Source organism: Rhinolophus hipposideros, assembly GCF_964194185.1.
Source record: "Rhinolophus hipposideros genome assembly, chromosome: 16".
Taxonomy (NCBI): domain Eukaryota; kingdom Metazoa; phylum Chordata; class Mammalia; order Chiroptera; family Rhinolophidae; genus Rhinolophus; species Rhinolophus hipposideros.
Window position 1 is genome coordinate 47859183 of NC_138062.1, and position 58381 is coordinate 47917563.

The 58381-nt window shown below is 56.2% G+C and overlaps 8 protein-coding genes across 19 annotated transcripts in view; 3 read left to right on the forward strand and 5 right to left on the reverse strand.

The window, feature by feature from the left end:
• Positions 1-7682, reverse strand: part of RNASEH2A (ribonuclease H2 subunit A) — a 9907-nt gene extending 2225 nt beyond the window's left edge. Inside the window, exons 1-8 of one of the 5 annotated variants that reach the window (XM_081077732.1) lie at positions 7281-7555; positions 6997-7068; positions 6746-6872; positions 6556-6643; positions 5045-5182; positions 4857-4944; positions 3755-3878; positions 3449-3633 (exon numbers count right to left, since the gene is read on the reverse strand). In XM_081077732.1, coding sequence (XP_080933858.1) covers positions 3495-3633; positions 3755-3878; positions 4857-4944; positions 5045-5182; positions 6556-6643; positions 6746-6872; positions 6997-7068; positions 7281-7407 — 903 coding nt within the window. In that variant the 5' untranslated portion in view covers positions 7408-7555 and the 3' untranslated portion in view covers positions 3449-3494. Of the gene's footprint in view, positions 1-3343; positions 3634-3754; positions 3879-4856; positions 4945-5044; positions 5183-6555; positions 6644-6745; positions 6873-6996; positions 7069-7261 lie in introns of those variants that run through there. The other 4 variants (XM_081077731.1, XM_081077733.1, XM_081077734.1 and 1 more) reach the window with 4 other exon arrangements.
• Positions 7683-8479: 797 nt separating this feature from the next.
• Positions 8480-10091, reverse strand: THSD8 (thrombospondin type 1 domain containing 8). The gene is made up of 2 exons (XM_081077737.1): positions 9739-10091; positions 8480-8716 (listed from the first exon to the last, which is right to left on the reverse strand). Exons 1-2 carry the CDS (start codon positions 9887-9889, stop codon positions 8517-8519), a joined length of 351 nt encoding a protein of 116 aa, XP_080933863.1. The 5' UTR covers positions 9890-10091; the 3' UTR covers positions 8480-8516.
• PRDX2 (peroxiredoxin 2) lies at positions 10051-12903 on the forward strand. Its single transcript, XM_081077736.1, has 6 exons — positions 10051-10205; positions 10671-10782; positions 10879-11032; positions 11633-11755; positions 11877-12007; positions 12577-12903. The coding sequence occupies exons 2-6, from the start codon at positions 10680-10682 to the stop codon at positions 12660-12662; spliced, it is 597 nt and encodes a 198-aa protein (XP_080933862.1). The 5' UTR covers positions 10051-10205; positions 10671-10679; the 3' UTR covers positions 12663-12903.
• A 2110-nt stretch (positions 12904-15013) lies between these two features.
• Positions 15014-16826, reverse strand: JUNB (JunB proto-oncogene, AP-1 transcription factor subunit). Its single transcript, XM_081076437.1, has one exon. The coding sequence runs from the start codon at positions 16546-16548 to the stop codon at positions 15505-15507; it is 1044 nt and encodes a 347-aa protein (XP_080932563.1). The 5' UTR covers positions 16549-16826; the 3' UTR covers positions 15014-15504.
• Positions 16827-27748: 10922 nt separating this feature from the next.
• On the forward strand, positions 27749-37656 carry HOOK2 (hook microtubule tethering protein 2). Of its 7 annotated transcripts, none has more exons than XM_081077215.1 (22): positions 27753-27919; positions 28437-28522; positions 28591-28670; positions 29611-29661; positions 29765-29897; positions 29982-30049; positions 30399-30461; positions 30764-30844; positions 30941-31101; positions 31189-31329; positions 32307-32508; positions 32819-32929; positions 33041-33128; positions 33484-33553; positions 34247-34384; positions 34473-34560; positions 34754-34788; positions 36166-36248; positions 36329-36432; positions 36642-36752; positions 36821-36892; positions 36974-37656. In XM_081077215.1, exons 4-22 carry the CDS (start codon positions 29626-29628, stop codon positions 37121-37123), a joined length of 1935 nt encoding a protein of 644 aa, XP_080933341.1. In that variant the 5' UTR covers positions 27753-27919; positions 28437-28522; positions 28591-28670; positions 29611-29625; the 3' UTR covers positions 37124-37656. The 7 variants fall into 7 exon arrangements, with proteins under 7 accessions (XP_080933340.1, XP_080933341.1, XP_080933338.1 ...); XM_081077212.1 differs by having other exon boundaries at positions 28591-28663; XM_081077213.1 differs by having other exon boundaries at positions 28591-28663; positions 36332-36432.
• Positions 37657-39188: 1532 nt separating this feature from the next.
• Positions 39189-42963, reverse strand: BEST2 (bestrophin 2; the record flags this gene model as incomplete). The annotated part of the gene is made up of 9 exons (XM_081076439.1): positions 39189-39612; positions 40073-40227; positions 40420-40500; positions 40579-40731; positions 40900-40977; positions 41292-41446; positions 41565-41798; positions 42575-42669; positions 42812-42963. The coding sequence occupies 9 exons, from the start codon at positions 42961-42963 to the stop codon at positions 39189-39191; spliced, it is 1527 nt and encodes a 508-aa protein (XP_080932565.1).
• A 3889-nt stretch (positions 42964-46852) lies between these two features.
• GET3 (guided entry of tail-anchored proteins factor 3, ATPase) lies at positions 46853-54229 on the reverse strand. 2 transcript variants are annotated; one of them, XM_081075956.1, is made up of 8 exons: positions 54149-54229; positions 52793-52999; positions 51843-51990; positions 48981-49129; positions 48750-48900; positions 47864-47971; positions 47577-47774; positions 46853-47189 (listed from the first exon to the last, which is right to left on the reverse strand). In XM_081075956.1, the coding sequence occupies exons 2-8, from the start codon at positions 52951-52953 to the stop codon at positions 47058-47060; spliced, it is 1047 nt and encodes a 348-aa protein (XP_080932082.1). In that variant the 5' UTR covers positions 52954-52999; positions 54149-54229; the 3' UTR covers positions 46853-47057. The 2 variants fall into 2 exon arrangements, 1 of the variants encoding a protein (XP_080932082.1); XR_013995075.1 differs by lacking the exon at positions 54149-54229 and having other exon boundaries at positions 47854-47971; positions 52793-52975.
• Positions 54230-54366: 137 nt separating this feature from the next.
• On the forward strand, positions 54367-57483 carry TRIR (telomerase RNA component interacting RNase). The gene is made up of 3 exons (XM_081075957.1): positions 54367-54781; positions 56666-56743; positions 57043-57483. Exons 1-3 carry the CDS (start codon positions 54443-54445, stop codon positions 57148-57150), a joined length of 525 nt encoding a protein of 174 aa, XP_080932083.1. The 5' UTR covers positions 54367-54442; the 3' UTR covers positions 57151-57483.
• Positions 57484-58381: the final 898 nt, after the last annotated feature.

Sequence of the window (58381 nt, forward strand, 5' to 3'; positions counted from 1 at the left end):
GGAAAAACGCAAGTCTGAGATGTTACAAATTTACAGCATAGAAGAGGACAGGGCAGAATTATAAATGAAATCAGGCTCAATGTTTTGGAAGTATAATCGCCGCAGGCCGAGGCTTGAATAGAATGTGCCCCTTGGTGGGGGGAATACGGAGGCTGCAGCTCTACCTTGGTCTCAGGGTATCTGCATTTGTTGTTCCCACTGCCTGGAACCCCCTTCACCCTCTTGTTATCTGTTCCACCCTCCACCCTTCAGATCTCAGCCAGTTGGCTTCTCAGGCTCTGAGACCCAGACCAGACCCAGCCTCCCCATCATGCATTTTCAGGTCCGCTTGACCTCAGTGGGTCCTCAACGAGAGGTCTGGGACCCTTCTAGCTGATTAGTGCTGGCTTCCCACTTCCCACAGAAACTGCATGGAGGAGGTGCTCTGTCATGGGCTGAACCACACTCCCCCAAACTCATACCGTGTTTCCCCCAAAATAAGACCTAGCCAGACAATCAGCTCTAATGCGTCTTTCGGAGCAAAAATTAATGTAAGACCCTGTCTTATTTTACTATAAGACCCGGTCTTATGTAAGACCGGGTCTTAGAATAGAATAGAATAATATTAATATAATACCGCGTCTTATATTACTTTTTGTTCCAAAAGACGCATTAGAGCTATGCGGGCACAGAGCCCCAGAGAGCAGTTTCCAGGCTCTCGACCTCACGTGGAAAGGTGCTGGTTCAGGTAGTAGATGGCCTTCAGCTGTGACTAGTTGGCCATCAGCTGTAACCAGTTAGCCATTAGCCACTGATATAACTGTCATGGCTAAACTAGCAAGCACGGATTGCGGATTGCACAGAGGCGAACTGCAGTTAGCAAGTGAGGTTGGTTGGCAGAGAAGCGGACAGCGGGTTGCAGATCGTGTGGCTCCTGCTTCCTGTGTCTCCAACCCAGCCGCCAGCGAGACTATAGTGGTATGACTCCCCTGTCTATGGCTCCGTGGCCTCACCATGTCCTGCGTCCTTATGTGGGGAGCGGAACAGAGATGCCGCATGACTCCCTGCATGACAAGCTGATTGTCCGGCTAGGTCTTATTTTCAGGGAAAAACGATAACTTGAGTCCTAACCCCCAGGACTTCTCAGCATGTGACTGTATTTGGAGATAGACCTTTAAAGATGTAATTAAGGTTAAATGAGGTTAAATGGGTGGGCTCGTATCCAACATGAGTGGTGTCCTTATAAGGGGAGATTCGGACACAGTCACACAAAGGGAAGACCCTGGGAGGACACAGTGAAGATGGCCATCTACAAGCTAAAGAGAGAGGCCTCAGAAGAAATCAAATCTGCTTCATTTTGGACTTCTAGCCTCCAGAACTGTGAGAAAATAAATTTCTATAGTTTAAGCCACCCAGTCTGTGGTACTTTGTTATGGCAGCCAGAGCCAGCTAATACAGGCTCCATAAATAATGTTCCCACAATGCCCTGGGATTCTGCCATCAGAGCATTTATTTAAAAAGAGCCATCTTCTTTCTTCTTTTCCATTAAAATTCCACTACTCAAGGTGGGGTTCAAGGGTTGGAAAGGATGGACCTCTCCCCAGCTCAAGGTATCAATTCTTGACTCTTTACCTTAAATACTCCACTCCTTTTGCCAGGGATTGCCTTAGGCATGGACATGTGTCCTATTTCTAGCCAGGAAGGACAGCTGCTGGGAGATAAAACTTTGCAGGTTATGATGTGATGCCTGGAGCTATGGCAGCCATCTAAAGACCACGAAAGGCAAAACACCAAAGATGGCAAAATGGAGGATGGGTTAAAAAAAGAAGTGTTTTTTAAGTTGTTTAGCCACCTGACTTCCAAACTTCCATGGAGTTAAACAAATCTGTCCTGTCGCTGTCAGGACAGATTCACTTACATTGCTGTTCACTTACATTGCTGGCAGGAGTGCCATTGGGTACAAGGCACCACAGAAGGGAATTTCAAAATATCTCTTCTCCAAATTACAAACACATACCTTCTCTAACCCAGCAAGCCCAATTCTAGGAATTTCGCCTAGAAATCTGTGCACAAGATATAATGGCACATCCTGATTGTTCCCTGTTGTACAGGTTTATTAATAGCAAGCTAGCTGAGCAACAGCTCAGCATATATTAAGAGGTATCAAATAGGGGCGGCTGGATGGCTCTATTGGTTAGAGGGTGAACTCTCAGCAACAAGGTTGCCGGTTTAATTCCCTCATGGGATGGTGGGCTGCGCCCCCTGCAACTAAAGAGATTGAAAACCAAGACTGGACTTGGAGCTGAGCCCTCCACAAAACTGGACAACGACTTGGAGCTGATGGGTCCTGGAGAAACACTGTTCCCCAATAAAAAAATTTTAAAAAAAAGAGGCATTAAATAAACTATGGGACAGTCATGCCACGGAGGGCTCTTTATACTTGATCTTAGCCAAAAGGCAGAGAAGCAATGGGGAGGGCTCTTTAGCTACCAATGAGGAGTCTTCAGATACCCATTTGGAATTATCTTCGATATTATGTGGCACTAAGAGTAACGTACACTATCTAGGGTATAGTTTGCTTCCATTTGTGTAAAAGAAACTTTAGGAAAGAATGTATCTGTGAATATGTTTGTAACATGAGCTATCTCTGGAAGGACCTAGAAGGTACCTGCTATGGTCTGAATGTTTGTCTCCCTAAAATTTCTATGTTGAAATTCTAACCCCCAAAGATATTAGGGGGGGGGGCCTTTGGGAGGTCATTAGGTTATAAGTCTGGGGCCTCCAAGAATGAGATTAGTGCCCTTATAAAAGGGACCCCATAAAGATCCCTCACCTCTTCTACCATGTGAGGACACAGTGAGAAGTCAGAAATCTGTGACTCAGAAGACAGCCCTCACCGGAACATGACCATGCTGACACCTGACCTTGGACTTCTAGCCACTAGAACTGTAATAAATGTCTGTTTATAAACCACCCAGTCTGCGATTTTATTTTTTTTAATTGGGGAATATTGGGGAAGTGTGTTTTTCCAGGACCCATCAGCTCTAAGTCGTTGTCCTTCAATAGTTGTGGAGGGCTCAGCTCAGCGCCAAGTCCAGTTGCCATTTTCAATCTAGTTGTAGGGGGCGCAGACCACCATCCAACTGAACCGGCAACCTTGTTGAGAGCTTGGGCTCTAACCAACTGAGCCATCCGGCTGCCCCCAAGTCTGTGATATTTTGTTACTGCAGCCCAAACAGACTGAGATACCCAGGTAAGCCCATCAGTGAGCTGGAGGCAGGGTGCTTCTTAATGTGCTCCTTCCTAATCTGTATCACACAAATATATATTTTAAAATAAAATCAACCAGTGCCATTCTTGTTTAGGTTGCAAAAGTTAGTAGCTGGGTCTAGCCACAGTGCACACACCCAATCCCCTCAACCCCAAGTATAACCCCCATGCTTGGCTTTAAGTAATTTTAATCACGAACTGTGGGGAGGGGGAGAAGCCAGAAAAGCGGGGGTTCAGGCTGGCTCCTAGAGAGCGGTGGCCGACTCCAGGCTCCGCTCCTGGAAGTACCGGTGGGGGAGGCGGGGGCGGGTTCGGTGGCCTTCATTGAAGTAGGATGTGATCTTCCCGGGTCCCACCTGATCCTCCTCTGTTGGAGAGTCCTCCCTGTGGGCAAGAGGTGGTGTCACTGACCACCCTGGGGTGGGGCGAAGCTGGCAGCTCTCCCAAGCTGGGCTGAGCCCTGGCCTCTCTCCCTCCTTCCTCACAGCACCTCCGGGACACCCACCAAGTAACGACTTCCGCCTCCTTCTCCAGGATGCTCTGGGCCGTGCGCCAACTGAACCGGACAAACTGAGGAAAGCCAAAGATGGGCTCCACATGCTTTCTCAACCACGCTTTTGTCTTGGGATCTGGTTGGGGGAAGGTAGGCAAAGGTCATGGCCTGAGCCCTGCCCTGCCATAAAGTCCCAGCTCCTCAGCCTGGCATGTGAGACCGAATCACCTCATCTTAGGCCTCCTCTTGAGTACCTGAGGCACCTCCTAGTATTTAAGACATCTCCCTGCCTCAGGACCTTGCACAGGCAGTTCCCCCTTCGACTCTTCACCAGCAGTTGCTCAAGGTGCAGTTTAAAGAGACTGCCTGAGACATCTCCCTCGCCCACCAAGAACAATAGTCATTAAACCAGCATTTGTGGACCATCAGGTTAATGCCCATTTCCCCCCCTGTAACAGTAAGCTCAGTAGGGACAGGGAGGTCCTTGTTTGTCTTCTTCACAGCTATATCCCCAGGCTTGGCCCTGCATGGCATGCACCAGGTACTCAGTAAGCACTGAATGTTGCCCAAACTGTTTTTGGCCTGAACCTGGTTTCCTCATTGTGGCTTCACCTAAGTTCTAATCACAGACTTACTGTGTCACCCAACCCACCTGCAAGTTCCTTCCTGGGCCTCAGAAGGACCAGAAGGTTCCTTGAACCCAGCCACTGAGTCTTCAAATCTGCCCTTGTGTGTGTTGGGAGGGCACAATCATTGCCACTTCAGATAAGAAAACTGTGCCTCATGATGGAAAGAAAATGATGGATTTAAGCTATGGGCAGTGGACACAAGCCAGTGCCACTCACTCTGCTCCTTTCCCCTTAACAAATGGACGATGCCCACCATGGGTCTCAGTCCCTCACTGGGGCTCCAGAGAGACATAGAGAGGGTGGGAGCCTGCCAGCTGGAATACGGCTCTCCCACACAATAGCCATGAGCAAGGGGCCTCCAGTCTGGGCCTCAGCCTCTTCTGCTATGGGCGGAGTGGAACTCAGGCCTGCCCTATCTGTGTTATCACCAGTATCGCTCTCAGGACAGCTCCCAAGGCAGCGCCTACTACCCTCTATCTGCTCACCATTGGGGTAGCCGGAGCCATAATCAATGTCCAGGTCCTGTAGTTTTTCTACAAACTGCCAGTTCTTCACGACCTGGTCGCGGGCCACCTGTGGGAAAGACAAGTACATATGGTCTCCCTCTTAGGGCCACACCTGCTCCTTACCCAGAGGAATTCTGGGAGTCAGACATGGACAGCAAGGGGCTGACCTTGGCACAGATGCTGGCAGCACTGACCACGGGGTAGAGGGCATCTGCCTTGGCCTTGACTGTCACCTCAATGTCGGGAAAGCATTGCTGCAGCCGCTTCTGATATGTCTCTGGTAGCCCCACGGTGTCCACGAATACCTGCAGCAGTGACAGAAATGTATTCGACAAACATCGGAAAAACAACTGTGCAAATGATCCAGTCTCATAGCCTTTGCATTTGCTGTTCCCACTTTCTGGAATACTCTTCTCTCAGTTTGTCCCTGCACTGCATATTTCTCAGGGGGTTCAGCTCAAACATCACCTCCCAAAGACGCTTTCCCTGATCAAGCTGCACCCATTCTACCCATTATTGAGCACCTACTGCATGTCATGGGCGACACTAGATGCCAGGAACATGGCAGTGAACACATCAGACAAAAATCCGTGTTCTCCTGGAGTGGAACACCCTGGCGAGGGCCACAGACAAGAAACAGGGTAAATAATAAAGGATAGGGGAGAATCAGAAAACGTTATCATTTTAAATGAGGATGGGGGTTGGAAAGGTTCAGGAAAGGTCATTCTGAGGTGGTGACGTTTGAATAAAGGACTGCAAGAGATAAAGGAACCAGTTATTTGGAGGTCTGGAAAAGCATTCTAGGCAGAGGAAATAACCAGTGCAAAGGCCCTGAGCTGGGACCATTTCTAGTATGTTACACAGCAGCAGGGAGGCCCCATGGCTAGGTCAGGGAAATTAGCAGGGAAAGTTATCTCCATAGCAGTTATTGTTCTCAGAAATCACCTTTATTTGCTTACCAGCTTACCATCTGTCTCCCCTGACATGGCCATGAACCCGTGAGGCCACAGCCCTTGACAGTCTGCTCTAGTACTGCATTGCCAGCTCCACATTCCAGTCCTGGACCTCAGCCACCTCCTCAGCAAGGCCTCCCTTGTTCCATTCCCTTTTTCAAGTGTATTTGCCTTTGTCATTCTCTCAAAACAGCTCGTTCTTTGCCTCAGAACACTCCATGCCAGGCCAACTTATATTTCTCTATTGCAATTTAATCTTATTTTCCTCCCTTTGAGTGTGTTTTCCTTATTTAATTCTCACTGTGATCAGAAAATTAAATGTTGAAATTTACATTTCAAAAAGATGACTATCTGCTGTTGCAGTGTTGGGAGCAGATGGTAGGGGAGGGGGCTGGAGGTGGGGGGGACCAGAGAAGAGGATGAGGCAGGTGTCCAGGAGGGGAGGGTGCCCTGGGCTAGGGCAGGTAGACAGATGTGTGATTTGTTCTGGACACTGAGCCTTTAGGATACAGAGATAGGTGGGGGTGGGGGTGGGGTTAGGGGCTCCACTATGGTCCTTAGTGGGGCATACTTTAGGGGTAGGAAAAGCAGTAGGAAGTCAACAACAGTAGCAACAAATATTCCTGAGGTACTACAGATATGTCTCACGGTGAATGGCCCACTGCACTCATACCTCCATTTTATCCCGAGGTGATAAAATGGGGGCAACCCAACAGTTAGCTCACCTGAGCGACTTTCACACCCTGGTCCAACGCATACTGCACCAGCCCAGCAGCTGTATCGTGGGACAGGGAGTTCAGGTTGTATTTGACCCTGCAGTGGGAGACAGAGCCCAGTCAACCCCGTTCCAGCCACGGATCCCTGCCAGCCCATGCTGGCTGCCCCTCCACCACGGCCCCTCCGGGGATCCCTCACCGCCCAAGCATGCTGGTAGAGATGAGGTTCGGAGAAAGCACGTCCAGTGCCCAGCCCACAAAGTCCCCGTCCTCCTCCATTTTCGCAAAGAGCCTGTCCCGCTCGCTCTCCGACAGAGTCTTTGAGTCTGGGAGATGGGTTGGGAGAGAAGGAGTGGCTGGTTCTCCCAACTCCTGCTCTCTCTCTCCAGTTTGCACCCGCCCCTGCACATTTCCAGGAACCCACTTCTCAGACGTACCCATCAGGCTCACCTGCTACTTTCAGGGCCTCCAGATCTGTCAGGCGCGACAGGGGGCAATAACAGATGGCGTAGACCATGGGGCCTGGGGGAAGTGGGGATCCAACCAGTGAGCCCGTGCAAGCCGCCTTCCCTGTTTCATCATCACCGCTTTTTCCGGTGCCATCACCAATGCCATGGCCACCACCACTATCACCACCTCCCACCCCGAATCTGGTACAATCCCGGCTCCCATTCCTGGCCAATTTGCATCCCCCTTATCATGTGCTTTCCCCTACCCCGGCCCTGGAGGCGCACCCAGCACAGGGCCCCGGCCCGCTTCATCGACGCCCAGGGCGCAGGGTGCCTTGCGGCACACCGCGGGCACAGGCGAGTTCAGGCGACAGCGGCCCGTATTGTCTCTCTCCAGCTCGCTGAGATCCATGCCACTTCGGCCGCCACCACCAGCCACAGAAATGAGGTCTGCAGGCGCAGCTTAGGCGCGCGTTTTTCGTGAGGCCCTCTGTGGCTCCGCTTCCGGCCAATCGGAGCACAGGACACGCCCCCGACGCTCCCTCCGCCGTTGACCTTTACGGAGCCGACGCCGTTGCCGTGCGGCTTTCTGGGAATTGTAGTTCTCGAGGCCCACTGCCTAGCTCAAAGTTTGGGTAACGGAGTGGGCGGGGTCGCTTTCGAAGCTCCGCTCCGGGGTTTCTGGAGCTGGTGAGAGGAGAGGAAAATAAACGAGGAACTGAGGCGGGCCTTTGAGGACCCGCTCAGTCAGGGCCTAGAAGGTGAAATACCACTACACTCCCGGAATTCGAGGGTTCGCATCACTGGGTACCCGTCCCCTACCTCGACTCCAGAGGCCATTTGCACCCGCGATCCCTGACACTCCACATAGTCTAAGCACCCTGGACTAGGTATCTCCGATCCCACTGCACTCAAGCCTTCGGAGATGGGGTCCCCCCAACTCCCTCTCAGTATCTCAACCGCATCTCCACCGCCCCGCCTCTTCCTATCCTCTCTCTCATACCGGCTAAGCATTCCCTTCCTTCCAACAGAGGTCTGAGATCTCAAGACCTCAACAGACTCCTACTCAGTCTTTGTCCACTACGCAGACTAATTCTCCCCATCTCTGGGTTCATGTCCTGCCCCCACCCCCCACCCCGCCCTTCTCTTTCTCTCCCCGCATCTTATTCCCTGGTCTCAGCGGGGCTCACGTCCTCTGCCTGTGGGTCCCTGGCCTTCACCAAGCTCATGCCCCTTCCTCAGGGTCACAGCTCCTCCATCTCCGTTTCCCCCTCCCCGTACCCCACCATCTTTCTTCCTTTTTCCTCGGATATCAGCGGTGCTCACTTCTCCGGGCTCAGCTCTCTCCTCCCCACACCACCTTCAAGCCCCAGGCTTAGGACGCGTTCTTCCTTCCAGGTGCCCGCCTCCTACACGCGTCCCCCCCGCCCCCCCCACAGCCCTTTCTATCTTCCCGCCCACCCAGAGGACTTGCCAGCCCGCACCGGTCCCGCCTCCTCTGCGCCCGTCTGTCACCCGGGCTCAGGGCCTCCAGTCGCAGTCGATGGGCTTGCAGGAGGAACAATCCCGTTGCCCGCAGGGCCGCACTTGCACCAGGTTCTCGCGGTCCATGAACACCGGGCCCGGCGCCGTGCCCAGCACCTCTCGGCTGCGCTCCTGCTTGCCCAGGTCGCAAAGACAGAGCCACTTTCCCCACGGGCCAAGGAGTGAGTCCTCCACGTCTAGGGATAGAGAGCCAGGTGGTGGTGGGGAACCTACCCGCCAAGCTCTTCTCCAAGAGGGGAGGACGATAAAGACACTACTGTAACAGCAACAGCTCATGTTTGCAGGGCTGTGCCTCTGCGCCAGGCACCCTGCCATAGATGATCTAATTGAATCTGCTCATTAGTCCCAGGTTGTGAAACTGAGACCTAGAAAGAGCAAGGCACCACTCCGAGCTCACGCATCTGGTGAGTGGCCCAGAGGAACTGCAAACTGACACGTCCCACCTATGACAGCCTACCAAGTTGGGGCCGTGGTACAGCACCCTTGGTGCCCACTATCCGAAGCTGACTCTTGTCTTCCGAGATCATGAGCCTGTCCAGTGGCCACAGTGCCACCTGACCAGCAGTTCTGTCAAGTGGTAAATTAAATGACATAATTGGCACAATAAAAGTACTTAAAGCTCCTGACGCTGTGTTAGTAGTAGAACAAAAACGAGTGTGATCACTTTTAAAAGCAGCTACAACTTATTGAGCGCTTAACCACGCCCCTTTACAGGGTTCTTTTACCGACTTCTCCCTAAACCCCTATCAGACAGTTCCCTACTCATCAATCCTACGTCACACAAACTCCCTGGCACAGTCTTCCCCCTGAATCTTTGCATTTTTGGCTTTTCTTGTCATGCCAGCTGTTGGTTACCTATCTTCCTCAGCCGGGCCTTCTCTGACTTCAGAGACTGACCTGCCCCCTTCTTTAAGCAGCTTACATGGAGAGAGGACGTGAGCAGCACCCAAGCAGACACATCCATAAACTAATGAGTAGGTGGTAGGAAGGGCGGAGATGGAAAAACCATGTAAGCTGCTTAAAGGCAGTCTCTATTTCAATTTACAGATGAGAAAACAGCCTCAGAGAAAAGTGACCAGCCCAGTGCGAAGGTGGGCGGAGATTTGAAGTCCACGGAAGAGGGTCTGTTTGCAGCCAGCTGGCAAAATGGAGCGATCGGGCACCCTTCCGCGCCGTCACACCCGCGAACTGCAGTTACCTTTCCCCTGATGCTGCAGCTGCAGTTGCTCCCAGGTGTCGCCTTCGCCCCCTTCGCCGAAGTAATGGTAATCGGGGGAGACTTGGGCAGGAGTCACCAGCAGCAGGAGCATCAGAGGCGGCAGCAGCAGCGCCTCTGGGCTTCGGGCCATGCGGAACTCCAACTGTCCCCCCGGCGCGCTCCGGGGCTGAGCCCGGCGCGGGGTCCCCGTGGGCGGGCGCAGTGGTCGCCACCCGCGGCTGAGCCTCTCCCCCAGCGGTCCGCAGGCGCGTGGGCCCGGCGGGCTCCTCTCCTCCACCCCTGCAGTGGCAGTGGATCCGACCGCTCTGCTGGTCTACCACCCCCCCCGCCCTGCGCGTCATGGTTCTGGCCACGCATAAAAGGCTCCGCGGCTCTGCGCGCACTTGGTGCTGAGAAACTGAGTCTACGGGTCCGCTGCTCTTTGTGTCCCGCCCTTCCCCACGCAGGTAGGGACACCTGGAACGCACCCGGCTGGGGGGAGCCCCTTGGAGCCGCTTCGGCCCTCTTCAAACTTCAGCGCTGGCCGCCTTTGTTTTCCACCGGCCGTGGTGGCCGCCTTTGTCCTTGGTGGGGGGAACCGAGGCCAGAGCCTTGGCGTGCAGGCCGCAAGGCCAGGATCCCCGCTCCCTGCTCGCTGGGGCTCCCCCCGGGGCGGTGGGCCAGCGCCACCGCGCTCGGCGACAAACTAATGGGGGCCCCGCGGCTGCGGCCTGGCGTCTCTCGCTGGCCGGAGGGGCGGGTCTCCCGCGGCCTCAAGGCCGCTCAGAGCGGGTACCGGGGAGGGTGCGGGGCAGTGCCGCAGCCTGCGCCAATCTGACTCAGTCTTCGGGCCCAGCACGAAACATGACCTTGGGAAGTGAGACAAAGGGTCTTCCCGGGCGCTCTGACCGCGCCCGGGGTGGGGGTCTCAGCTTTCAGTCATGGCCGCCGGTATCGCGTACATCGGAAAGCCCGCCCCGGACTTTCAGGCCACCGCCGTAGTGGAGGGCGCCTTCAAGGAGGTGAAGCTTTCCGACTACAGAGGTGAGGGCGACCTGGAGGGGGCCCAGACTGGGGCGGCGTCCTGGCACTCGAGGCGATGGGCCTTCACTCCTCGTCTATTCCTGCCCTCTTCCTCAGGGAAATACGTGGTCCTCTTTTTCTACCCGTTGGACTTCACTTTTGTGTGCCCTACGGAGATCATCGCTTTCAGCGAACATGCTGAGGACTTCCGAAAGCTGGGCTGCGAGGTGCTGGGGGTCTCTGTGGACTCGCAGTTCACCCACCTGGCTTGGTATTAGCGGGGACCAGCAGGGAGGGAGGGTGCAGCCAAGCCTACATCTGTATAGGGTCGGACCTGTGTGTTCTAGTGGCCATTGCTCAACCTGTGCGCCTCCCTTTCTCATCTTTAAAATAAAGGAAAAATGACGCCCAGGTCCTGAACGATGATGACGGTAATTAGCATTTGGAAACTAGTTGCTTGGTGCGGAGATGCAAATGCTTTTTATCTCACTTTGAGCAAAGCAGCCTCCCTCCCAAGAACTAGTTCAAGAAGGTGGCAACTCCAGTTCAAGGGAGTCAAGGGCTGGGTTCCAGGACACAGCTAGAGAAGAGGATGGGGACTCTGTCTCAAGATGTGTGAGGCTGCAGCACGTGTGAATCCACTTTGCTAGAACAGGCGCATTGGCTTAGCCTTCCCAGCTGTGGGAAACAGCCCCTGCACCCACTTCAGGGTGGGGTGGGTGGGACTCCCAGGGCCTTGCTCTAAAGCCCCTTATCTCATGTCTCCAGCACCCCCTCTCCAGCTCTTATCACACCCAGGCCCACAGGGTAAGGACACTGCTGTGCCAGGCATCCCAGCCTGAGGTCCCAGCCCTGTTTCCTCTACCCCCAGGATTAACACCCCCCGGAAAGAGGGAGGCTTGGGCCCCCTGAACATCCCCCTCCTGGCCGATGTAACCAGAAACTTGTCCGAAGATTATGGCGTGTTGAAGAAAGATGAAGGAATCGCCTACAGGTACCATGGGGTCCTCAGGGTGAGGGGACCACTCTTAGGCGATGTCCTCCCTAACCCCAGCCCTGTGGCTGGCAGAGAGATGGTGCTCCCAGCTCCTCACAGTGAACACTGATATCTTTAGGGGCCTCTTTATCATCGATGGCAAGGGTATCCTTCGCCAGATCACCATCAATGATTTGCCTGTGGGGCGCTCCGTGGATGAAGCTCTGAGGCTGGTCCAAGCCTTCCAGTACACAGATGAACATGGGGAAGGTGAGTGGGCACACATTCACGGGGGTTCATGTGTCAGTAGATACACAGCCCCTCTTTCTGTCACTTATGCGGGCATTCACTGCACGCTCTATCACCTGGGTGACATGGATGTGAGGACCCTAAAGAAGATTCAGCTTAGGGCCTTGTCTGCAGGAAGTTTCTCATCTGGTGGGAGAGATAACCCCAATATAAGGATGGAGCACTGGGAGGTAATAAAGATCTATAGAGAAGATATTTGAGAAGGTTTATGCCACAGCAGGTTTGAATAATGTTAGTTGCATCAGAGTACCTTCTCAGATGGAGGGCACAGCTTGACCAGTCTCTCAAAGTCCAGTTTGGGCTAGGGCTGAGGGAGAAAGATGGGGCTAAAAAGAAATAAAAATATCAGCCACAAAATCCTGCACCTGGGCTTGGGGGCTTCTGTCAACATGTGGTGTGGTGTTGGGTCTGGACCACTTGGCTGTGGGCTTTTTCTTCTGCAGTTTGGGCTCTTGCTTTGCCTCTGACTACTGCCCTACCTTGAATACGGGGCTGTGGCATCATCTGTGCATTCTTGTGTCTTCCCACAGTCTGTCCCGCTGGCTGGAAGCCAGGCAGTGACACGATCAAACCCAACGTATATGACAGCAAGGAATATTTCTCCAAACACAACTAGGCTGGCAGACGGGTGCCAAGCTTGGGCTCTTGGTCCCCACCTGTGCCCCTACCTGGGTGCCCTGTGCTGGCCCTGGAAAGGCCAGACCTGTCTCTTCACGTTCCAGTCAATGATCCTGGAAGGCTAGGCCACGGCCGTCTGGTATTCCTAGCTGAGTGGTGAATGGTGAACCCCTTCCTAGAGCCCACCTAGTGAGGCACAGGCCTAGAGGTGACCAATAAAGTATTAGGGACAAATATGAGTCTGTTGGTGTGTTCTGTTCTGATGTTTCCCCACTTCCCCTTTCCTCCAGGCTCTGGCCTTGGGAAACTAACACTGTAGTTACTTATCTTCACCACAAGGTGACAGTCTTACCTCATTCTCACCAGTCAACTCATGGTCGTTGCTCACTCCTTGGCCTGAGAGCAGTTGTGGGGGGGTGACTTTTGTCCCTTGCTGGGAGCAAGTCCCACGATACCCTAAAGGAACCTGGCCTTGCAGGGCAGTGCCCATCCCTTGCCATCAGCCACGCTGGGTTCAAATACCATTTAAGAACTGTGATCCTTCTTGGCTTTCATCATCAGGAAAATGGGAATAAAACCAACCAATCCAGATCACTATGCACATTAAGAGAGAAAGTGTGTGAAGCTCAGGGCCCAGTGAATGGTTACTACTATGGTTCCTGGGCCTGGAAGAAGAGTCCAGTCTTATGGGAAAGAAGGTGGGGACCCAGTTGTGAGAGCAGAACCAAGAGTGGGAGCTTAAGCTATATGCACAGTAGGCAAGCTCTGCCCCACCGCAAGTTGGAAAGGTGATGGTTAGGCTGGGAGGCAGGTGTCAGGAGTAAGGTACTATTTCCAGGAGTGTAGTCTGATGCTGTGTGTGTCCAGGCAAGTGTCTTCGCCACTCAGACCTCATTTCCTTCCACAGAATAGGACTGACATGTTCATTTAATACATAGAACCATTATTAATATTGTTATCCAGCCTAATACCCTCCAAGGTCACTCATCTCAGCTTTGGAATTTTACACTCCTCCCCAAGTCCCTGTGTGTGGTCTTCCCTTATTTCATTTCCATTCTCCTGGTTTACTCCATTCTAGACACACTAGCTCCTTACTGTTCTTTAACAGGCTGATCTTGTTCTGGCCACAGGAACTTTGCATGTGGTATTCTCTGCCCAGAACGCTGTTATCCAGGATTTTCTCAGAACTCGGCTTCTTCAAATCTGGTCTCATTAAAGGTCCACCTTCCCAATCCATTCTCCAAACCAGCTCATCTCCCCGCCTCATCACTACCACTTTGACTTGTGTTTTCTCTTCCTAGAACTTACACCATCTCCAAATCGTTTCCTTGTTTATTATCTGTCTGTCTCCTGTGGTCCAGACTGTGTCTCCAGAGCCGTGTTGTTCAGAAGTTTATAAATGAATTAATGAAGTGTCTGTTCTGCCTACCCCGCCCCTTTGGCCTGGTTTCTCCGCCTGTGTTTTTCTCGGCTGTTATGGGGGCTTCCAGCTCCCAGGCCAGCTTGACCCTTTTGGGGTGCACCAGCTGCCCTCCTACGCATCCCAGCTGCGGGGGAGGGAGCCCCGAGCGAGGGCGGCGGCTGCGCCGGGCGGCCTGAGCAGCCGCCCCGGCAGGACCAGACCTGGCAGTCACCCCGCTCCCTGCCTGGCACCGTGAAGGAAACTGGCAGACGGGCACCGCCCTTCCTGGCGGTGGTGAGGGGGACAGCGGCAGCAAGGACATGCGGACTACAGCAACCCCCCGCCCGGGTCAGGTCAGACAGCGTGGGTGCGGCGGGGCCTGGGCGCCAGCCAGAAAAGGGAGGCTCTGGGGGGGCGCTCGGGACCCAAGAGCGCGGCCCGCCCACCGTGGACGCTCTGGACTCAGGCCTGGGGCTTTCCGGGCCCAAGCAGCCACCCGCCTGGGAAAATCCCGGCCTCCTTCCGGGCGCCGCGGCCTTGCCGGGCAGAGCGGGGGAGGGGATTCCCGGAATCTGCCCGGAGACTGCCTTCGCGTCACTGGGCAGAATCGGCCCATATATGGGCAGCGCTTCCGCTGCGTCAGCGGGGAAAGCCCCGGCGCGCGCCAGTGGACGGGGCTGCGCCTGCGCACGTCTCGCCCCAGGCATCCTGCCCCCAGGTCCTGGGAGGCTGGGCCCGGTCCGCGCCCTGGACTTTCCAGCCCCCGGGATCAGGGTACGCGAGGAGGGTTGGACACCCGGGCTGGGGCTGCGAAATGCCTGGGCAGAGCTGGCGAAGGGACACAAATGCCGGAGCAAGCCACAAACAGCAGTGGGGTGTGGGCAGCTCAACACTCTCCTCCCTCCGCCCGCCCGGCTTCGAAAAAAAAGACAACAGAAATTAATAAAGAATCTTTTTTTTTTTACTTAAATAGATTCAATAAAAAGTCAGAACAAACGCACACACACACACAAACACATTTTAAAATAAAATCTTTAGAGACGAAGTGCGTGTTTCTTTTCCACAGTACGGTGCAGGGGGGGAGGGCAGGGGGCGGGGCCCCTCCCTTGAGTCCTCGCAGGCTTGAGTACCGGGCGGCGGGGCCAGCTCCGCCGCGATCGCCCCCTCCTCCCCTCCCTGTTAAATACACAAATATATTATATTCAATATGAATCGAGTCTGTTTCCAGCAGAAAAAAAAATACAAAAAAAACGCGGAAGGGGGGCTTGTAAACGTCGAGGTGGAAGGACTGGGCGCAGAGCCGGCGGGCAGGAGTCCAGTGTGGTTTTCGCCGCCCCCATGCTCCGGGGCAAGTGCCCACCGCCTGCCCCCTCGCCCCTTGGGAGGCGTGCGCCCAGCCGTCCAGGCTGGGGGGAATGTCCGTACGGCGAAGGGGTGCTCAGAAGGCGTGTCCCTTGACCCCGAGCAGCAGCTGGCAGCCGTTGCTGACATGGGTCATGACCTTCTGTTTGAGCTGGGCCACCTGCTCCCGGAGGAGGCCGGCAGTGCTGGAGAGCCCTGCGTTCTCCGCCTTGAGTGTCTTCACCTTGTCCTCTAGGCGCGCGATGCGCTCCAGCTTCCGCTTCCGGCACTTGGTGGCCGCCAGCCGGTTCCGCAGCCGCTTGCGCTCCACTTTGATGCGCTCCTGGTCTTCCATGTTGATGGGGGACACTGGCGGCGTGGCGTCGCGGCTGCGCGCCTCAGGCACGGTCTGAGGTTCCTCCTTGAAGGTGGAGGCGCCTCGGCCAAGGCCCAGCTGTGCCGGGTGGCCGCCAGCGAAGGGTGGCGCGTGTGGGAGGTAGCTGATGGTGGCCGTCGGGTATGAGCTCCCGGTCCCGACGGCGGCCCCGGCGCCTCCGGAGGGCGCAGAGGCTGGGGAATAGCTGCTGAGGTTGGTGTAGACAGGAGGCGGCTCCGGGCCCGCGTAGACACCCCCGGGCCCCGCCGGGGGGCCCCCGCTGGCGCCCAGGGACACGTTGGGGGGTGTCACGTGGTTCATCTTGTGCAGGTCGTCCAGGGCTTTGACAAAGCCGTCGGCAAAGCCCTCCTGTTCCTCGGTGACGCCGCCCCCCGCGCTCCCCGCACCTCCACCGCTGCCACCCCCTCGGGGGTAAAAGTACTGTCCCGGGGGCGTGGGCGTCGTCGTGATCACGCCGTTGCTGTTAGGGACGATCAGGCGCTCTAGCTCCGATGAGGCGAGCTTGAGCGACGCGCCTGTGTCCGAACCCTGGCCGGAAAAGTAGCTGCCACCACCGCTGCCCTCTGGGCCGGGGCCCCGCGCCCCGGGCGCTTTCAGACTTCGGTAGGGGTCGGCAAGGTTGAGCGCCAGGCTGGGTTTCAGGAGTTTGTAGTCGTGTAGAGAGAGGCCGCCCGGGGCCCGGCCGTATCCCGCCGCTGCGTATGAGTCGTCGTGGTAGAAGGGCTGTTCCATTTTAGTGCACATCCGGGCGGCCCGGGCGGTCTGGGGGGGTCCCTGCGGGGCCGCCCCGGGCCTCGCTGCTGCGAGCGGTGCTCTGTCCGCTGCGGTGGCTGGACTGACTGTCTGGACGCGCGGCCCTGGGTGCCGGCACCCTCTGGGAGAGGCCACCCGGCCGCCTTGCGCGGAAGCTCTGTGCGGCTTCTCCAGCCCCTCTGCCCCTCTCTGGCGCGCTCGCTTTCTCCGTGTCGCTTACCCCTGCTCCCCGTTCCCTGCTGGCTCAGAGGCTGGCCTGCCGCGCTCAAGGTACCGGTCGCTCTGCCAGAGCCACACGCTTTTATACCACGATTACCAGCTGCGGAAGTGAGCTCCGATTGGCCGTCGCGCGAGCCGGGCCCCCGCGCCCCCCTTCTCGAGCGTGGGGAAGGGGAGGAGGCGGCTCGCGTCACTGTCAGGAAGCGCGTGTCCTTGTAAACAGCGGCCACGGGCTGGGTGGCTTGGCTATGCTGTAGGGGGAGGGGCTCAGGGGACCCCGGGACGCGCGAGGAAGGGGGTGCTAGGGCGGTCCGAGGCACACGGGGAGGGGCTCCAGGGTGGGTGATGATACCCCTAAAGTACGCGATGAGGGACATGAGGAACTGGTACAGAGCAAGTGTGTGTGTGTGTGTGTGTGTGTGTGTGTGTGTGTTTGGGGAGGGGAGGTGCCCCATGTTGTACATAGAAGGGCTTGAAGGACTTGAAGGACCCGGAGTATCCGAAAGGAGTTGGAAAGCTGAGAATACGCTGGGAGACCCCCATAAAAGAGACGGAAGGATTAAGCAGGGAGAGGGGTAAAGAGAGACCTGACACAGGAATTGTGTGGGGGGTCCCAAGTACCAGGGGTTGAGGGACTGGGATTTTCATGGGAGCGACTGAACCCAGGAAAATTGGGGAGGAGGAGAAATGAAAACGGTACACCGGGAGAGGCTTGAGGACCCATTATGCAAGACAGGAGTAGGGGTCCTGGAGTCCATGGGAGAGACAGGGTCCCCCATAAATGGGAAGGGGGGACACTGGGGGAATCTAGATATACAGAAAGTGAGTGAGGGTCCTGGAGTACACTGAGTCAGAGAAAATATGTGGGGTAGAAAAGGGGGACACTGTCACAGTTGGGGGTCACTGGAGTCATCTGCAAAGCCCTGATGAAGTAGAATTAGGGTAGGAGCACACTTTCAGAGCTAAGATGCCAATGACAGAGGGTCCCCGGTTGAGACATGAGGAAAGGCGGAGTCTTTGAGGATCCTGGGGACTTGGGCTGCTGGATCTTCCATGATTGGCGCCCCCTCTTTTGGGTGACCTCTAGGCTGAGGTCTTTGTATACTCTGTCCCCATCCCAAAGCCTTTCCCCAGTGACCGTGGGCTTGACCGACACCGTGTCGGCTCCTGGTGCTTGGACCCAGCCCGACGGCCTGGGCGCGGTCACCCAACCCCACTCCTTCCTTAGAAAAGGCCTGGGAAGAGCTCCGCGGCAGGAAATGTGGCAACAGCCCTGGGGAACGGAGCCCAGCCCGGCCTCCGTCACTCGGATACTACTGGACCGTGCGCCCCGCCCTGGGTCCGGCAGGGTTCTGCGCCTCGGATGAGGAACCTGGGAGCGCGACCACTGCTGAGGCCTGGGTGCGCCGAACACGCCCAGTTGCAGAGGCCTCCAGTCACTGTTCCCCCCGCCCAGCAATGTGGTTCAGCCCGCGGCGCCGGCAATCTCGGAGGCAGACAGTCCGGGGACTATTCCATTGGCCCGACAGAGGGGGACGCACCCAAGAGCGGGGCCTGGTCGCTATGGCAACAGGCCAGAGTCCGTGCGCTGGCTGGGAGGCGGGGCGATCCCCGGGAGTCTCGCCCTGACGCCCATATAAGGGCACAGGAAGGGGTGGGGCCAGCGCTGTCCCGGGGACCCGAGCCAGGAGCCGGGAGCCCTGGTATCTGCCAGGTCCCAGGGCGCGCCCGGGCCCCCGGACGGCTAGTCCCGACCAGCCCCGGCCGCCGCCTCCGGGGCCCCCACGGCCGCCGGGCCCAGCCCCACCCAGTCGCTCTGGGGCGGCGTCCTGGTAGGCCTGGCCCGACCCAGCCCGGCAGGTCCCCGCCTGTCCGCGGGCCTGGGTCGGACTTCGCCCCCGGCCCGACGGGGCGCGGAGAGGGCGGGTCAGTGCCTCCAGGCGCCCCCGGCGCCTGGGCGGGCTGGCAAGGCTGTCTCCTCCCTCGGGCGGGTACCTTCCTTTCTGCCAGATGTGGGGCTCCTCCTCACAAACACCCTTAGGGGCTGGGATGCCCCCTCCTTCACTCATGTGAGCAAGCGCCCCTACCTTTGTTTTGTTTGGGGGTTCCGTCAACCATCCAGAATACCTGGGAGGGGTTCCCTTCCTCCACAGGGTATCTCTTTTATCTGAGGGCTCCCCTTCCCTCCAGTCAGAAGGGACCTAAAAATCCAAGGGGAGAATTTGGGAAAACCCAGAGCCCCTTCCCCAGTTAAGGACTGAGTGGGTGTTTAGATGGTGAGGTTTCTAGTTAGACTTAAGGTGGGACTTCCAAGCAGTTAGGATATGAGCCACTAGAACAAGCGATGAGAAGCTCAGTCTCTCTCTTTCTCTGAGAGGCCTGTATCTTCTGGAATGATGGAAGTTTCTTTAGGGTAGAGGCTGAGGATGGAGCTAGCCAGCTTTTGTACAACAGGCACAGAGCTCACCAATGGTGGGGGAGAGAAGGAAAACGAAAGAGGTGAAAGAGAAACTGAGCTATGTGGGGGTAGGGGGAAGTCCAGTAGAGCAGTGGTGCTTGGGAGGAAGGTCCCAAGAGAAGCTGGGGGCGGCCCTGTCTTTGGTCTTTGGAGGTCCTTGTGACCCCTGGTTGCCCCCTTCCCTCCTCCCCTTGTTTGAACTGCTCCCCTACCCCGCCCCAGGCTCAAGGGAGATTCCAGCGGCCGCTGAGTCTGGCCGGCAGGCTGCCAAGGCCTATGTCTCCCGCCCATGCTAATAACTGCAGCTGACATCTGGCCTGGGCCCTGCGGGGGTGCAGTAGGCAAGGTTGGGGGGCTGGGCAGGTCTGGCCAGAGGGCAGCATCTCACAAAGCCAACCTGCAGGTCTCACAGGCCAGGAGGCCACAGTAAGTCAGCCCTGGCCAGTGCTGAGGCAGGCCAGGCCAGGGGAGTCTTGGAAAGAGGTGAGGCCAGCCCAGAGAGGATCGAGATGGAGGGCAAGGACTCAGCAAGGAACAGTGGGTGTATGAAGGCAGGGGTCAGGGCAGGGAGAGATGGCCAGAGAGACAAACCCAGGGCAAGGTTAACGTCATGCAGACAGACAGCAAAATTCAGACACTTAAGATAGGCAGACAGACTGAGAAATAGTAATTATTATTTTAATAGCTAACACTTACATGGCTCTTATCATGGGCCAGGCACTTTTCTAAGTGGTTTACATAGAATAACTCATTGCCTGCTTCCAACCACCCAGAGAAATGCATGCTATGTACCCCCATTTAACAGACAAGAAAACCGAGGCACAAGAAGGTAAAGAACTTGCCTGATGGCCCACAGCTGTAAGTGCTGGAGTCGAGATATAACCCTAGCTGTCTGGCTCCAGAGCATTAGCCACTACACTGTGAATAATCACAAGCAGAGAGGCTTTTATGCAGTACCAACTGGATGCTAAGCTCTGTAGACCCTTTCATGAAGCGTCTCCTTTAATCTGGAGAGCAATGGAGTTGGGCACAGGATGGAGAGATGCTGGTGGGTGGGGGACCAGCCCAGCATGTTGGAGTGGGGTCGGGTCGCTCCATGTACTCTGCATGGGTGTTTGAACAGGGGGTGGGGATCAGGCCAGTGAGGGAGGGCGGGGGCCCAGCTGAGCTGGTACAGCCGGTTCCAGGCCCCTGCCAGTCTCACCCTTGTGGCCTGGGCACCACCCCCTCACGCCGCCCCACTGGCGCCAAGGGCCCTGTGAAGAGGGTGTAAGGATAGCCCCCTCCCCCGCCTGGCCTGGGTGCCCAGATTGGCAGCTGGGGACTGCCCAGCCCCTGGGCTCCAGACCAGCATCTGTAGGAGGACTCTGTGCCCAGGCTTCTCCCACATCCAGGGGCCCAGGGCATGGGGTGGGGGGACAGGATAAGGGGGAAGTTCACCCACCCCCACCCACGGATCTCTCTGGGGCTTTTGGTCCTGACATGAGGGACTTCTCCTTCTTATAAATAGCCTGGTGACCCCCCTCCTCCTGGCCCCACTGACCAGTGGAGCCCTCACCAGGAAACTGGGCTGGGGGCTGTGTGTGAGTCAGCCGGTGGGCAGGACAGGGCGAGAACCCACAAGTCACAGCACCCAACATCCCGCGTCCCTGCCCCTGGGTGTGGACAGGCAGCTGGGCAGGAAGAGGCTGAGAATCAGAGAGGCCCTCCCCCAGGAACCCTTGGCCTGCCAGCTACCTCCCTCCCCCACCTCTGTGGTTTGGGGGTCCCTCACCCCTCTGCTGGAGAGGAAGCTGCTGGGTTTTCTTGGAAGCAGGAAGGAGAGGCTGTCTCCTCAGGCTGACTCAGCTGGGCATGAGGGGAGTTTCCCACAAAACTGTTTCTGTCCCCCACACACACTGCTGGTGAGGTCTTGGGGGGGCCTGAGTCCGACTGAGATTCTGTGTGCCCCCTTTACAGGGGATGTGCTGAGAAAACAGGCCCACAGCCCACCTGGGACTGAGGCAGCTGAGTTGGGCCTATGGGAAATGACAAACAGTAGGGAGGGAGGAAAGTGGGGGTCAATGTTTGGAGAAAGTAAGTACTGGGATCTCTGAAGGGGACAGAGACAGGCTGGGAAGCCTAGGGCCCCACAGAACCTCAGCAGGGTCCAGGAGTGTGTGTGTCTGCTCAACTGTGGATCTGTGTGTGGCTGGCTTGTCAGGGCGTGTGAGAGTATGTGAGGCCTGTCTCCCCAGTACATTTGTCTGTGTGTTGGCCTAACCCTGCAAGGGTATATAGGGTCTGTCTGTTTTGTGTATGTGTGTGTTGGGGGAGTGAGTGTGTGTGTATGGTCTTTGGAAAAGGTTGCATGTAGCTGGTCTATATATGCATGTGTTGTTTTGGAATTCATATGGCTAACCTATTCATATCTGGTGTGTATGTGTGTTTGTGTGTGTGAGGTCCATGGCTTGCCTCTGTGAGGTCTGTGTGTGGTGAGTTCTGTGGCTGGTGTGTGTGCGTGTGTGTGTGTGTGTGTCAGGTATCTCTGTGCCATTGTTTATGAATGTCTGGCTATGGCCTGTCTGTGGTTGGTTTGTGTGAGTGTGTGTGCATATGCCAGGGTGTCTCTGTGCCAGTGTGTTTAGGAATGCACCACTGTGGCCTGTCCATGCCTCTCTGTACTGGATGTGACTGTCGGTTCATAGCATGTGTGAATGTCAGTTTGTCTGCTTGCATTTGTCCATCTGTCGGTGAATCCGACATGTGTTACCATGTGGTAGTGTGTATCTGTAAGTCTTGGTGTCCCTTGAGGCCTTTTGAGTGTGTGCAACTGTGTGGGGAGCAGGGGAGGGGCCTTTTTTGTCATGGTGTGTACGTGTCCTCTCCATCCGTCTCATCACAGGTTTGTTTTTCTCTTTTGCCTCTGAGTGTCTTTCCGAGTTGGTGATCTTGCTTGTGTGTGTGTGTGTGTGTGTGTGTGTGTGTGTGCTCATGTGTTGCTTTCTCTTGTGTGTCAGCATCTGACAGTGTGTGTCTGAACACATCTTATGAAGCTCTTGAGGTGCTTGTGCTGAAAGTGACTGTCCCTTCTCTGAATCTGTCAACTTGTATGCATTGCCACTTGTATCTAACCCACAATCATCTCTGTATCTGTGTGTTTCTGGCCTGTCACATTTGTCTCAGAGCGCATGTAACCATGCTACTCGGTGAGCCAGGCTCTGTGCTCACCTGAATGTCTCTCTGTGCTTGTGTTTGGCAGTATGTCTCTCTTGTCTGTATGCCCAGTTGATTTATCTGTGTCACACACACCCTGCCTGCATACTTCTGGCCTGTTGATGGCTTGGGTGTTTGGCAGAATTTCGATCTTGTTCCTGAGTCTGCCCTGTCACTGACTGTCTGTGTGACAGCCATTGCTGGGTTTTTTTGCCCAGTGTGTGTCTGACCCTGTCAGTGTGTCCCAAGTTGGCAGTCTCACTGTGGCAGGGTGACAGGGGTTTGTGTGTCTGGACTGGCTCTCTCAGGGTGACTGTGTATGTGTATACTCCTTGCCACCCCCCCAAGTCTGGCCACCCTGGGCCATGTTTACTCTGCCCCCAGCTGACTTCTGCCCTGCCCCGGGAGGGGCTGACCCTCCCATCTGGTCTGTCCAGCCGGCCATCCACAGGATGTTCTCGAGACGCTGTCTCTGCCAACATCCCCTCCCTCGGGCCACCCTCAGGTCAGGACCCAGGCGTCCAGGGCAGCAGGGGGTGGGGCCGCAGCGTGGGGGCTCTGTAAGGGCCCGGGAATGAGGGTGGGGGGGCGGGGAGGCGACGGGCCCAACAGGTTCCGCCTCATTCCTGCTCCGCCTCTCACTTCCTGGGTGCCTGCGGTGTGGGGGAGCAGGGGTGTACGGGATGAACCCCAAGGCCTGAACCCCAAGGCCTCGGAGCACTTGGGTGGGGCACTGGGTTAGCTAGCAAGGACTCACTCCTGCTGGGCACTCTAACACCCAGGAAGAGACAGGAGGAGTCTGGGTCCTTCTGCGTGCCAAGCCTCCTCCCTGCTTCTGTGCCCAGCTCTGGATGCAAAACGTCCCATCCATTATTCACCTAATCCCCACAATGCCACAATGAGTAGGACATATTATCCCCCATTTTCAGATGGGTAAACTGAGACTCAGACAGCTGTGAGAGCAGAGACAAGATTTGAACCCAGCTCTATATGCTACCCAAGACCCCCAGCCATCTCACCAACTGCTTTCCCTTCCCTCTGTAAAAATGGTACATGTGGAGTGGAATATGAACCCAGGCCCCCAGGAGGCCCGGCTCAAGGGGGCGCCCAGCTTGTTCTGAGTCAAAAGGGGCCCCTGGATGAAATGAATAAGAAAACGGCTTTAACCGTTTCATCGCCAAGAAGGCTCTGCCAAAACTTCCTGTGGGCTGTGGGGGGAGGGGCTGGGTTCCCGGAGGCCAGGGATGGGGGAAACGCCTGTAGTGACCTCGGCAAGGACCAGGTAAGGGACCCTCCTCCCCCAGAGCAAGGGGTCCCCAGAACTTGGTTCTCGGCTCCCCTGCCTGGAGGGGGGTCTCCGAGTCCACAGACCCCTCCCCAGGGGCCTTAGTCACACATGGGGAAAGCCGCGAGGAGTGAGTCACAGGGGCGGAGAAGGGGGAGCGGGGTCGGCTGCGGCCGGGGACCCCCGGGCTGGCCTGAGTCACGCACCCCGGCCTCGCTAACCCCAGCCCTCTTCCCCGGAGACCGGGAGAGGGAAGCGCATTGCAGACGACGGAGCTGGAGGAAGATCTGGAGAGGAGGGGAGGAGGCACTCGGGAAGCCCTGGTTCCCATGGTAACTAGGGGGGGGTCTCTCGGTTCGATGGGGGAGTTCCTTCCCTGGCAGGGACGGCCCCCATGCGCCGGGGAAGCCCCCGCGCGCAGCGTCGAGGGGCCACAAGTTTCAGGTCGGACAGGAAGGGGTTAACGGCAGCCCCCTCCGGGTTTCACCCGGGCTCCAAGGCCTGGGTGGGGCGGGACTGTACACCGCGCGCCCTCGCGCGCTCCGCCCCCGCGGCCGCCCACGCACGCGCGCATGCAGCTAGCCCATCCCCTGCTCCCCGCGCTCGCACGCACGACCGCGTCGGGCTCCACGCACGCAGTGACCCCCGTCGTGTCTCACGTCACGCACGACGCACGCGCCCCCGCAGCGCGGGGAGGGGCCCTTCCAGCATAGAGCAGCAGGTTTCAGGGCGCCTAACGTCCCTGCACAGTTACTACGTCTGTTGAGTACTCTGCTCCCTGTGACTTTGGCACCCCCCCCCACAATGTCACAAACTCTCCGACCGAGTTTCACATGGACACAGGATACCCCTGCCACACGATGGCACAAACCTTCACTAGTCCAGCCAGTTCTGCAGCGAACGGAGACTCACCCCCAAGGCATGGTCCCTTGGACATACGGAGGCATAGTTACACAGACGCACCCATCTCACACCGTTTGTGGTAGGGACACAGACAGGTCCATCTTCATATACAGGTGGCATACTCAAACACTCCGATAAAGTCACACCATCACCATCAAGACAAAGTAAGACAAAGCCTTGGACATCAAGACACATGATATGCTGTGATACAGTCATCACAAAAGACGCGCGTGAAGTAAACTAGGGTCACAGAGACAAACCCAAAAGCCACAAACAGGGACATTCAGATTGTCAAGGGTACATGGAGAAACCAAGGACACACATGACAGGGTCACACTGTCACAGAAAGACACATGATGGAGAGAAAGTAGGACAGTCACACAGAAAAACAACCTAAAGCCACACTGAGGTGCTGATTTTCACACTTCTAACAAAGAATAAAGAATATACCGTGTTTCCCCGATAAGACCGGGTCTTATATTAATTTTTGGTCCAAAAGACGCATTAGAGCTGGTTGTCCGGCTAGGTCTTATTTTCGGGGAAATACGGTAAACATAAAGCAAGGTCTTAAATAGAGAGCATGTGCCCCAGTCCCTGACATCCCCCCACCCACACACCACCAAGTCACACATAGTCTGTTGCATAAATTCCCAGGGCTCCAAGACAGGTGAATACAGATATACACACCTATGCGCACTCAATCAGACAAATGTGAGCACACTTCATAAGGACTCAGACACACAGACAAAGGGAGGTGTATAGGATGGGAGTTCCTGGAAGGATGTCAGTGTCTGAAGTGCAGAGGGCCTGTATGTGCCATGGTATCTCCCCTATGGCTGTGGTCAGCCCTGGGGGAGGGGCATCCATCCTCCAACTGTGTGACCCCAGGGTCCCCATCCCAGTCCTCATGACTGGGTCTCTGCCCAGATGTGAAGGCCAGAGGGTGCGGGCGGGGGTCCAGCTGTGGCCACAGGGAGGGGTTGAGTCACCCACTTCCCAGCAATACTACCCAGGCTGGGCCCAACTGTTCCTGGAAACAGGAGGGGGTGGGATCCCCAAATCAGCTGGGGACTGCTGGCTCAGACCTGCCCTCTCTGTCCCAACAAAACGAGGGCCTCCAGACCATCCCCCAAATTTGGATCTCCCTTCACTGAAAATGGGAGTTTGTATCCTTTCCCCAAATATAGGTTCCCAGCCCCGAAATGAGGGCTTGTGACCCCTTTCATTGAATTGAAGGTATCTGGATCCCCAATAGTGTGACTCCCTGCATCCTATAACAGAGATTACTGCTCTTCTCTGCCAAAACAGGAGCTCCTTTTCACTCCAAACATTAGATTCCTGATGCCTCAACTGATGGCACACGGACCTTTCCTTAAACATGGGGATTCAGATAACCGCATATCTAGAATGCCCGTAATGTCAAATCAACAATAGAACAATTCATGTCTATATTGCCAATATTTGGATTTCCAGATTCCTCCTAATCATCAGGATCCCTGAGGCTTTTGCAAACACTGGGGACCCCACTCCAAATGTTTGGTGATCCTAGCATGTCCCCCAATATTGGGCAACTAGGCCCTCTCACAAATATTACTCCCCACACACACCTTGTTCAGGTACAGCTCTAGTTCCTGGCTCACCTTCCACTTATACCTAGGACCAGGGTGGCCCGTTTCCCCCTATTGGCGGCACCCTCTCCTCCGGTGGATGCGGGATTGGGGAGCCAGCGGCAATGGTTTCCACGTCCGCCCGCCGGAAGGCAGCCCAGTCCGGAAGCCAGCACTACCGGTCTGCCCTTGTCCCTTTCCCCTTTACTCTCTCCTCCCACCCAGCTCCCAGGGGCTAGAGGCTGAAAACAACGTGGGAAGGGGATGTGAGGGTGTAGATAAGCCTCGGAGGCCCCCACGTGCGTGCGTGCGGCTGCGCATCTGAGTGGGTTGTAACCGCGTATCTGGTGGTAGAGTGACTCTACTCTGTTCTTGAGAAGTGGCTTGGGACTGTCCTACTGCCTAACCCGCTCCGGGGCAGGGTCGCAGGAGACAGGCTCTGGGTTGGAGGGAGCAGCGCCCCTCTCCTCAGACCTAGACTCACCCCCAAGGCAGAGCCCGCCCCCCTCTGGGTACTGCTAATAACCTCATTACGTCGCCCTCACCTCGGGGAAGGGCTGCCGGGGAACTCAGGCATCAAAGGGCGCTGGCCCGGGCTTGACTCCTCTCTCTAAAGCCGGGTCCACCCAGAACCTCTGCTTCCTCGTCTGCGAGCCGGGAATTAAAACACTTGAGTCCTGGGGAGATTTTTCTTTTTAACGGGGTATATGCACAAAAAGTCCTGGGGAGATTTCAACCGCCTATGTATTTCAATCGCTTAGCGCAAGGACTGCATACTATAGGCACTCAATAAAACGTGACTGCGACTTTATTGTTTAACTGCTCTTGTTATCACTTTCCTTTGAGCCCCTCCATCACCCGGGTGGAATCCTAGACTGGAGACACTCGCTTCCCACTAGGCCGCGTTCTTGCGGTCCGAGCGCCCCCTGCTGGGCCGCGGGGACCTGGTCTTGAGTTCTGAGACCTGAGGACCCTGGCTCCAAGTTCGGGGAGATAAAGCACAATGAAAGTTCAGTGGAGGACGGATCCAGGGTGGGCAAGTGTGTCTATCACCCAGGACGTGCGTGTCTGGCTGAATCATCTTGCCCTCAACCTAGGACCACATTCATGACCCCTTATTTACCCCGGGGCAAGACTCCCAAATCACCTCCATCAGGAAGAATCCTTTGGAATCACCCCTCTTAAGTCCATAGAATGCATTAGGGCCTGACCCTCCCACCGTTTAGATAAAAACTCCGACCATAAGGTAGGTAGACAGCAGAATTTCTTTCACCGAAGGGAAGGTACGTGAATGCGCCTGTATAACCGGACGGGGTAGTTCCGCCTAGGATGCTGAGGAACGATCATGAGGTCTCCCCTACCCACAAAGAGCGGGGGGGAAGAGGGATGCGCAAGGCTGGCCCAGACTGACCCCTAGCTGCAGGGCGAGCACCCGAATGTTGCCCGGATCCAAGATGGCAGCACTGGAGGCCTGAGCAGGCGCCCGGAGGAGATCACGTGACCTGGGCGGGGCCTGCGCCTAGGGGGCGGGCGCGGGGCGGCGCTCTAGGCCGAGCGGGAGGTCGCAGCTGCGGGCTCTCGCTGGTGGAGGATCGTAAGGCGGCTGCGGTGGCGGGGCTCCGCGACTGCGGTCGAATCTGATCCGGAGCCATGAGCGTGGACAAGGCCGAGTTATGCGGGTCTCTGCTCACCTGGGTAGGTTGGGGGCGGGGCCAGGGACAGGTGTGTGCCCACTCTTTTTCGCCCAGGAGTCCCGGCCTTGGCTCGGTCCACTTTTCGGTCCTGGGGCTGGGAGGAGGAAAGGGGTCGTTGGCCGGAGAGGCCGTTGGACTCTGGCCTGAGCACCCGCCCCCATCATGTGGCAGGCCTGTGTGCAAAGAACAGGTGAGACCCCGCCCCTTTGTGGCTGGGTCACGTGGGGCCAGGGCACAGGTGAGCTGGCCTGTTGACGCAAGGCCTTTGGGGACCAGGTGACTAGGTTCCTGGCCTAGTCGCACGGGGTTTGTGGGACAGAGGTGAAGTGAGGCCACGCCCCCTCAGGTCCCAGGTGAGCAGAGGCCACTCCCCCACGGAGCTGGCTTGCTGTAGCAAAGCGGGCCAGCCCCAGTCCTACCGAGTGAAGTTCCTGGTGACAGGAAAAGTCTAGAAAAGGGTAGTGGCTCAGTGGTCCCAAGTCCTGACTCTGCCCATTGCTCTTTCCTCTCCCCCACAGTTGCAGACGTTCCACATCCCATCTCCTTGTACCAGCCCCCAGGAGCTGAGCAGTGGCCTGGCCATAGCCTATGTGCTGAACCAGATGTGAGTGGGGCTGAGGGGAGGGTCCCAAAAGGGTCCCCCAGCAGCTCATCCCACCTTTTCACCCTCAGAGATTCTTCCTGGTTCAACGAGGCGTGGCTCCAGCGCATCTCAGAGGACGCAGGTCCCAACTGGAGGCTGAAGGTGACAGGTGGACTCTACTGGGGGACAGACTGCTGAAGAGATGATTAGGAAAGGGTCAGCTAGACATGTTCTGGATGATGGGTCAGCTACACTTGTGATCTGGGTAATGGACAGACAGACCTGGCCAGGAAGAGAGATAGATATCTGGTGATCAGCCAACTATTCTTTCATTCATTTGTCGAGTAGGCCTGGGCGTGCAGCAAGGAGTAGCACAGACAAAAACCTGTATGCACAAACAAACGTTGACTTCCAACAGCAGTAAATTATATGAAGACAATGAAAGCTGGGCCATGAGAGAGAGGAACTGAGGATTGGTGGGTGGTTACTCCAGATGGGCTGATATGCATGTGAGACTTGGAGGAACGGTATTCCAGGCATAGGGAACAGCAAATACAAAGGCCCTGAGCTGGGAATAAGCTTGGTGTGATCAAGAAATGAGAGAGGTCAGAACAGAAAGCAAGGGGGTTAGGAATGGTAGATGAGGTCATCAGGGGCCTGGCAGGCCCCAGCAGGGAGGTGGATTCTATTTTAAGAGCCGTGCAAAGTCAAGGAAAGGTTTTAGCAGAGGAAAGACTTGGGCTTGAAAAAGCTCCCCCTGGCTACTTGGAGAGGAATGGAGGGTAGGCAGCAAGAGTGGGAGCTGAGATTGGGCAGAGATGACAGTGGCTAGGGCCAAAGGGTGGTAGGGCAGGTGGTGAGAAGTGATTGGATTCTGGGGACATGTGAACAAGATGAGCAGGTGGACAAAAAGGGCAGGCAGCCAGACAGATTAGGCCTAGGAGAGAGGACATTCAGACAGAGAATGGGGCCAAATGAGTTGAAGCAACCAGGGATTGGCAAGGGAGGTGAAAAATAAAAGGATGGGGTAGATAGATTCAGAGTGAGGGCTGCCTGGCCCCTTCTGGGGGGCTCGGGGACTCTGGACACAACTCTTTGTCTCTCCTTAGGTCAGCAATCTAAAGATGATCTTACAGAGCCTTGTGGAGTATTCCCAGGATGTGAGTAACTGTAAAGGGATTTAGGGGGTTGTATTGGGAGGAGGAGAAGGAGGAGAAGGAGAGTCTGTGGGCCCCTGACACCCATCTACCCACCCGTCTTCAGGTCCTAGGACATCCCATTTCGGAGCAGCACCTCCCAGACGTGAGCCTCATTGGCGAGTTTTCAGACCCTGGAGAGCTCGGCAAGCTGCTTCAGCTGGTGCTGGGCTGTGCCATCAGTTGCGAGAAAAAGCAGGGTATGGGAGGTTAGAGGGTTCACAGGGGAAGATCTGAGGAACTCCTCCTCCTCAAGTCTCAGTCTCCCCGACCTTGATCCCCAGAGCACATCCAGAAAATCATGACACTGGAGGAATCAGTTCAACATGTGGTGATGGAAGCCATCCAGGAGGTAGGTGGGGGTGCCCAATGTGGCAAGGAGCTGCAGGGGAGGGGACATCTCCAGGGCAGAGGCAACTGGGCACAGGCTTTGCCCTGGTACGGCCTGGGCTCTGTCTGGAACTTAGCTGGCCAGATTTCCCTGTCTCATGTGTCTGCCAGCTCCTCCCAGCTCTGTCAATGGACCAGGCCTCCATGTGTGCTGGACGCACAGCAGGAGGGCAGACTCCATTCCAGGGCTATAGGGGAGAAATGGCTTTGGAGACAGGAGGATGAACAGGTTCTCAGGCTGGATTGTAGAAGCCTTGAAGGCTGCCCTCAGAGAGCCCAGACCATCTCAGTGCCACCCCACCTCCCTCTAGCTCATGACGAAAGACACCTCTGATGCCTTGTCGCCAGAGACATATGGGAATTTTGACAGCCAGGTAAGGGGTAGGGGACCTGGTTAGGGTCCGAACCCCATTACTAATTTTTAGGACTGTCTAAGGAGGAGGGACTTGTCCTTATGCCTATAAACCACTCCCATCCTGCAGGGTCCTAGCCTTGGCCTTGCCAGGTACCCAGGGTTTCCTCATCACCTTCCTCCGGTCCCCTGGGGTCCCAACCCTCTCTTAGATCCTGAGAGTTCCTTGGCTCCCTCCTCTCTGCCCCTAGAGATCCCAGCCTCCTTCCCCTAATCTCCTCCCCTGGATTCTTGAGTTCCTTGCCCCTTCCCCTCCCCTATCAGTCCCGCAGGTACTACTTCCTGAGTGAGGAGGCTGATGAGGGGGATGAGCTTCGACAGCGCTGTTTGGATCTGGAGCGGCAGGTGGGGCCGAGGTGGGGGGACCACAGCTGCTCCCAGGGCAGGGTTGCCTACATAGCCCCCCTCCTAGCTCCAGCTCACTGCACCTCCTACCTGCAGCTGGTGCTCCTGTCAGAAGAGAAGCAGAGCCTGGCACAGGAGAACGCAGTTTTGCGGCAGCGGGTAGGCCAGCCCGAGGGTGAGGGGGCCACTGGCCTCACTGCCAAGAAGCTGCTGCTGCTCCAGTCGCAGCTGGAGCAGCTGCAGGAGGAGAACTTCAGGTGTGTGCAACTGGGACTAGGGCCAGGCCAACCGGGGGATTGGGGCAGTGCAGCCCCCTCATTTGTTGACTCCCAAACACCCGCCAGGCTGGAGACCGGCAGGGAGGATGATCGTCTGCACTGTGCAGAGCTAGAACGGGAGGTCACCGAGTTGCAACAGCGGAACCAGGCGCTGACCAGCCTGGCCCAGGAGGCGCAGGCCCTGAAGGATGAGATGGACGACCTGCGGTGAGTGGTGGGTCCCTGGATCTCCACCACATGCCCCATTGCCAGAGTGCCCTTCTGATGCTACAGTACCTCTGTAACTCCAAAATGCCCAGTGGACCCCTACAATGCCCCCTAGAGTCTACACTGCCATCCTGGACCCTATTGCACTTTTCTGGACTGCACCACATCGTCTGAATATCACCAAGCTCCTGGGTCCATGGTGTCCCCCAGGGCCCCCCAGTTCCCCCCTGTTATCCCACATTGTATCGCCCAGACCTCATAGTATCCCTGTGACCCTACCAAACCCAGGGCCCCCCACAATGCTCCCCAGACCTCACTGCACCATTCTGGGTTTTATGCCCCAGGATCCCATGGTGCCCTTCAGGACCCCATAATTCAATAACCTTACAGTCCCTTATGGTTCCACTGTGTACCCCATGACACGACTGTACCTTCTTACAACCCCAGCGTGCTTAGTGGGCCCCCATAGCACTCACCCCTTCTAGCTCACTGTGCCTTCTGTAACCTCAAAGGGCTCCCCTGTGACCCCATGGCACCTCTGTAATGTTAAAATTTGAGGACCCCATACTGCTCTGACTCCAAAGCTCCCCCATGACCCCACCATGGCCCCTGCACCCACAGTGCCCTCGTCAATCCCACAGCCACCTCACAACTCCAAAGTGTCCTTGGAGGCTCTTCAATCCCTCTGGGCCTCCATCATTCCCCCTGTAACCCCAAAACCATTCTGTGTCCCCACACCGACATTCCTGAGCCTCCTTGATTATGACCTTAGCTATGCATTGATGCTTAGGGTTCCTTTTATGCCTCCTAATAACCCCCAATAGCACCAGGCCTGGGCTGACCCCTGACCTTCAAGACCCATCTCCTTGAACTCAAATGCTCCTAGGCTGACATGACATCTGCGCCGAGGGCCTTGCATGCAAGTGAACTCTGACTGCAGACCCGGGCCTCCTCTCCCCACTTGCCCCCTCCCCTAGGCAGTCCTCGGAGCGTGCTGGGCAGCTGGAGGCCACGCTGAGCAGCTGCCGGCGCCGCCTGGGGGAGCTCAGGGAGCTGCGGAGACAGGTGCGGCAGCTGGAGGAACGCAATGCTGGCCATGCAGAGCGCACACGGCAGCTGGAGGATGAGCTGCGCAGGGCTGGTTCCCTGCGCACCCAGTTGGAGGCGCAGCGGCGGCAGGTGTGCAGGGGCTGGGGTGCCAGGGAGCCTGGACCTGGGCTGGGGCGGGGGCCTCTCATGGCTCACACCTTTCTCTTTGGGGACCCTCAGTGGGGTGCTGAGCCCCTCAGAGGTGAGCGCTGTCTTCTTTATATGTAGGCCATGCCCTTTAGGTAGGCCAGCTCATCTCCAGGTTTTAAACTCCGCCCCTTCTCTTAAGCCCCACCCCTCTTTGAGGTTGGGTCCTCTGGCTTCCTTCCTTCCTTCACCTTGTACTCAGTCCTTGCCGCTTGTTCCCACCCTGCCGTTCTCACCCCTCTCCTTTGTTCAGGTTCAGGAACTGCAGGGCCAGCGGCAGGAGGAGGCCATGAAGGCCGAGAAATGGCTATTTGAGTGTCGAAATCTGGAGGAAAAGTATGAGTCTGTGACAAAGGAGAAGGAGGTGAGGCTGATGTCCCACCACCGAAGCCCCACGCTGCCTGTCATGGGGTAGCCCACTCCCCTGGATGCTGAGTCTGCCTCAAGTGGCATCTCTTGCACTCTGTTCCTCCAGCGGCTGTTGGCAGAGCGGGATTCCTTGCGGGAGGCCAATGAGGAGCTACGCTGCGCCCAGCTGCAGCCTTGGGGCCCCACCCAGGCCGGTGAGGTTGGGGCCCATTCCGAGATCCTACGGTGCGGGCGTGGTCTGGGGCGCTATTAGTGCAGGCAGAAAAGGCAGTGTCCCAGGTCTTGTCTAGGATGGGGGAAGAGCTAAGCCATGCTGGAGGGACACTAGAGGGGAAAGAGGTGACAAAGGCTGACAGAAAGCAGGAGCTGTACTCCTGAGCTCAGGGTAGGGCCCAGCATCACAGCTCCTTGTCAAGCCGGGTATGGGGCTTGTATCTAGCCAGACTTTTGGCAGCATTTGAGCCCCCAAAGATGATTCTTGGAAAGAGGACCCTTGGGACGGGAGTGGGGGCTGTGCAGCTACTTGAAGACTTTTCTCACATTCTCCAGACCCCTCACTGGATCCCACCTCACCGGCTGTGGAAAACTTAGCAGCAGAGATCTTACCTGCGGAGCTCAGGTATTCTGCGGTCACTCAGCGCTTTGGCCCCATCCTGGCCTGCTAGTTCTCCCCCTCCCCCCAGCCCTGCCCGCTGTGCAGGCACCTACGATAGCCCAGCCTGCTTGGCTTGTGTTCCAAGTCCTAGCTGGGCTCCTAGGCCACCCACTCCTCATTCTGCCCTTGCCTGGCAGGGGCTCTAGCCCTATTGGTGGCTTGCCTTGTTAGGATCCATCCTCAGTGCATAATTAGGTCCGATCTGTCTGGATCCACTAGCCATGCAAAAATCCTACGCCCCAGCCCCTCTCACACTGGACTCTGCCCCCTGGGCACAGCCCTGTCCTCAGTGTAGCCCCTGCTAGGTTCAGTGCCCTTTGCCCTGGCCAGATGGACTCTCCCACCCCAGCTCTTCCCATTCCTGTGTCTTGCTTTCCTGCAGCCCCTTCCCTGTGTTCAAACCATCTCCTGTAGCCCTGCCCTTGCCTCGCTCTACACCTAGGTCCAGCTCAGCCCCACCCACTTTGGTTCCCCCAGCGCTCCATCCACGTCAAGGCCAAATCACCAGACTCTAGTCCTACCCCAGGGTCTGTCTGGGCTCTTCTCCAGGTCTCTGTCCCTTTCCTAGTCTCCTCTGCCCGGTCCCCCTGCTTGAGCCCGGGAAGGCCTGCGGGGTGACGGGTCCCCAGCGCCGTTCTACTCCCTCCGGGTCCGCAGGGAGACGCTCGTGCAGCTTCAGCTGGAGAACAAGCGCCTATGCCAGCAGGAGGCGGCGGACCGGGAGCGGCAGGAGGAGCTGCAGCGCCACCTGGAGGACGCCAACCGTGCGCGCCACAGGCTAGAGACACAGCACCGGTGAGGACCAGGTGGAGGGAGGTCCCTCCACACGTGGAGAGGGGCCCGAGGGCGAGTGCAGGCACTGAGCGGCCGCCCCCCCTCTCAGGCTGAACCAGCAGCAGCTGTCAGAGCTGCGGGCCCAGGTGGAGGACCTGCAGAAGGCCCTGCAGGAGCTGGGGGGCAAGACGGAGGACGTGAGTGCCTGCCTGATGCCTCCTCCCTGCCTAGCCCTCCCTCCTGCCCCCCAGTAACCCTCTTCTCTCACCCCACTGCTGCCCGATGCCCCATACAGTCCATTGTAAGTACCATTGGACCAGGGTGGCACCCCTACCCCAAGGGTTGGCATCTCTGGACCCCCACTTACCCCATGTCTCTTCTCTCTCTCAGTCCACCCTGCTGAAAAGGAAGCTAGAGGAACATCTGTGAGTCCCAGAGGGAGGGTACTCCTTGGGGGGGGGGTGCTGGGACAGAGGTGTGGGGGCTGCAGGGTGTCAATGGAGAGTCATTTATGAGAAGAAAAAGGCAGCAAAAATACAGACTAAAGGCTCAGATCTGGTGGGGTCTTAAAGGCCAAGGGAAGCAGTAAGGACTGTTTTGGGGGAGCAACAGGAGCCGCAGAGGGAATTTCAGTAAGGTAATATAACGAAGTGACAGTCGCCTTTTACTTTTTACATTGTTAAAAAAGAAACTATTTTAAATATTGATCGTGTTTATAGTTTAAAAACCAAAATGTGTATTCTCCAATTGATTCCATTTCTACCCACTCCACCCCCATTCCTATTAGTTTATTATGGAAATACCTCCAGAGTTTTTAAAGCAAATACAAATGAATATGAACATAGATTTTTATTCTCATTCCTTATTTACACAAGAGGTAGCATAATACTATGTGCTGGCCTGCGCTTTGCTTTTCCTACTTAAGATGACTGGACAATTTTTCCAAATGAATAAATAGTCACTTTTTTATATAAATATAGCAGCCTGTGTCAACTGGGGTTCCGTGGGGAAACGAGGCTTTACAGAAAATGATTTGTGTGGTGGTTTTCTCTGTTCTGGCCAAGGATGGAATATAGGGCCAAATTATACAGTAAAATGTATTTTCTTATAGAGGCTGGAAACCTAGAGGTGTTACGACCTTAATTCTTCTGTAGAATTCTGGTCCAGAAAGGCTAACCTGTAGCGTTTTTTGTGACTATCCTAATGTATTTAATTCATTCTTTCTCAACAAAGTAAAATGTTACACATGCATGATTTCACTTGTATGCAAATATATCACAAGTGGAATTAGTTGCTCAGAAGGCACATGCCTTTGTAATTTTAGTGGCTATTAAATGTTATATATGTTCCACGTTCAATGCACAATAATAGTCTCATCTACAGAGAGTGTTATCAAATCTTTTGCTACTGGTGACATAGGGCACTGAACCTGGGTGCAACTTATAGCTTGCATTTCCTTTCCTTTTGTCATAAGAGATTTGCATTCCGGAAAGATCACTGGCTGCTGGGTAGAGACTGGAACTTAGGGGTTGAGACTAGAAGAGGCTGGCAGGGGTGATGGTGACCGGACCAGCATGTGGGCTGTGAAATGAGAAGTGGACAAATGGAAGGCTGATCTAGGGGTGACACACACACCTGACTAGGCGTGTGGAGGGTTGTTGCGGAGGAGGTGGTGGGGCCAGAGCACACAGCACCTGTGCTTGTCGCGCAGGAAGAGAGAGCGATCTTTGCAGCCAGGTAGGGGCACTCATAGCCAGCTGGGAATGCCGTGGTTACTGCTGCTGCCTGTCCCCTGCCCACAGGCAGAAGCTGCATGAGGCAGATTTGGAGCTGCAGCGGAAGCGCGAGTACATTGAGGAGCTGGAGCCACCTGCTGATGGCAACAGTGAGCAGGGCTCAGCGGCCGGACAGGTGAGGGAAGCCCTGAGCTTGGCATGGAACTGAGGGGCCACCTTGTTCCCCCAGCAGCCCGACGTATCGAGGAACTGCAGGACAGCCTACAGAAGAAGGAGGCGGACTTGCGGGCCATGGAGGAACGGTACCGCCGATATGTGGACAAGGCACGCACGGTGAGGATGCTAGGTGACCTCCTACCTGGGTTGCTGCCTTCCATTGGCTCACACCACCCACCAGTTTGTACATCTCTGCCCCACCCCATGTCTGTCATATCCCATCATGTCATAGACTTGTACACGCGCTGTCACACTTAACACATCCCAATGCATGGAAAAGGCTGTGAGGCCAAGGTCACCCTGGCTGTGTCTTCCCCAACCCCTAGGTCATACAGACCCTGGAACCCAAGCAGCGGCCACCTGAGGGGGCATCCCCGGAACTCCGTACCTTGAGGACACAGCTCCGGGAACGGGAAGTCCGAATCCGGCACCTGGAGGTGGGTGCCCTCATCCCTTCTCACTGCCCCCAGCATACCCAGGCCCTTGACTATTGCCTCCTTGGCAGATGGACTTTGAGAAGAATCGAAGTCAGCGGGAGCAGGAAGAAAAGCTGCTCATCAGTGCCTGGTATAATATGGTGAGTATACCAGCACCATGGCTGGAGTGTTGGGGGCAGCCCGTGGGCTCACCTGATGCCAACCACACCCCTTCCCTCCAGGGCATGGCCTTGCAGCAGCGAGCAGGGGAAGAACGAGCGCCTGCCCATGCTCAGTCATTCCTGGCACAGCAGCGGCTGGCCACCAATGCTCGCCGTGGACCCCTGGGACGCTTAGCATCCCTGAGCATGCGCTCCACTGACAAGCACTGACGGACTTCAGGATCCTGCCCAACCAGTCAGGGCTTAATCCACCCTGGATTCCCCCAATTCACCTAGGGCCCAGCATCATGCCTGGGTCAGCTGCTCGAGGGCCTTGAGGTCATTCTCAAGGGCCTTCTGCCTTTTGCTTTCCCAGATGGGACAAGAGCGCAGGACAGGGTGTGAGGCAGGTATGGGTCTGTTCTTTTTAGCAATGTGATTCTTATCCTTGATATTCTTCCTGGGGTTAATGAGCTGCCAGGACAGGGAGTGATTTTATATTTGAGAAGAAAAATAATAAAGACTTTTAATCTGCCCTGGCTGGATTCTGGGGACTGAGGTGAGGGTGAGACGATGGGCCAGGGACTGCTTTTTAAAAAGGACCGACTTGTGTTCTTACTAAAGTGTGAGTAACTGATAGTACCTAGTGGGAGGTGACATTCATATTTGCGTTTGTGTAACTACATGTGTGGTAGGTTTTGAAGAAATTTCAGACAAAAATCTTTGCCTCCTGAAGCTATTATTTCCAATGAAGGGAGATAGACAATAAACAAAATAGATAAAAGTTTGATGTGAGAAGGGCTATAGAGAAAAATAAAGCAGACGAGAGTAATAGAGATGCAGGAGGTAGATTTAGGAAGGAGGTGATTTTTAATAAAAGCCCAGCAAAGGAGGCCTCACCAAGGAAGTGACATAATTTAAGCAGAGACCTGAAGGATGTATGGGAGGAGCCATGTAAGTAATTGAGGAAGAGCAATCCAGCCAGAGGGAACAGCATGTGCAAAGGTCCTGAGATGAGACCTTGCTTAGTGAGTTAGAGGGACAGTGTGGAGTGAGTGAGGGGAAAAGAGGAGACGAGGGGAGGGAGATTGTTCAGGGCCTCGTGGGCTGCGGGAAGACTTTAGCTTTTATTCTAAGTTAGGTGGGAGTCATGGAGGGTTCTAAGGAAAGGACGGACATTACCTGATTCAGGCTCCCTTTGCTGCTGTGGGAGGAACTGACTAGGGTGGGGGGGTGGGTTAGGGCCAGATTTGGGAGACCAAGGCAGAGGTCACTAGTCCAGCTTATAGGTGCATGATAGTGGGGGCTTGGCCATAGTGGGGGCCCTGCAAGAAAGGGAAATGGTTGGATTTGGGGTACAATTTGATGACCAAGCTGATGGGATTTGCTGCTGGGTTGATGTGAAGGGGAGTGAGAGAAAGAGAATCTATAGGTGACTACGGTTTTGGTCTCATCATTTGGAAGGACAAAGCCAACAGACAGAGGTTGGAGAGTTGATAGGGAGCTGGTTCAGGTTATGTCTGAGATGCCCAGGAGATCCCCACATGGAGACATTGAGCAGACAGTTGGCGCTATGGGTATAGAGACGGGAAGGATCGTAGCTGGACTTCTAAATATATAGAGTCATTGACATACTGAATTAAGAACACTGAAAGGGTGTCTGAGAATTCAGGGACGTGGGGTGAAGAGGTGGCTTGCAGAATCATAAATCAAGGCTGGCAGGAGCAAGCTTTGGTCCTGGGACTATGGCTGGTACAGTAATGAATGAATAAAGCTGTGTGCACTGATGGGGCCATTTCAGAGAACAGAGTTTGGGAGGAAATGGGCAGGGCATTATCAAATAACCTGGAAAAATTCTCAAATCCGGCAGCATAATGCCTGACAGGAAGTCAGGCTAACAACGTTTGAGTAGAAACCACTAACATTTTATTGAGCAACTATTATGTACCAAACACTTTAAAGCCATCATTTCACCCCATCCTGACAACTCAGAAAGGTAGGCACTCACATCTCCAACAATAAAGGCAGGACACACTGATAGAGGCCTCTCAGGCAGTGGAGAGTGGGAAGTAGAGCTGGTGGGAAGGATGAGCTGCTCAAAGCAGCTGGAAAAAATCCCCTGTGCTTAGCCCAGTGCCTAGCCCACAGGCGCTCCAAGCCCTTATGCCAGACGTGAAGGCCGGAATTTGTCAAAAGCGGACAGGAGTCCACGTGCGGCTTATGCAGGCCCAGACTGGTGCCTGCGTGTGGTGTGGGTCTTGGCTCCCTGTCCTTGGCGATCCTGGGTCCCAGGGTCTCAGGTGAGACTCTCCTCCTCCTCGCCAATGGGGCTGGGCAGCCAGGGTGGAGCCTGTCCCCGGTACGTGGGCATGGACACTGTGGTGAAGAGCTCGGCGACAGGCCCCGTGGCGGATGGCTCGGGCCCAGTGAGGGGCTCGGGTTCTGGTTCCCTCTGGCCCGGGTCGAGCAGTAGGTCCCCACAGTCGCACTCCAGGGTGGCGCCATCTGGAGCGCCAGCGCACGCACAGCTGGCAGCAGTGGACGCCTCCGACACGCAGCTGTTCTTGCGGCGTAGCAAGGACAGCCGCCGGCCCAGCAGGCCTCCTGTGGCCATGCCTGGGCCTGCAGGCAGGAGGCGCTGCAAGAAGTCGCCCTGAGCCTCGCCCAGCGGCACGTCCATGCCATCCGGCCGCTGGAACTGCATGTCCTCCTTGGCCAACCTGTGGGATGGACAGTGGGACAGCGCTGCGATCTCCACCTCCCCTTGGTTACAGAGCTGGGACCTAAGCCCGCAGCTTTTCCTGGCTCCACCCACCCCTTTGTCACACTTATACCAAAAGACCTTGGCCCCTCACCTGAAAACCTGGCCTTATCCTCTGGTCTAGGCTCTGCTCAAACTTAGGCCTCACAGCTTCAGTTGCTTTTCTGCTGTGTTTCCTTTCGTATCGCCTCTAGCCACTAGTCCAGTCCTCATACACTTTAGCCCTTAGCTCTGCTCCCAGTTCGTGGCCTGGTCCCAGATCTTGACCCCAGCCCTTGTCCTCGTAGACTTTATTTAACTCTTAGCTCCGAATGTCTGGAGTTTAGCCCTTAGCCATACCCTAAATACCCCTCAATCAGACACTCAGGGCAGAGCCCTAAGCCTCCTCCCCATGAGGCCCGCCCACCCTGCTGGCTCACGTGATGTCGAAGGTGGAGCCCTGGAAGGACGGCTGCAGCCTCTGGAAGGCGGTGGCTGCTGTGTAGGGGGCACGAGCCTCAGCAGCGTCCCAGTACAGATCCCTCTCCAGCATGGCTAGGTCGTCGTACATCTCATCCACGGCCAGCATTGACACCTGCGGGCGCAGACACGGGACTAAGTTGGGGAACGACAAAGCATGGGCACCGCGGGATGGACCCCTCAGGATGGGTAGGAATGTGGTACCAAAGAGCGAAGGATGGCTCAGAGGCCAGGCCTGGGCAAGTCTTGGCGGGGGAGGGGCTCTGGCCACTGTGGGAACGTGGGGATGGTCGCTAGGAAGTCTCACCTGGAAGTTTCGGTCGATCAGAAAGTTGGTCTCAAAGTCATCGTCGTCCTCTCCAAAGGGGTTGATGAGCTGCTCGGCTACCTGAGAGGGGAGGGGGTGGGTAGGTGGAGGGCCCTGCCGCCCACCACCCAGAGTCCGTGCCTCAGGGGTCCCACCCACCTTGAGCCAGCCGGCGTAGAAGAAGAACTGCAGCAGAGTGAAGACTGGAACGAACAGGTCAAGATTGTGGTCTTTGTAGCCCTGCGCAGGGTCTAGGAACTGACGACCGATAAGGCAGGCCAGGAAGTAACTGTACACGGCGATGGTCACCACCTGGAGGTGGGCCGTCCGCCAGGTCAGGGCTGTCCCGGCCAGATGGGGTCGTGGAGAGACCAGGGCTAGGATCAGGCGTCACTGTGATGGGGTCTTAGCTGATCCTCAGTTTCCCCTTGAGACCAGTGCGTCTGACACTGGATATAAATGGAGGCAGATAGGGTTTACCTGAGTGTAGACGAGGGGTACGCTGATCCAGTCGTAGTGAAACAGCATCGAACACTTGCCCCGAAACACAGTCAGCTCCTGGGGGTGGATACCGTCATTGAGGGGGCCTGACTTGTGAGCTCACACGTGGGGATTAAGTGTGGGTACTTGGGATGGAGGTGAGTGGTGACCTGGTGGGAGGTGGCATGTACTTCTGAGGGCTCCAGGGAGAGTATTTATTGGTGAGTGTACACCTGAGGTGCAGGCCCCCGACACATAAATGTGCCCCTGGGGGCTGCTGGGTAAAGATGTTTGGAATCGGCCTCGTGGGCAGGCTGCTGTTTGACACGACTCCAGGGGAGTCGGTACAATTTCCCTGGTATTTTGTGTTAAAGACCAGCCAGCGAGCCCACCTCGAGCAGCAGTTTAAGGGCGCTGTTGTCGCGGATGCGGCCCTCACGCCGGGCCTGTGCTGCCAAGTTGGAGAACCAGACGCAGGGCACCCAATACTTGTTGTAGGGCGAGTTCAGGTTCTCGAACTTCTTGCGCTCCTCGCGGGTCATAAACCCTAGAGGGCCGAAGTCCAGAGTCATTTGCCCCGCCCTCCCGTCCTTGCGGAGGGTGGAGGTGGTCGCTCGCCCCGCCCTCCGTCTTGGCACTGCCCCCGCTTCCGGCCCGAGTCTCACCGGCCTCAACCACGTGGTCTATGGTAGGGAAGCGCTTGAAGACGGCAGTGCTGACAGAGCGCAGGATGAGCACAGCTGAGAGCCCTGCGTAGCGCATGAGCGTGCGCCGGTAGAGGCGGCCGCGCTCGTCGCGCCCGTGCACCGTGCCCGACACTACGCACATGAGCGCGTCGGGCAGAGGCATGCAGAGGTACTGGTTCCACCAACGGTGCACCACCAGGTTCACATAGAAGCCTGCGGGAGAGCCGGGAACGGCTGAGTGGGGAGACAAGAGCCAGGGGCTTGGGGGCCCAGGTGGTGAGAAGGAAGAGGAGTGACATAGGGTCTGCGTCAGGGACACCAGGCAGGCTGGTCGCCCTGACCACGCGGGGCCACCTGGACTTGGAATCTGAGGTTTCAGTCCTAAGGTCAGAGTGGCTGGAGCAGGCTGGGTCACTCTGGCTTCTTGGGAGTCACCTGGGATGGGGGATTGGGATCCCGGTATGGAGGCAGAGACACAGGGCCGGTAGGCAGGTTTTCACGTAGGCCACAGGGAGCCCGTGAGCCAGGGATGTTGGAAGGGCTTGGGCCACAGGATCTATGTCAAGGAGCCTGGCCAGGCTGGTCACCCCCATCCATGAGGGCAGGGAACAGTGGGAAGGAGGCTGGGGCCAGGACTTGTCAAAGAAATACTCCCCAGGCTGGACTTGAGAAGATAGAGTCTAGGAGGTCCCCGGGGCCCAGGACATAGGAAGGGGGGGCGCTGGTAATCTTACACAGGTGGGAGTCTCTGAGTTGACCAGGGATAAGCATATGGGTGACATGGAGCTCTCATGGGGGCACTGTGACCAGGTGATATCCAAGGTCTTGGGAATGGGGGCCATACCTGGCATAAAGGACGCAAAAATGGGGGTCTGTGGGGTTGGATTTGAGGGGGATCTCAGGGGGCAGGAATGGGGGCGTCTCCAAAAGCCATGAATGGAAAGGTTTCTCTGGATCAGGGGATGGGGAACTCAGGAGCTCAGACACACCGAGCACGAATGAGACCGGGATGAGACTGGCGTACTGGTCGCAGTAAATGACGAGCTTCTCGAAGTAGCGCTTCTGCCCTTCGGTCAGCACGAAGCTGCAAGGGAGCGGCGCGGGGTCACGGGCGAGCTCGCTCCGCAGCTGCCGAGCTCTCTCCTGGAGCTCTGCCCTGGCCCCCCCCCCCACCCGGGCCCCTTCCCAGCCCCCTCTGGCCGGCACGCCCCCCCAGGCCACCTCACCGATAGGTGGAACTCAGCGCCATGTAGAGCCCGAGGAAACAGAGCAGCTCCCGCCACAAAAGTTTGTAGATGCTGCCGCGCCACAGCAGTAGCAGCTGCGAGAAGCCGCCAAAGCGCGCGTTGGCCACGCGGGCTGTGTACGTGACGGTCATCGCGGCGCCGGACAGTCCGGCCCAAGGAGATGGGGTTGGACCGATCCCCACCTGTGGGCCGAGGAACCCGGCGCCGGGAGGGAGACGGGCTGGGGGCTGCGGGAGGGGGTGGAGAGGTATGGGGTGACTCAGCTCAGCGTCCCCTTCCGCGCCCGGCTGTCTCCTCCGTCTTCTCCTCCCAGCTCTGTTCAGTCGGTACCTAGCTGCCAGTCCTCCCAAGACCCCTCTCGCAGGCCACACCCTTCCGTGCACTCGGTTCCCCGACCCCTCTCCCCCCTGTCTTTCGCCTACCTCCCCAGGCCCTCTCACCAGTCCCCACCCCCAAAAGCCTTGAGTCAATCCAGATGAGTCTACCTGATCCCATCGCCATTACCTGGGCTCCATCTACAGCCTCCCCCCACTTCCTGAGTCCCCAGCACTTCTGTTTCTAGGTTCTCAGGGCTCCGACTGCCCCCCATTTCCTTCTCTCAGATCCCATCTCTGCCCCCCCCCCATTCCCCTAGCTCCCAGTATCTGCCCTCTGAAGCCCTGTCCTCAACCTCCTGGCCCCCTGGTCCTGTAGCACCCCCCCCACCCCCCCCCACACACCTCAGACTGGCCCCCTCTCCTGTACCGCTGCCCCAGTCTATCCACCCTCCCCACTTAATTGGCCTTCCCCTTGTCCTGGGTCCACCTTGATCTTTCCTGTCCATGCTCCTCCAGCTTCCAAGCTCTTCACTCCAGACCCTGAGGATTCCTGCTCACAGGCCCACCTATCCTCAGGGTCCCCTAAATCCCCAGGCCTGGACCCTTCTCACCTGATGGTGGATGCAGGACACTCGAGGACAAGGACAGGACAGGCAGGTGGCTTCAGAGTTGGGTGGAGCTGAAGCCAGACCCCGGAGCGGGAGGGGACTGGGGAATGGGTGTGGACAGTCCCTCCCTGGCCCGCCCCCCCGCCCCCCCCCCTGGTTGCAGCCTCAGAACTTTGGAGAAGTCTGGACAGTTTGTTACCTGGAGCAGGGGGAGAAATCCACCCAGGCCTCTTCCCGGGACTCTCCCCCAGTCAGTCACTGGCTGGTCCAAGGGATCTTGGATCTAGAGCTGGGGGAGAGGGCAGGAACTGTGTCCTTCTCAGTCTCTCTCTCTCTCTCACACACACACACACACACACACACAGAGCTCAGTGAGGCTGGGTCACTCCACAGTCACCTGTAATCATACACTGTCACAAAGATGTACTGTATTTCCCTGAAAATAAGACCTAACGGGAAAATAAGTCCTAGCATGATTTTTCAGGATGACATCCCCTGAACATAAGCCCTAATGCGTCTTTTTTGGAATGAAAATTAATGTAGGAACCCATCTTATTTTGCGGGAAATGCGGGACATAGACCCAGGCACGAATTCAGCTTCCCTCAACACTGACCCCAAACCACGGTGACCCAGAGGGCAGTATGCACTGTCACAAAGTCACACAAGACACACCTCTCTCTACCTTCTCCAACATTCAGGTATAAGGCAGATGGACCCTAACCCAGCAGGTTCACAGCTCTCAGGCACCAAACAGCCACCCAGGAGCACGTGGGCAGGGACCCAGGGGTCCCGCATTCCCTCCTGATCACACCATGAAACAAAGACACACAAAGTCACACAATCAGCCAAACACAGACTTCATTCAGAGCCCAGAAAGCCTTTACACACACAGCCACACACCATCACACAGAGGGTGGTAACACACATTCAGGATCTTCCTTGCAGAAAGACACACCTGTGGTCACACAACAGGTGTGGGAACCCTTGCCCTCTACACAGCTGCACATGCTCCTGGCGTCCCTTAGATCCACCAGTGTTGCAAAGACACACTCATACAACAGCGATCCCTTCCCAACAGTCCCACAGACCTGAGAGGCACCTCCAGACAGGTTCACCCATCACCCTTCATGAAACTCACCTGCATTTGCACATCAATAAGTAAGACACCCCTCCCCAATGCCCTTTTACTGCAGTGTGCAGGCATACCCCCCATACACACACCTCAGCTCTCAGACCCTTTCAGTGTGATGAACACACAAGCTTGGGGACACAAAAACTTGTCCCCACGTTTGGCATAAATACAGGACATTTGTTCACCCTTTTCAGACACGCCCCTTTATAGGGGGCACTGTCATCCTGGCACAAACAGCCTCCCTATCCCAGCCCTCAAATTCACAGCCCGGTGTGTGAGAGATGGAGGCTCAGGGATCCAGGCCCTGGGCCTCTCAGAGTCCAACCCATGCGTTAAGAGTTCGGATGACTTTATGTGGCCCCACCCCAAAGCCCTGCGGCCAGGACACTTTGTTCCCAGTCTGGCAGATGTCCGCCCCGCCTGGGGTAATTAGGAACCGGCCAGGGCTGGTCACTCTTGAACCCGCACCTCCGCTGCCCAGCTGCTGTCCAGCCCATAAAAGTGGGCAAGGGGTGGCACTGCTAGCTGCAGGCCCTGGGAGGGGACAGGCTTCAAGGTGATGGGGCTCTGTTCTGACCAGAGGTTCCCTCTCCCCAGGACATATCTTTATACACACCGCAGCCAGCCCTTTCTTCCTCTCATTATCCCTCCCCCAGCTCACCGTGTCCCCACAGGCACTTCTGACTGCTGGACCCCCGATGGGGTAGGGGCAGGATGCCCAGGCTAGTTCACATGCTTAATAATTGTAACAGTGAATAATAACAAACACTCCTTGGCGGGTACATGCCAAGGAGTGTTGTAAAGGCGTTACTTATCTCACGTCACTGAGTCCTTACAAACAGGCTTATGAAGTTGGTGTTCGTCATTCTTGCTATCCAGGTAGGGAAACAGGCTCAGATGACACAGCCCTTTCATGGCACAGCTGGGACTTGAACCCAGGAAGTTTGGCTGGGAGCCTGGGGTCTTTGCCACTGGCTGCACCACCGTGTTTGTTTACAAGTGCCACCCTGACAGGCCCACACTCGCATGCACAAACTCAATGCATTGAGTCAGGGGACACGTTTGGGCTTGTGGGTTCCCCTTACACGCACACACACCCTGACACGCCCAGCCCCTGGGTGTGCAGTTTGAACACCACTTCCTGACTCATGCGTGTCCTCAAGTACCTCTTGTCTACCCCATCCCCACCTCCCGCAAACCAGCGCTGGCTTGGAATCTGCAAACGCCCAAGGTCATCCCAGTTCTGGGTCTCTCAGGTGGGAATGAAGGTGGCTGTCCAGGCAGTGGTAGAGGGAGGAATGAAGGGGATAAGGGGGCCCACTAGGTGCCTTCCAGGCTGCTGTGCTGACCCTTCCAGGTTCAGGTGAATTTGTAACATGGTTCTGTGAATGGCCATACTGTTTCCATTTTTGGAATGAAGCTCAAACTACAGGAAACATGAGGCCATTCAGCGAGACCATTCTGGAGCCAGGACAGGACTTCAAGGATTCCTCTGCCCTCCTGTTCCCAGTTGAAGCCCTGTGTTGGGAGGAGCTGATGCCATCCCACAGGGACAGGAATTGGGGGGTGGAGACTGTTAATCCCCTGTCTGGCTGGCCCAGCCTCTGCCCAGGGTGCCTCCTAATTTCCAAACCAAACAGCAAGTAGTGTTGGTTCAGCTGCCAGGCCTAATCTGCTCCCCATCCTAATCTGCTCTCCAAGGGGTCTCCTGGTTCCCACGCTCTGAGTCTCAAAGGAAGTTGGCAGATGCTCTTCCACTCCAGCAGGGACACCCCTACTCATAGAACGAGAGAAAACACCCCCTTCCTGAAGCCACCCACTTTCCAAAATTGCCTTAATAAACACACCTGTTACGTTTGTTTTAACTGTGCCTCTCTAGGTGTGCCATCTTTGCGCAGTGCACAACCTGTGCAATTGTGTATAGAGGCGCTGACTCCCAAACTCCCTGTATCAATACCCACAGTGGTTTAAGATCATTTTATTGAGGATCGAGAGGCAGGGAGAGGTAGGGGGCAGCTACAGCCTCCCCAACCCCACCAGGGGGAAAAGATCCCCTCCCCGCCTCCCACGTGGCTCCCCCTGTATTATGGGGGTACTTTGTGCAAACTCTGCCCCGGTACAGTGGAGGATGGATATGAAATGGTAGCAGCTGGGACTGGCAGCGGTGCTACTGGGTGCTGGGTGGCTTGTAGGGCTCCAGGAGGAGAGCGGAGAAGGTGTTGACCTTGTCTGCCCCCCGCACTTCGTGGGGTAGCAGAGGCAGCTTCACAATGTGGAAGTCTTCGTACAGGTCCTCCATCTGTGGCCGAGAGCAGAGAGCAGCGGTCAGGGAGCCGCAGGGCAGGGACAGAATGTGGGTAGATGGAAGGGGTCAGGAGGGGGCCTTCCAGGATCAGAGGCTTCACAAGTCCCAGGTAGGGGCGGTGCCAGTGAGGTCTGAGATCCCTGAGCCAGACCTCCCGCTCCTCAGGGTCAAAGATACCCGGGGCCAGGCCAGCCAGTCCTTGAGGGCCAGAATTAGCGGGAAGGGTCTGAAGTAGGGCTGAAGGGCAGGAGGTTGGGGTGGGATGGAGCAAAGGGTCAGAGCATAGAGTAAATGGCTGGCAGTGCTGTGGCTAGGCTGGGCCAGGCTCCCACTTCCAGGATCAGAGGTGTGAGGGCTGGATAGGTGGCTGGGCATGCGCACCTGGTCCAGGTACTTGGCCTGGATTTTGTGGCGGGCCTCACACATCTTGCAGGGCTTCTCAGGGTCTGGGAAGACGAGCTGGTTGACGATGATGTTGTGCGTGTCGATCTTGCACTTGGCCAACTCCTGGATGAGCCGCTCTGTCTCGTACAGGGACAGGAACTCGGCGATGCACACGCAGATGAAAGTCGTCTGCTCCTGCAGGGTGTGAGAAAAAACAGTGAGGGCCAGGTGCCGGCCCTGTCCCCAACCCGAGCTTCTCATTGCCCACCTGTACCATGACTCACAGGGTCCTTGAACTGCTCGCTGACGGAGCGGATGACGGGCAGCGTCTCCTCCAGCTTGGAGGCTAGCTGGTCTGCGTTCATGTCCCCGAGACCCAGCATGTTACACATCTGGTGGGGAGGAAATGGGAGGGCTTGTGACTTCCCTGGGCCATACACCTCCTGGGTTGGGGCTTGCTAAACACCGGGGGGATGGCCCCGGACACCTCCCAGTGATTAAAGGCATGAGCCCTTGAGCAGCCCACGGGAGTCAAATCCCAGCTCTGCCTCTTCCGGGGGACTGTGGCCAGGTGGCTTGACCTCCCGGAGTCTCAGTTTCCCCATGTGTAGACCTCACCTCCAAGAGTGGGTGTGCTAGATGAGCTGACACGTCATGTGTTCAGAACAGTGCCCGGTACTCAGTAAGTGCTCCACAAATGTGACTACAGGTCCCTGGAGAGGACCACACACACCACCAGGGGTGTGGGATGTGTGTGTAGAAGTGTGTTTGTCACTAAGGTCGTCACACTGTCATGCTAATAACCCATGGGGGCACTCGCATGCTCTCCATGTGATGGTCACGGAAGGCGAGGCTGGGAGAGATGAAGGGACTTGCCTGAGGTCACATAACTGTCCTACCAGAGTGCAGAGCATTTGAACCCAGGCTACCAGGGTCTGGAATATGTGCTTTCAAGTTCTCTCTGGGCACTCAGTGGGCGGGAGTGGGGACATCAAGTCCTCCGGAGTAGGGGGACAGTCCCCCCATAGTGAAGATCCATCCCACCCATTGGGAAGGAAGCGTGGACCCAGAGGGGTTGTGTGTGGGAAACGCCTTTGTCATTGTACATCTGGGAGCCTGGGGACTGGCTCCCACTTAGGGGATGCCGGGATGCCCTGGGGCCCTGCCTGCCTGTGAGATGAACGGGCTGATCTGGTTCTTGATCTGCATGAGGCGGCCTAGGCCCCGCTCCACGATGGTGGGGAAGTTGAGCAGCCTCAGCGTGTGGCCCGTGGGCGCCGTGTCAAACACCACGACCGAGAAGTTCATGCCCTTCACCAGCCTGCAGGGAGATGAGGGTCAGGCCCGTTTTGCCCTCTCTTCCACCCCAGCCCCAGGCAGCACCAGCCCACTGTGCCTGACCTCATGACCTCTGCATAGCTCATGGCCTCATCGATGCCTGGGAAGGCGCTCATGGCTTCCTGCATCATCTTCTTGCCCATGCTTAGCATGTTGTCCTCCTCGAAGAACTCATCAGGCAGCTCTGCCACGCCCAGGCTGGGATCAATCTCCTGGAGGAGCCGAGGATTTGAGACTCAGGCTGCTGTTGCTCCTGCAGATGCCTTCTCATCCCAGCGGGCTCCAGGCCAGGGGAGAGCACGGAGGGCCCAAACCTCAGTCCTGCATCAGGTCCCAGCTGGGGAGACCCCAAGGTGCCATGGCCCTCCCTCAGACAATAAAGGTCTCCGGGATTGCACAAAGGATCAAACTTTTTCACAAAGAGATGGATCAGTGTCCCCAGAGGGAAGCCAAAGCCTCTGTAGGGCTTTCATTGGCGATTCCCCCACCCAGACCCCTGACTGCTTTCAGATCATTCCTCTAATGTGAGTCTTCCCTCAACATCCCATCTAACAGCATAGCAGCAGCCTCCCGTCCCACCTTCTTTTCTCCTTAACATCCAGCCTCTCTTCACATGATTTACTTATCACATTTCTCATGTCTCCCCAACCAGAATGGCAGCCATATACGGGCACCAGGAACTGTCTGGCACACAGTAGATCCTCAACATGGATGTGGAATTCACAAAGGTATGAGCATTCCTGGGCTCCCTGGTCAGTGTTGGACTTGCCTCCTTCTCTATCCTCTGCCTGTGTCATCTCTTCTTGGTGACTTCATGGGTCCCCCCATGAAGCCCCCAACTCACTGGCCTAAGAGGTCATTTCCCTGCATAGAGCTTGCCCGCCCATCACCTCACCCATCACCCTCACAGTCACACCCTTGATGGGTTACTCCTAGTCACTGGCCACCTGTAAGCTCATGTACCCCCCTCTGACCTGGGCCTCCTCACCTCCTACCTCAGTTATTTAAACCTCTTTGGGACACCTCATCCCCTCACCCCTGGCCCCTAGTTCACTGTTGGTGTCCCTCTTGGCCGGCACCCTTATCCAGCCCGGGCTCCATAGGCTGTCTCAGCAAACACTCCTCTTTCCCTCTGTGTTTTGCAAAAATCCCCATCCTGGCTCTCTGGTATGGCTGCACTGAGGTGAGTAGCAGGGGAACACGCCTGACGAATGACTTCCACCTTGCTCCGTATTCCTGATCACAAATCTCCAACAGGCATTCAACAGCCAAACAATCCACCCTTGGGAGTGTTGATGTCACATCTTATCCTTCCTCAAAGCCCTTCTGCCCCATTCGCTTCTTGCTCCCTGCTGAGATCTGTGCCTCACCTGTGCCTCAGTGAGAAAGAAAAGCAGCTGGCTGCCAATACCCTCATCGCCGCCCCCCCCCCCCCCCAGAAATACTCCATACCCCTCGCCTTGCCTTTGAGTCCCTGGCCCTGGTGTAGTCCAAGTCTTGGGTCTGTGTGCTGGATGGAGCTCATGCCCACCTGAGGATCATCCTCTGCCAGCATCCTGGCTCCCTCCTGCAACATTACTTATCCCTCCCTGTTGGAGCATTTGCATCAGCAAAAAAATCATGCTCTAGCATCTCTTCTCAAAAAAGCCTTCCAGGGGGCGGCCAGTTAGCTCAGTTGGTTAGAGCACGGTGCTCTTAACAACAAGGTTGCCGGTTCAATCCCCACATGGGGCACTGTGAGCTGCGCCCTCCACAACTAGATTGAAAGAACTACTTGATTTGGAGCTGATGGGTCCTGGAAAAATACACTTAAAATAAATTTTAAAAGTTAGGAAAAAAAAAAGGCCTTCCATAACTCTTCTCCCATATCCCTCCAGTGTTGGCCCCATTTCTTAGCCCCTATCATGGCTGGCCCCAATCACTGTCTCCACCTCCTCAGCTCACCCACTACAGGCAGGCTTTTGCCCCCACTCCTAGGGTGGTCTCTCTAAAACTGATGCGCCTACTGGAGCCGAAAACCTCTTCCTGCCCAAGTCCTTTGTCCTCTGGAGCTTAGGAGCCCACACCCTCTGGCTTTTCTCTCACTTCAGTGGTGGTTCCTTCATTGCTGGACCCTAAATGATGATGTGCCCTCAGGTTGTTTCTGGGCCTCTCTGTTCTCTCACATTCTCCTCTAGTCACAGCTTTAAATACCACCTTTGGGACAATGACTTCCAAATCAATGTCAAAGGCCACTATCCTGATGTGTCCACTTGATGTCCAGTGGGAACCTTGGATTCACCATGGTCAAAACAGAATTCCTGATTTGTCCCTTCTAAACCTGCTTCTCTCCTAGTCTCTCCCATTCCAGATGCTCAGGAGCCAATTGAGAGACGTACTTAATCCATTTCTTTCCTTCACCCATTACAACCAAGCAGTCACATTGCTGTACTTCCAAAATACATCCCAAACTTAACCATGTCTCCCCCAACATTCTGCCCCACACCCAAGTTCCAGCTGCCATCATCTCTTGCCTAGTCACTGCCCTAGGCTCCTTGCTGCCATCCTCGACTTACAATCCAAACCCCACATGGCAGCCATAGGGAACTTCTTGAAAAATTAATTTGGCCATGACAGTGCCCTGCTTAAAATGAACAGCTTTCCATTACACTTGGAATCAAAGCCAAACTGCTCCCAGTGGCCTATAAGGTCCTACACCTCTGTGACGTCTCCCTTCCCTTGCTCATTGCTAAGCTCTGGTCACTGTGGCTTCCTTTCCACTCCACAAACATTCCTCACTGGTTCCCCTCTGGGTATGTGGAAGAAGGAATGAAACTAGACAGAGGATGTAGAATGGGCAGGACATTGTCGCTGATGGTAGGTGTTCACAGGAAAGGCCTGAATGGGCCTTTGCTTGAGTGGGGAGCTGAGCCCTGTTCCACTCACCATGGCGAAGAGGTTGTCATAGCCTTTGACCTTGGTGGGCACCTTGGAGAACTTCTGGTCAAATGCATCTGAGATGTTGTGGGCTGGGTCCGTGGAGATGATCAGAACGCTTTCCCGCCCCTTGGATAGCTGGACTGCTAGGCTGCAGCTGGTCAAGGGAAAGGTCAAAAGGCAAGGGGTGAGGGGTTAGGCTCTGCTCCCTAGGTCTGCATGGAAAGATGTGGGGCCCAGAAGCTGGCAGGGCCTCGAGAATATGGCTAATTGTGGAATTAAGTCTCAATCTTTGCAGAGGTACCCTGTCAGACCTCACCTACCGAACCCCTCCAGCTGGCTAGCGTGGTGAGGTTCAGTATGGCTTGATGCCTGCTTCTTCTTTGCTGGCACAGAGGCATGGTCCAGCTGTCCAACCAGCATAGTTAAGGAGTCCCTTGTACTCCTCAATTATAAACTAAGGGGTCCCCTGCACTTCCTGCTAAAGTCAGGATGGTGCAAACCAACTGTCCAGGATAATTTGCCCCAGGGACCCCACCCTCTCCTCCCAGTTGACTGGGATAATCTGATCATGTGCCCTTGCCTTCCATCTCCACGTGGGCATAGGATGACAAGGTTCACTCAGGCTGGGATAGTTTGCCCCGGTGTGTCCCTCCCTATACTTTGAGCTCACTCTGGTCCACAGCTGACTGGGACATTTAAGTGCTCTCCTGGCCCCCGTGCGTTGGGTTCAGTGTGGTTCCGCCCTTGAACCACAACGGGGATGGTTTACCAGAGGGTGCCAGGCCCGCATTCACGAGGTTTCTTCCATTTGCTCCAGGTAACTTCTGGAGAGTACAACCCGGAAGACCCCGGCCCAACCCCGTGCTCAGCTCGGGATCGAAGAGCGATCCCTAGCCTCCCCTTCGCCCAGTGGTACAGCCCACCCATCTTCCCGGCCCACGCTGCAGCCTCTTTACCTGCAGGTGGTCTTGCCAACACCACCCTTGCCCCCGACGAAGATCCACTTAAGGCTGCGCTGCTCGATGATGTTGCTAAGCGTGGGCTCCAGCGGCTCCACATCAGGGGCATCCTCGAACTCCTCTGCCTCAACCCCCCAACCGGCTACCCCTGCCGCCATCTTGGAACCGGCTCACGTGATCGAGCGGAGCGCACCACGCAAATTACTAACAGGGGAAATTCCATGTTATATCCCCATCAGGGCTAGCAAGCCGAGTCAATTTCCCCATGGCATTACTGTTAGGAGCTAACAGAAGCTATATTTCCAAAGTCCTCCTCTTCTAGGGTTCACCTTGTTGATCTCTCGTCTATGTTTTTTCAGAGACTCCCCCTGCCTAATTAACATATTGGTACGTTCCAGAATACTCCCCTTCAGTGATTGGACCCTAAGTCTCACAGCACTCTTTTCATTGGCTACATCTTTTATTACTTTCACCAATCACTCTCAGGTCCTGGTAGCCGCCAATCTCTCCTTAGCAACCAGCCAAACACCCGGTCCATGCCCTGAAGTTAGACCTCAGGTCCGCCCTGGCCTGACTCCATAGGCTCAACTTCTTGTCGATCTTTTCCCCCCTATTCTCCAAACTGAATCACAACATCCTCTCAGGCTCTTCGCCTCTTATCCAATTGGCTGTGAGCCATCTGGCTCCTGACGCTAACCAATCATAGACGAATTGATTACTTGGCTGAAGACCGGTCTCGGCGCTGTGAGTGGGCTACAGGGAGAACGACTCCGGTTGGACGAAATTTGCAGATCCTTGTCCAGTGCGTCCTGAACCCCTATGCTGGGCAGACCAGGGCAGGGACCAGACCTGCAACCGCGCTTCTTGTCTTCGAAAGGACCCTATTCCCGAAAACTTCTTAGTACTTTTCTCCTTGTGGAAAGGGAGACTCTAGCGAATTCCCTGTTTGAACCTCTGCACTGGGCAGGAATACAAGATGGGTCTCTCAGGCGGTTGGCGGACACTTTTAACTAAAAACTGGGTTACCCAGCTTGGAAATACTCCTCCTGAGAAGCTTCTTCTGAGTATTCTAGCTCATAAAATAATACCCTGATTCTCAGATGGGGAGCCCAGCTCCACGGAGCTAGCTAGGTGTCCGCATTTCCAAACGAGAGCTTCATCCGATAGACAGGTACTTAACCCAGACACCTCCATTTCTAGTCCGGGGGTCCAGGCTAGATACCTTCTATAGACCTAGTTAGGGACCTAGATTCCAAGGTGTCAGTTGAGTACACATCCTTAGAGGAGATCCCTCTCCTCCCTGAGATTATCCCTGGTGCTAGAAGGAAGTTCTAGCCCCGTAAACTAACGCACCTCCAGTCCCGTGCGGGCTACAGCCCAGAGGACGGCCCCACTCTGGGGGAGACCCTGCACGCCGAACGCCTGCCCAAGTCTAGAGGGTATAAAGGTCCACGGGGCGGGGCCCTCCGGTCCGCCAGTCAAGTTTTACGCCTCATTCGTCCCGCCCCTCAGGCCCCGCCCCCACCGCGGCGCTTGCGGGTCAGAGTGTTCTTCCCGGCATGCATTGCTTGGGATCGGCAAGTCCGGCGGCAAGCGCGGGGCCGAAGCGGCCTTCCCGGAGTCCTTTGCGAGGCACTTGGCGACAAAATGGCTGCCCGAGGGAGACGGGCGGAGCCTCCGGGCCGGGAGGCACCGGGCCCCGCGGCGGGCGGCGGCGGCGGGAGCCGATGGGCTGAGTCTGGGCCCGGGACATCGCCCGAGAGCGGGGATGAAGAAATGTCGAGCCCGGTGTCGGGCGGCGTGAACTTGTTCGCCAACGACGGCAGCTTCCTCGAGCTGTTCAAGCGGAAGATGGAGGAGGAGCAGCGGCAGCGGCAGGAGGAGCCGCCCCCGGGCCCGCCGCGACCCGACCAGCAGGCCACCGCCGCCGCCGCGGGTCCCGGGGATCCGAAGAGGAAGGGCGGCCCGGGCCCCACGCTCAGCTTCGTAAGGAGCCGCGGGGGTGGGGGCGGGCGCCGGGGCCTGCCATGGCAGGGGGAATCGGCCCGAGAAAAGGGATCAGGATCCAGGTGCACCCTCCGACCCCGATGAAGGGGCCATCCGGGTCACCCGTTGAGGATGCGGAACCTGGATTTCCGATGCGCGAGGTTTGGGGGTGGAGATGGAGATCCCCGGAGCTTGCCCGCGAGAACCGGGAGCCGAGGCTGGGGAAACCAGGATTCCTGTTTAGCGGTACTCGAACTTTGGGTACTGGGACCATTTCCCAGTATTCGGAAGGGAAGCAGATTCAAATCTGGAGCCTAAGATGTGTGCAATACTCAGACCGCTTACTGTGGGACTTAGGAAATTTGCTTGACTTCCCGAGTCTCCTCGGGCTAGTGTCCATTTACTGAGCACCTTACCTTGTGCTGGGCATTGCGCTTAGGTGCTGGAGATGCCCTGGTGAACAGGACAGACGAGACCTCTGCTTTCCTGAGCATCTGGGCCTATCTTCATATTTTCTGTTTGGAAAAATGGACATTGTCTCATCTTCGGATGTGATGAGGGTTCAGTGAGGCCATCCTGGAAAAGTGGTTAGTGAGCCTGGGGCCTGGCTTGTAGGAAGGGCTAACCCAGTGGTTCTCATTTGGGGATGATTCCCCCCATTTAGCAAAGTTTGGAGACAGTTTTGGTTGTGTCAGAACTGGGGGAGTGGGGTGTTGTTGTCATCTGAGTAGAGACCAGGGATGTTGCTCCACATTCGACAATGCACAGGACAGCCCTCGCTGTCCCCCACCCCATTCCCCAGCAAAGAAGGATCCATCTCAAAATGTCATTAGTGCAAGATTGAGAAACTCGAAACAAATGGCACCTTTATGGATGGTCCACTCTGAGCTTGCTTTGTCTCTGGTATTGAGATCAAGTCCCTGTGGTGTGAAGAAAAAGGTGTTGACTCGAGACTAATGGAGTGGGGGTCACGTTTCATCATCCACCAAAAATGGGTGTGAGACTAGTCCCAGCCGGGCAGGTCACTTAATGCCAGGTTGAGGGGAGGAGATGATGCCTGTGAAGGCTGTTGCAGCCCTCAGTCAGTGGGAGAAGATGGAGGCCCAGGATGAAAGTCCAGACTGAGACTTCTGTTTGAGGAAAGGGAAATGTCAGTCCCTGGGTTGGGATGGTGTAAGAAATGTGTAGAGGCCAAGTACCTCTCCTTGAGTGGGAGTAGCAGTAGTTGTCACTGCCTTGTTCACTGAGGGGCTGTTGTTGGAGCACCCTATAGAAGCCAGGCCAGGCCAGGTTAGGTGCAGGGGATACAGCGTTGCTTAGTCGTTACGGATGCTGCTCTGTGGCTTGGACCCACCTGACCCTGAACCAGCTCCATTGTTTGCTGCCAGGATGACCAAGGGTAGGGGCCTCACCTTCTCAAAGATAGTTCCTCATCTATAAAATGAGGATGGTTATAACCTTCATCTTAGGGTAACTGTGAATGTGAAAGGAGATGATACATTCAAAGCACTTGGCACAGGGCGTAGCATACAGTAAGTGCTCAGTAAAGGGAGATGTTGCTGCCTGCATGGGCACTGCCAGGGGAGGGTGAGGTTTTAGCATGGAGAGTGAGGACAGCGTCCATCCCCACGTATGTGGGGGTTCTTCTCACTCCGTGGGAAGGCAGCCCGGGGGCCCAGGATTGCCTGGGCATCATGGGCCCAGGACAGGCGCTGAGTCGCGTGTGCTCCTCTCTGATTGCTGCGCAGGTCGGCCGGCTGGCGGAGCTGGGCGCGGCGTCGGGACGGGCCACCGGGCCGGGCTAGGAAGGTGTAGTGGGCCTCAGCGCCGCCAAGGGCGGGCCCGGCTCCTGTAACCGTTGCAGTCTTCTGTCCCTTCACCCAGGTGGGCAAGCGCAGAGGCGGGAACAAACTAGCCCTCAAGACGGGAATAGTAGCCAAGAAGCAGAAGACGGAGGATGAGGTGAGCAGGTTGGGTGTGGGGGGGCTGCCCAAGTGGCCTTTCCTTGCCAGCCTCAGCACCTGGCTGATGAGCCCTGTCCCTCCCTGTCTAGCCTCCAGGCCTTGGCTGTGGGTACTGGGTGGGGGAGGAGGGCTTTCAACAAGGACTCCAGATAACTTGACTCTGAATATCTTGACCTCAAACCTAGGACCTCTGGGATGACACTGAGGGTGGGTCAGCTGTCTCAGGACAGTCCTGATCCCAGTTCCTGGCCTCCCTGGCGTCCCCTTCCCAACCTCCCGTGCCTACCCCCCCCACAGGTATTAACAAGTAAAGGTGATGCATGGGCGAAGTACATGGCAGAGGTGAAAAAGTACAAAGCCCACCAGTGCGGTGACGATGATAAAACTCGGCCCCTGGTGAAATGACCCCCTTCCCCCACCTGCCCACGGCCTGGGACTCTGCGATGTACATAACTATTTAATGCGGCGGCAGCAGTGGCAGCGGTGGCAGCCTTCCCCCCCAAGGACTTACACACAGAAGGAAACCGAGATGCTTCCCGCAGCTGCCGGCGATCCTCCAGGACTCTTTTTTACCTTGAGCACTTGCCTCCTGAGACTTCATAGAACAGTGGTTTACTGTCCCCTCTCCCCCCCATTTCCTCGCTCTCTCTGGCTCTCTCTGTCTTTCTCATCTCACCCTCCCCTTTCCTCTCCTTAGCCATCACTTCTGGAAAGTAAAGAACTTGATTTAGTGCCGGAGCTGAGTGCTTGGTTTGCCTTCTTTGCTCTCTCCCACCTAAACCCTTCCCCTTCGGCTCGTACCGCCCCACCAAGGCCTGGGTCTGGCCTGGTGAGTGGGGGTTTGGAGAGGATGGGGACGTGGTCTACCCAGTAAGCCTGGATTCTTCCCCAGGACCCATTTCCTTTGCACCTGAGTGTGCCACCGTTGCTCCTTATGTTCCGGGTCTCTTCATAGTCCCATTTGGCTGGGTTAAAGCTGTCATTCAGCGGACACTGAGTACCTACTGTGTGCCCTGGCTGTGCTGGGCCGTGGGGCCACAGCAGTGAACAGAACAGACCACATGTGCTCCCTGCCTTGTGAAAGGAAACAGACAAGGGAAGCCATTTTGGGAGGTGCCTGTGAAGAAGTGCTGGGTAGAAGCTGGGGGAGTGGGTATATTTTTGTTGACATCTGAGACCTGAGGGAGGTGAGGAAGAAAGTCCCTAGGTAGAGGGAGCAGCCAGTGTAAAGACAAGTGGGAGAGTGCCTGGCCCTTATGGGGAGTTTTGAGGAGGCCCATATGACGAGCCCCGTGAGTGAGGAGGGTAGGTGTATTAACATACAGAGCCTTGTGTGTTAGGGTGGGAATGTGGGACATCATTTTGAGTGAGAAGCATTTGCGGAGGAGGGGATTGCACTAAGAAGCAATACAGTGTGTTGTATATCTTAATAGGATCTCCTTGGCTGAAGGCGGGCTGGGGTAGAACCTGGTAGATGAAGGCCAGGCCATGATCAGGGGAGCAGTGGTGATGGGGTGTTGACAGTTCAGGAGGTGAGGAAGGCTAGGATCTGGATTCCAGTGCAGCTCCTCTGTCCTGCCCGCTACTTGCAGTGCTTCCAGGGAGGCTGGGGTTGGCCCTGCACTGGCTGTCTGTG

Coding starts and splice junctions, on each gene's coding strand:
- THSD8 (XM_081077737.1), bottom strand. CDS start 9,889: ATGGCCCGAAGCCCAGAGGCGCTGCTGCTGCCGCCTCTGATGCTCCTG. Junction 8,717..9,738: donor GCTGCAGCATCAGGGGAAAG/GTAACTGCAGTT, acceptor CTCTATCCCTAG/ACGTGGAGGACTCACTCCTT.
- PRDX2 (XM_081077736.1), top strand. CDS start 10,680: ATGGCCGCCGGTATCGCGTACATCGGAAAGCCCGCCCCGGACTTTCAG. Junction 10,783..10,878: donor GAAGCTTTCCGACTACAGAG/GTGAGGGCGACC, acceptor CCTCTTCCTCAG/GGAAATACGTGGTCCTCTTT. Junction 11,756..11,876: donor GATGAAGGAATCGCCTACAG/GTACCATGGGGT, acceptor TGATATCTTTAG/GGGCCTCTTTATCATCGATG.
- JUNB (XM_081076437.1), bottom strand. CDS start 16,548: ATGTGCACTAAAATGGAACAGCCCTTCTACCACGACGACTCATACGCA.
- HOOK2 (XM_081077209.1), top strand. CDS start 27,875: ATGAGCGTGGACAAGGCCGAGTTATGCGGGTCTCTGCTCACCTGG. Junction 28,664..29,610: donor GTCCCAACTGGAGGCTGAAG/GTGACAGGTGGA, acceptor GTCTCTCCTTAG/GTCAGCAATCTAAAGATGAT. Junction 36,249..36,328: donor GCCACCTGCTGATGGCAACA/GTGAGCAGGGCT, acceptor TTGTTCCCCCAG/CAGCCCGACGTATCGAGGAA.
- GET3 (XM_081075956.1), bottom strand. CDS start 52,953: ATGGCGGCAGGGGTAGCCGGTTGGGGGGTTGAGGCAGAGGAGTTCGAG. Junction 51,991..52,792: donor GTTGGCAAGACCACCTGCAG/GTAAAGAGGCTG, acceptor TCCCTTGACCAG/CTGCAGCCTAGCAGTCCAGC. Junction 49,130..51,842: donor ATGACAACCTCTTCGCCATG/GTGAGTGGAACA, acceptor CGGCTCCTCCAG/GAGATTGATCCCAGCCTGGG.
- TRIR (XM_081075957.1), top strand. CDS start 54,443: ATGGCTGCCCGAGGGAGACGGGCGGAGCCTCCGGGCCGGGAGGCACCG. Junction 54,782..56,665: donor CGGGCCCCACGCTCAGCTTC/GTAAGGAGCCGC, acceptor CCCTTCACCCAG/GTGGGCAAGCGCAGAGGCGG. Junction 56,744..57,042: donor AGCAGAAGACGGAGGATGAG/GTGAGCAGGTTG, acceptor CCCCCCCCACAG/GTATTAACAAGTAAAGGTGA.